This window comes from Otolemur garnettii, unplaced genomic scaffold (assembly GCF_000181295.1).
Source record: "Otolemur garnettii isolate 467f Iridium unplaced genomic scaffold, OtoGar3 scaffold00126, whole genome shotgun sequence".
Taxonomy (NCBI): domain Eukaryota; kingdom Metazoa; phylum Chordata; class Mammalia; order Primates; family Galagidae; genus Otolemur; species Otolemur garnettii.
In genome coordinates, this window is record NW_003852521.1 from 1,713,424 (window position 1) to 1,785,512 (window position 72,089).

Sequence of the window (72,089 nt, forward strand, 5' to 3'; positions counted from 1 at the left end):
GATGCCAGTGAACAAAAAACATCTTTGCAAATTCTATTAAAATGAAGTCTCTGAAGAACATTTCAGTTAAATCACAAGTTATACTTTCATAATACAACTGTTAACAATTTTTATAGGCTATAGATGAATAATAGCAAACAATGTTCTTTATATATTCAAAGTAAGAAACAAATCAAGGTTTAGAAATAAGGATGGAACATGTGAAGATCAATTTTGAAAACTAAACCTTTACATTTTATTTTTTCTGTAGTATTAGAAATATTCTAAGTGGTTTCAAAAAGTGGCCTTACATTGTTATTCAGCACCAAATATCTCTCATTTGTAACACTGTGCAAAGAGTACAGAAAACGTCAACTCTCCCTCACGCTCGTTGAATCTAAAATAGAAGAGATGGTAAAAAATTCTGGAGGTATTCTCTCTGAATTAATTTTTATAACCTAACTGAATAAGGCCTTTAGATATGTAAATCCTAAACACTTCAGAAATAACAAATCATTTCATTGTGGAAGATTATTGGCTTAAGGTAATGAATATAAAGACTTTATATCTTTATATTGCTTGTGGTGAAGCTACCAAAGATATTTTACTAACTGCACTCTAATCTCAGGTTAATGCTGCCAAAATACCTGTGCTTTTGTGTATTTCTAGAAGAAAAAAGTCCTTAAAAACAAGCCTTTTCCTAGGGACAAGTAAATTCACTAAATTTTTTACTGCCCCATCTAAGACTTCTCCAGAAGAGGCATCATCTTACCTAAGTGTGAATGTGTTTATAAATGTGTGTGTGTGCGTGGAGGTGAAAGAGGAAGGGGCTGATGCTATGAGGCAGGTACTATGATAGCCCTTTAAACATGAATATGAAACTCAAAAGAGGTAACCCACAGTCAAGGCTGGGTGGCAAGTCCAAAGCTCAGCTGTTCGTCAGAATGCTTCACCAGGTTGTCAGGAGGCAGAGAGAGCAGGGGGAGCACGTGCCTTTTATTGAGGCATTCACAGGAAGAAAGTCACAAGGCTTACCCAGGGCTGGATACTATGAATAATTTCAGCAGGCCCTGGGTATAGGGTGGTCAGTCCCTAGCTGTCCAGTACCTGGCCCCAGGGTGATTTAGGGCAGGGGAAATCTTGGCTTTTAGAGTTTGATAAGGGAGGTGGTTGGGAGTATGGACTTGGGGTTGATTGATTTACATAAGTGCTCACAGACAAGTTGTTTCTACCATTAGGAATTAGCTAACTACCCTAACTTGGGCAATTCCCCTCCGAGACTACAAGACCTAAAGACATCAAAGCATAACAAAATGGGGGGGGGGGCATGATTAATATACAGTAGGATGAATTATTCATTTTTTTTTTTTTTTGAAACAGAGTCTCACTATGTTGCCCAGACTGGGCTTGAACTCCTGGGCTCAAGGAATCCTCCCCCCTTGCTTTCTATACAGCTGGGATTACAGGTGTGAGCCACCATGCCCAGCACATTTTTCTGTAATTCATTAGTGTTATGTAGAAATAACATATTTATTTGTGATTATAAATTAAATAAATTTATAGAACTTAAATGTGTCCAACTTATTAAAATATAGTTGATACCGACATAATACCTATGTTTTAATATACAACTCTATAAATAAATATTTCCTAAAAGAAGTAATATAAAGTAATGGCTGAAAATGAAGATGCTAAAGTCAGAGAGAACTGGAGTCACGTCCCACGATTCATACTGCCAGTTACTTTACTAGAGTTTGTTTCCACCTTTCCATAACAGGGCTTGTAATATCCACTGGATGGAGTCCATGTTGGACAATATTTGAAAAAAACTTAACCTGCTGCCTGGATAAACACAGATCAATGAATACTCACAATTCTTATCCCTACCACATTTTTAAATTTTTAAAATTCTTTTAGGACCCCTAGACAGACCCACCACATGCAAGCACAGAAAGCTTAGGCAATTATTCAAATGGTTTGAATCTCTTCCTATTTTCATCTTACTTGTCTAAAAATTTTAAATGAAATATTTGGGCCAGAAAACTTCTTCATTTTGGATAATTTTGCCTAGCAGAGTGATGTGATAGTCACATTGAACTGTGACTTACACAAAATCAGAGAAGGACCAGGCTACCAAGAAACCACTCCTGGAATCACGATGGTAAGAAAGCATACTCTCTCCTGCCTCCTGGGTGTATTAAGTGGGATTAGAACGCGCACACACGAAGAAGAGGGAGATTGATTCCATCAATCCTACAGAAAAAGTGCAATTTCATAGTCACACTTTTAGATTTATAAGTTTTCTACCTGCAATATTTTTAGGGTCATTTTTTCTTCCCCATCTTCTCAAACACTATTTAATTCATATTTATTTAGCCCGCACGCTAGGTCTTCTACAGAGAGCTTTTTTGAAAGGGGTGAGAGGAAGGAAGTAAAGAAGTAAAAATAAAGTAGACAAACCTTGAGAGCGAGTGCTTGGCCGTCTGCAGCCTCCAGCAGTTAGGTTATTTCTCAAATTTACATAAAGACTTATTATCATCTTGACTGCAACCATGTAGAAAATGAATGAGGTATAAAGTACATGAGGACAATCTAATAAAACCAGCTTTCTTTTATTATAAAACCTTTGAAGAAAGGAATCATTAGACAGAGGCTTGCCTTGTATTTACCCAGGTCATGAGGCATGTCGGCTTGGTGATGTGCCTTTGGCAAGAAGTCCTTAATTAGAAATTCCTCGAGAGCTACTCCCCGTAGGTGCTCCCTAAGACAAAAAGATGAAATAATTTAGTACAGAAGCCCTTACTGAGGACTGACTACAGAGGCTGGTGAATAGAAGGAATCATTTCCTGATCGAGAAGTGTCAGGATGGGGTGCTGGATCTTACATGAGGGTCTCACCATCATATTAGTAGTAAGTATCATGTTTGTTTTTCAACTTTAAATATGTAGATTGAATCATCTTTGATTTTTAGGATCACTTGCACAGGAAGGCTAAGTAGCTTGGAGTATTCCTCTCTAGTCAAAAGACCAAAACTTGTTAGAAAACATTCCCTTGCTATTATTTAATTCATCCTTATAGAATCAGGCAAAGTTGTTTTCCGATTGAGCTCAGTTTTAATTATTTTGAAAGTCAAGAAGTTTGTTTTTGCATAATGTATGAATGCTTCCCTACATCAAATGAAGTCTTTGAATTAGACTATGAAATTGGAATCTTTCTAGAATACTCTCCAAGTTGTTTTTAAAGATTTCCTCCTTCTTGACATCATTGTCAAGCAATGTGCATTAAGAAGGTTTTGCCTTTTCACTAAATTACTTGAAACTGAGTTCTACGCATTTACAATCTTTTTAATAAAGTTAATAATTTCTTACCATTATGATCATTGTTAAAAACTCATCTGTGAAAAATAAATATAGAGAGTAATTCTGATTAATATGTAGTATTGAGAATTTTTTCTTTCACTGTAAAAGAAGAACCCCAGGGATTTTGAGCAGAAGAAAAGGCTGGAGATGGCGTTGATTGGTTCTCTTTCTGTCCTACTCCAGCTCCTCTGGCTGGGAGTGAATTTGTATCTGTTCATTGACACATTCTGTTGGTATGAAGAAGAGGAATCTTTCTACTACACAAGAGCTATTTTGGGTGTAAGTACAATTGGTGTTTGAACATTATTGTTTTAGAAAACAAAACGCATTTTATTTCCCCGGCTTCCTTGTTTTCACTGCATCTCTTTTTGTGTCTTTACCTATGGACAGTCAGCCCTGGCTTGGGCACGAGCATCGGCACTGTGTCTGAATTTTAACTGCATGCTAATTCTACTGCCTATCAGCCGAAACCTTATCTCATTCATTAGAGGAACAAGTCTTGTAAGTACAAAAATATTTGAAATAATCATAGTTGTTGTGACTTCCTAATATAAGTACCATTGACGACAAAGATACCCTTGACTATAGATATTCCCATATTCAGTTTCATGAACATCAATAATCTGTCCATTTGATCTAACTTTTGCTCTTGCCATGGACTTCTTATATAACATCGAACTCATTGCTTATTCCTTTCCTGATGCTTTGCTCCACAGAGAAGGAAACTTTCTAACAGCTTGAACTATGACCATTTTTGATGAAAAGAAGACTGATAAGCAGTTGAGGAAAATGCCACTCAGGAAATATCTGAGTTCTTACCCCTCAGAAAGCACAATCTCAGCATATAGATTTTAGTATGTAAATTTTAACACCGACATTTCTTAATACAGTAGAACCTCTATAAATCCACCCCCACCATGGATGGATGGAACAAACAGGTCAACATATGGAGGTGGTCAACAGACGGAACTAGGTCTACTGTACTGCTATGTACACGTGGTGCATGTCCAGTCTGTGAGAATTAGGTCAACTCTCGCAAAAGGTTGATCATAGTGGGGTTAGCTATGGAGTGTCTATTGTATATTAATTTCACTATTTTGGGTTTATACCTGTACTTCCAATTAAATATAATAGCACACAGAAAATGAGACCTTCAACAACCAGACAAAATAATTTAATACAAAGGCATACCTCATTTTATTTCTCTTCACTTCACTGTATTTGCAGATATTTCTTTTTTTGTAAATTTAAGGTTTGTGGTTGACTTATGTTGAGCAAGTTTATTGGCACCATGTGTGCTTGCTTTGCTCTTCATCTCCATGTCAGAATGTTTTAACAATAATTTTTTTAAATTAAAATATATACTTTTTTAGACATAATGCTATTGTGCATTTAATACACCATGGTATAAGGTAAACAACTTTATACACACTGGAAAACCAAGAAAGGTGTGTGAGTCACTTTTGCTCTATTTGTTTTATTACAGTGATCTGGAATCAAACCCATGGTATCTCTGAGGTTCACCTATAAATCACCATTGGGGGTTTATGAATATTTAGATATAGATGCATATGAGAATAATGCCTTTTTGTGTAATAAGAAATAATTTAAAGACTAAACTACACAGATGAAGATGATGGCTATCACCTTTCATATTCTAAACGAAGAAGCTGTGTGAGGTGTGGATATTAGCAGGTTTATTTAAGAGTCTTGAGGTATAGCCGGCATAGCCAGAGAATAACTAACTTAATCATTTTTGAGTTAAAATGTCAGCAAAGCAAGTAACCGTTTTGTTTTCCCAGTTTGACTAGTGGTCACTAACTTTTGTATCTTGTAGTCTCACTTTAAGCAATTTAGAGGCAAAGCCTGAGTCCTAATCTCTCAACTGTCATAATACTGTTATCATTGGGATGTTTCCCTAAATTAGGTTTTCTTGTTGTTTCTCTAGTGCTGCAGAGGACCATGGAGGAGACAATTAGACAAAAACCTCAAATTTCACAAGCTGGTTGCCTATGGGATAGCTGTTAATGCGAGTAAGTCCTTGTTAATTGCTTGGTGGATTTACTAACTCTAATGTTTAACTTTATAGTTTAGTTTTAACTCCACCTCTCCCCAAGCCTTACCTTTAGGTAAAAGAAATCTTTGCCCTTCATCTGGTCATGTGAACTTTAAAATTTCCAATGCATACTCATCCATGAGTTTTCCCCTATAAGACCTCAAAATTTGTCAAAGAGAAGTTGGTAAAATGCCATTTTCACTTGTGAGTAGTTAAGCTTGTTGATAACACAATCATAAATACCTGCTTGAAAAGTGAACACTTTGCTATTTAATATAATCCACAATGAAAATGAAATGGACCTATCCTCAAAATCTCATTCGTTGTCATAGGAAAGTTAATATCAAACAGTGTCATGGGCATTAAAAAGGAAAAGAAAGATCATGTGAACCAGGTTCTGAATAGTATTGAACTTGAGAATATAAAAAGATCTTGAAAAGATAAGAAGCCTTATGGGCATATAAAGTGTTACTGTTATATATTTCTAATTCAAGAGGAAAGCACTCAAAATTAGCATCCAAGGCCAAGGTTAAACTATAGTGGGGGAGAAAGGAAGAGGAGCAATGACCAGCTGGCTGGTGGTTTTGTAGGAAAACAAAGATGTTGAAATAAAAGGCTATCTGAACAATAAGGAGTTATGATTCAGGACTGTTTCTCTCAAACTAATTTAACTATAAAATGTTCTCCTCATTTGTTTTTATCCTCTCATGCATAAAAAATAGCAGAGTAAAAGGAACACTCAAAACAAATGTGAATTTAATTAAGCAACAAGACATGACAGACGGTGCCCAAGTGCCAATTAACACAGCTTTGGGTGTGCAGTGAGACAGGAGGGGAAGATTCTCCCAGTGATTGTCTTCAGCGCCAGATTAAGTCAACCCCAGAAGAGCGTTGAAAAAGGTCTTTGTGGTTTGTTAAGAAACAGGGGTAAAAAGACATCATGTCCTAGAGGGGAAAAAAAAACAAACAGTGAAGGGATGGAAGGCACAGAACAAGATGACTCAATCTTCGTCTTCAGGGGTCCACGAGAGGGCTGAGTGTGCGCAGGTACCAATACTCTTTGATGAATGAGGGAATGAATGAAGAAATGAATGAATGAAGAACTCGGGGAACCAGCTCTCAGCTCAGAAATGGAAATCTTCCCCAGACCATGGGGATGATATTAAATATAAACGAAGTTCCCCTAAGAGTACTGAGTCCCCCATCCTGTGCTGATGTCCAAGCAGAGAGGCCACATTGCTCCTTGGGAGGCTTATCAAGAAGAAATTCATGGAATCTTTAGGATTCCTATAAAATGTTAAGTATGCTGAATTCCTGCATCACACAGGAAAATGGCAATAAAATCCTATCACCATCCCATACCTTTAAGGCAGAATTAGACTCCAGGAGAAAGTTATAAAGACATTATAGAGAAAGGGAGAAAAGAACATCAAAATATATCAGAAAGGGATAAAGGAGAATAAAGAAAAATTGTTATGAAATAGTTTTCTCCTTAAACCTTGAGGATATTTCTTCATATGTGATCACATGTCCATGGTATAATGTGTTAGTAATGTATATTGGATGTCTCCCACACCCAGGACACCCTGAGAACAGCTATAATGTTCTGAAACTAGTGGGGTCAGTGCTGTTTTCGGAATGGAGTATAATTGAGCATGGGGCAGCAGTTGGCTAAAAGCAGATGGCCAAGTTATTTTATTCCCCAGCTACTGACTGGTGTGTGATCTCAGATAAGTTCCTCATGCCCCTTCCTCTGTCCTAGTAAAAGAACAGTAAGACAATCTCCATGAGATGTGCAGCTTAGCGTCAGGACTGGACAGAGTTGGGAATTTGCAGAATGCAAGGTTATTCTCTTGGTGCTACCGCAAATAAGATCCAATCTAAACTCCTCAGACGACGCCCTGCTCACAGGCCAGGCATCCCATCTCCCACCACACCTTCCCTGCTCTTTCCCCTGGGGCAGCTCAAGCTCCTGGGAGTTCCCGAGCATTCTGTCCCTTTGCCTGATCAACTCTCTTGCCTGAAATGCTCTCACTCTCCCTCCTTATGCTCACAGAGTGGGGCATCCCCGTCAATGTGCTCACAGAGTGGAGCATCCCCGTCAATGTGCTCACAGGGTGGGGCACCCCCGTCATCATGCTCACAGAGTGGGGCATCCCTGTCACCGTGCTCATGGGGTGGGGCATCCCCGTCACCGTGCTCACAGAGTGGGGCATCCCCGTCATCGTGCTCACGGGGTGGGGCACCCCCGTCATCGTGCTCACGGGGTGGGACACTGCTATTTCCAGGACTCACCACCTGCTCCAGCCCCCAAACTCCCACCCCCCTACCCCCAACTCAGCTGCCCCTGTGACAGGTCTAATGTCACACTTCCTACCACACAGTGAAATTCCTCAGACTCTGGTCAAGTCCAGGGCTGAGACTGTGTCTTTCCCATCTTGGTTATTTTGGTCCCTGACACATAAAGGTCCTAACAAATTGGGCCAGACCTGAGGGTGGGCAGACGTTGGCAGCAGGCAGGAGAGGGTGAAGGAAGACCTGGGAAAGGACCAGACTCAGCGCAGGAGCAGTTTGGGGTGAAGGAATCAGTGCCGGGAGTGAAGGGACTGAAATGATGTCAGTCGCCCAAGGTCATAAATCCACACACAGCCACAACAAAAGAAAACAGGGTGTATTTCCTCCCCCTTTCCCTCATATGTCCCTGAAGAGAATCAAGTATTCTTCCAGCCCCTTGACTCCTGAACCCCCACTGCTCTGCCAGGCCCCCCAGTATCTCCTGGGGCTCCCCGCAGGAGCTGCCTCTGGGAGCGCAGGCCCCTGGTCTGCACCTCCATGGCAACCCACGCCTGCTGCTGTTTCCACTCCGGGCGAAGGCAGGAGGTGGGAAGAGAGCGCTCTGCTTCTCCCAAACCCTGACAAAGCAATTATTACATTTCACATTACTGGAGAAATGGGGCTGGCAACTGCGCTTTTAGGAGAGACAAAATGCTAAGCCCCAGTTTCACAGATACACCTTCGCTTTTCACATTTTGTCCTTCTGGCGTATTCACTGGGGAGCAGCGGAAAATGTCCCTGCCTTTATTTTATTAGCATCGCCCATTATGCTGCATTTCAAATCGCCGCCTGGCTTAATAGAGGTGTGTAACCTTGGAGGAAGCGCACCCACGTCCAAGTGTGGTGCCAGCCTCTAATTTCTCATCCGTTCTCCTGTAAGTCGCACTGCAGGCTTTAATTGGTCAACTCATTAAAGGATGTAATTAGAAACCGTGGAAGTAGGCTAGGGAGGGGGAGGGAAGAGGCAAACAATGGTGTCCGTAATCAAGGACATCATGGGGATGCCCTGAAGAGAGGCTGCCTCTTCTGCCTTCCTGCCTTCCTGTCCACCCCCCTGTGATAAGAGCTGCCAGGGCGTTCTTCAGCCACTAATAAATCATTTTCAGGGACCTATAACCCCACTGGTATGAAAATCATAGTTTCACAGCCTCTCCGTTCTTATAATGTGGATCTTTCTAAATCCTTTGGTCCACAGTAGACTTTGAAGATCCTCCCAACTGAAAAGTAGTACTTTGAGCCTGAGCTTCCATCAAAGGGCGCTATAAATAGTGACCTAGGCAGTGCTCTCGGTGAATTTGGCAGCTTATGTCCAAGTTCTATGGATATACAATTACCCCCATCGCAGCTTCTGATAAGTTGCTAAAACATCAATAAACATAACAAGGTCAAGATGAGGGGAGGGAGGACAGAATAAGCATATTGAGAAAATGAAGTTTTGGAGCCCTCAGGGTTGAGAACAGCACCAAAGGCACAGACCCTGCTGGTCCCCAACCCCTAAGGAATTGCTGTGGACCAGTTCTGCCCCAGGCGCTGCGAGCTCCAGGGAACCTCTATCTCCACTCCCGGCTAACAGGATTAAATGGGATTTACAAACGCATGGTACACACAATGGTGCCAAAGTCAGCGAGTCCTCCTACAGAAATCAGACCAAATTTCAAAGTTTTTGGCCAAATTACGGCTGCAGAATCAAGCCAGGATCTGTCCCTGGGTCCACGTTTTTAAAGGCTGTTTAATTAGGAGGTGACTAACTCGAAGTGACTGTTATCACTGACAGGCAGGCAGAAAGACAGCAAGAACTGGCCACCCTTCCAAGATTCCCCTCAATTATGCTTCCTTTGATCTCCTGAGAAATAAAATGAAAGAAAGAAGGAAGGAAAAGGGACTTTCTCAGGGCAACTGGCTCTAATTGTAGCCTTTATGATTTCTTTGTTCACTCTTCAATGAAATCTCCTTATTTGAACTCAGAAGTTCACACACCAATTAAATGTATGTGTGCAGTGTTTCCAAAATTGCTGCTCTTTTAAAAGTGCTCTGAGGAGAACGTCAAATTGTAGAAAGATCCAGTTGTAGCTCCTTGCAGCCTGGCACGATCGGGCGGCTTATGGAAATGAGTACATTGGGCTCCTCCAAAGGCACAGCTGTGTCCATGGAAAGTCCACAGGAGCCCCAAGAAGTAGTCACCAGCATGGCCGATGGCCCCAGATTTACTCCAAGACTGAAAAGCCCCATTTAAGCTACTATTGACTTTGAAAACATGCGAAAATAAGTTTCATGTTGGCATTGCTTCCATTTGGTCTACCAATCCCTTTTAGATGATAAATGTTCCCAGTTAACTTCAGAGGAGGACATAAGAGCCACTTGCTGGAAGGGAGCTGAGATACCTCATAGTTGAGTCCAACCTACCCATTTCACAGATGAGAAAACAGAGACTGAAAGAAGTAACTGACGGCCTGATTTCTGCTACATGATAATGCTAATAACATGAATGACATTGATGACAGAGAGAAAAATCCAACCACATCACTATCTTATCACGTAACTGAAGCAATAGTCACTGTAACATAGACATCAGGGTCACGATTTGACCTATTTATTTAGATTAAAATTATTTATAAAAATTAAAACATGTAAAGGAAAAATTATATGATATCTTTAAAAGAACAAAAACACTATCTCCCCTGGAATCTATCAAATCCCAACGGTCCTGAATTTAGTAGTGCTGTATCTTTAGTTTCCAGCTGAGATCACGTAAAATTAGGACCAGAGGTAAGAGGAAAATAAAATGTTTCGACAAACAAAATGGGCATAAGCAGTTTTCTCTCTGAGAATTGCTGAGATAAATAAAATATTCCACTTTTTTATCTTCTACCTCGTGAAAAGAAAACAAAATGGAGGAAGCTGGAGCAAAGGAATATTTAAGAAATGAACTTTAAAGCACATGAAAAATGCTGGAGAGAATAGTTTTCAACACATTCCCCCAGGAGCTACCTCTTGAAAAGTGTCTTGGGCTTGCTTATACTACTTCATTAGTTTCCTCAGCTATGTTATGGGAGACCCGGCAACAGGACCAAATACATAGTTCAATATCTTCGTTCACTCAATCAACGCACTTAAATTTAGTTTAACAGTGTCAAATTCTCATGTGGAAATCAATCTAATAGCAAACAGATTGTGATCCACAACTCATTACACGGGAGAGGAATGTTATAAAACAGGGAATGATATAAACGAGAATTTATCCTGCCCCGTCTTTCTATCACGCGCAGGGGATACAAGGGTGAGCAAGTCGTTTAATTTGGTGGGAAGCTCAGTCTCTGTTCCTGTAGGTTGGGAATAGCTCCATTCCCTGTCACCAGAGAAGGAGGAAAGATGGAGCAGAGAGGTGAGGGTTCAGGGGTGCAGTGTAGGGGGGCACTTACGCCAGCCCATGATGAGGACTCCAAATGTCCAGATCAGTCAAAGCCTTAGGAACAGTCGGACTCCAGATCAAAGACACCAAGCGAACCCACTTAAAGAGTCTCACCAAAGCCCGCAGGAGAAACTAGTTTTAAGTAAACAGGAAGGTGCAATAATCACTGATTAGTCAAAAGAAGCAATACGCATTAAAGGGCAAAAGATGCGGCATCAGAGTCCCATTTATTTATCCCGCTAATGGACTAAATTCCTGAACCCTTTGAATACTGGTCTGTACAATGGGAATAAGACTAACACCTGCGGGTCCAATCAGATGATATCCTAGAGCATTTAGAACAGTGGCTGGTGTTTAGTAAGCATTCAATATACGTCAGCTCTGAGAAGTATTACCTGTTTGTAAAGGCTTTGAGATACTTATCAGAAAACAGAAATTAGGAATACTGCTCAGTGTTTGTGTTCAACTTAACAAGTAGTGCCCATTTTACACAGAGTGCCCTGGGAAGGAATGGCGCTAGTGTTCTGACACTAAACAAGGCAGCCCCTTCCTAGACGTGACGGCGTAGGCAGACGTGCTTGCTGAAGGGGAAATACACCGCCACCTCTTGGGCCCTAACCACACTGACCCCGTAGGAGGCAGGAAACATCACAGAGGCAGAAACACCATCACGAGCTTTGCCTTCCTTGGTGCACCTCAACCAAGAGTGGATCTGACTAGATTTTCAACTTAAAGGCTGAAGAAAAATGTGTGAGTATATAAGTACACACCTCAGCAGAGAACACTCCGACAGGGGTGCAGCTACAGATTGATTTCCTGACCTGTGTTTACCCCTGCTGCCTCTCTGTGGTCTCGTTGTCACTCAGCAATTAATTATTAAATACTAACCGGGGCTCAGCAATGTGCCAGGTGCTGAGGTTTCAAGAGGAATAAAGTCCATCCTTGAGCCAAGTCCACTGGGGACACAGGTGTAATGAATACTTGTAGCAATCATAGAAAACCACTTCTGAACTGGGTCATAAAGCACGTGTAGATCTTTGCAAGTCAGAAAAGGGAACGATGGAGGGAACTCAGGCAATAGAGAATAGAGGCTGAACCGAAGATGAACAGCAGGGACCAGAGTGAAGCCAGCATCCTTAGGAGTTTCTGCTTTTCCTGTGCTCCCTCCTTCATGCCTCAACCCACAGCGTACAGTTATGGGGATCCCATAACCTGCCTTCAGTTCATACAGACTGAACAATGTCGTAGCCCCTGGTATCCATGTGGGCACAGGGAACATAGGCTATCAACTGGGAAAGCGTTTGCATGTCGTACAATGAATCCTCTTTCTACACTTGAATCTGATCCCAGTGGTGGGTATCTCCCAGCCACCCAGCCAGGGGCCCATTTGCAGGAAAAGCATCTGTAATGTCATTGTCTGGATGTTGTGACTGCTGGCGTCCCGACAGATTTCCCGAGACAAGAAAGAGTAGCATCGCAGGCAGACTCCGCAGACCAGAAGATGCTTGTTCTCCTCATTTGGAATTTAGACATCACCAGAATTAGGAAGCTTTCTTTACCGCTTAAGAACATCTAGAACAGTGGTTCTCAACCTTCCTAATGCCACGGCCCTTTAATACAATTCCTGTGGGGTGTGACAGGTTGAGAACCGCTGATCTAGAAGATATGTTTAGTTCCATAAATCCTGGCTTATTTCAATTCACCAGCAAAAACACATGCAAATACATGTGTTTATGTGTATGTGTAGGGCATATACACACATATAAAAGTTCTCCCTTATCTGCGGGGGACACTTCCCAAGACCCCCAGTGGACGCCTGCAGCTGTGGGTAGTACTGACCTGATGGCTGCCCATTAGAACGTAATTCTGTTCCTGCCTTCCACCCACAAATGTAATCGTTCCCCTCATGACTAAGCACCGATCACACACTGTGGCTGTAACTTTCGCAGTTTGAGGTGTGACAGCAAAACTATCACAAATTTCTTTTTCTTTTCTTCACGATTTCACAGATAGAAGATTGCTTCTTACTGTAGATCTTAGCAACCTCACCGTATGATTTTTTTTCTTTCATTATTAAGTTGAGAACTTTCACCTTTTCACTAAAAGTACTTGCTGGCTTTTCTTTGGCATATCCAAATTGCCGGCATCACTACTCTCGAGCTTTGAAGCCATTATTAAGTAAAATAAGGGTTACTTGAACACAAATACTGGGATGCCATGATCACCCAGGTGGCTACTGAGTGACTCATGGGTGGGTAGCAAAGATTGCCCGACAAAGGGCTGAGTCATATCCCGGGTGGAACAGAGTGGGGCGGTACAGGATTTTATCACACTGCTCAGGACAGCATACAATTTAAAACTTATAAATTGTTTACATCTGGAGTTTTCCATTTAACATTAATATTTTCAGACTGAAATTGACTGCCCAAAAGTAAAATGACAGAAAGTAAAACCATGGACAGGGGACCACTATACACTAACATGCATACAAAAATGCAATGTCTAAGAGCAAACAGAAACAACATCTCCCCTGGTATCTATCGCAGGTATCGTATACATATAAACCAACACGTAGGATGCAGAGTATTCTGGAGTAAGACTTTCTGACTTCTTAAGTTTAATATAGATGTAAAATTTCTTTAGTTAAGAATTATCTCATATATAATTATGCTGTGATACAACAACACGGCATTATTCAAGTTCCAAAATAATTGTTATTTTAACATTAAATTGTGATGAATTGAGATTTACCTTATTTCTTAATATAATTAAAAAGAATCTGGAGAGTCAGACAGTATCTTCAGAAATACCTGCTCCATTCAAGACGCACAAATAAATCACTTTTCCTTGGAGATGACAAAAACCACCCCAGAGAAACAGGAGCACAGAGACATGGTACTTTTGAGTGATTACAAAGAAAGAAATTCACAGGTGCATGTCCGGTGTGTCCCCTCCCCGTCTAGCCATCCACATCGTGGCACATGTGTTTAACTTGGAGCGCTACCATGCGAGCCAGGCGGAGGAAGCCGAGGGACTTCTGGCTGCACTTTCCAAACTTGGCAACGCCCCAAATGAGACCTACCTCAACCCCATTCGGACCTTCCACACCGTGAGTTCTCATAGGCTAAGTAGCCTCTCGTCTGAGAAATCCTTCCTTTTCTGATACTTCTATGAGGAACACAGTGCAGTAGAACCTCCCTTGTTGACCACCTCCCTAGACTGACCTCCTCCTCAAGTTGACCTAATTTTCGTAGACCAGATATGCGCCACGTGGACATGTCAAGACGGCAGGCCTAGTTCCTTACATTGACCACCTCCATGTGTTGACCAGTTGGTTTCAGCCCCCTGGGGGATCAACTTACAGAGGTTCTACTGTATTTGCAAAACTTTTAATAAGGGAGATGAAGAGAAAACTCAATCTCTCCCTAATGTTAACAATAATTTCACATTTTTAAAAGTTTTTTTCTATCATGAATGTTGCTGAGAGGTTATGAGCAAGGAGAAAAATATGTGCCTCTTAATTAATTTATAGCAAATACATATGTGTGTGTATATATAGATATTTGAGACATGTAGTAACCTGTTAAAACTCTAATATTTTAAAAAGTTAGCAGCAGGTCATGATTAGATACTTTTCACTGATGCTAGGCTCATAAATAACATGAAGCACCATTTCAGGGAATACACATCGGATGTCTTCATTTTCAATTTGCAAATTGTTTTCTGGATCTCTTCTCCAATTCCTCAAGCTCTGGTACCTGTGTGAATAGCTGGCTTGCCAAATCAGACGCTGGGCAAAGCAGCTAATTTCATAATGAGACTTGCATGGCTAGTGACATCATTAATGCTAATTACCTGTGTGCACCGAGTGGCAGCAGCTGTGGGAAACAAAAAGGTGGCCTCACAATCCGCACCAAGAGATGAGCCTTCCCCTTCCTTACTCACCCCTACCTCTGTCTTCACTGTTGATCAAAACCCTTCCCCATGTATTACCACATTGGAATGTGTATCCAGCATGGTGACCAGGTTACAAAACCTATACTGTCTAAGAAAACCTCAAGGCACCACATCCCAATGATGGAAATCCCTTCATCATTATCTGGCCCGTGTCCTAAGTCACCATTTTGCCCCATACAGCCTTATTTGAAGAATAAAAATTCAATGTCTGTGTCAGGAGAAATTCCGCCGTGCCACGTCCCCTAATGATCCTAGCGTGATTTTCAATATCAGGCCATTGCTCAAGTCAATCTACCTTTTCTTAGCTGACAGCAATTAGAAGCACAAATTTCACAGTTATGAATCAGAACGACAGCTGTCCTCCGTGTGTGGGAATGCCTTTGGTGACACTCGGGTGAGTCACAGCATTTATCTGTGCACCTACTGGGGTTAACGCTTTCCCCTAGGAAGGCTCTGGAAAATTCATTGCTGTAACACCCCACAGTAAACCTCAACATTTTGAATACCTAAAAATTGATATTTATTAGAAATACTTTTAAGGCAATTGAACAAGATAATTAAGCCTCTCTCAATATAGTAATTTCAAAATTTTAGAAGCAATATACTATGTATGTACTAATTAAGTGCAAGCAGCCCTCTAATTTGGGGTATTTAGAGAGAGATGAGTATCAGTAACACAAAGTGTACATTATAGACCATTCTAGAGATGCAGGGGGTTGGCTTCAGAGGGTACATCTGAACTCAAGCCAGTCTATAAATGTGTCTTAAGAGCAGAAACGTAGGGATTCACTTTAATAAGCAAAGAAGAATGATTTAAAGTTAGCACATCCAGTGATGTAAATGGATTCCTAAAATGCCTGAGTGGAGTTGAAAAATAATCTTTTTTTAAATGTTTGAGACTTATCCCTTTCAATTTTATTCCACATTTTGCTCTATGGAAAAAACAACAACAACAACAACAACAATAAACAGTGAAGAAGTCCCTGTCCAGATTTCCTCCAGATCTCAAAGCAACCCAAATTAATGAGGTTTTACCGACAAAAGATACAGTCTGAGTTTATTGAGCTCATCGCTGTCTCAAGGATAGTAACACAATGTATGAATATTAATGACTTGGCAAGAATGTGGGAAACTCACAGTAAAACAAAAATGCCTTGCGATTCACATGCTGAGAGGCTGTTTAACTGTCCTTCACTCACAGGTCAGAGTTCTGGCTTTTTAGCAGTGTCCTCCAGATAAGAAGAGCTGTCTCTTTACCGATCACCCAGCTTCCCCAAGCTTATTCCCAGCTCCCCACCCCAAACCCCTCCCCCAAGATGGTGCAAAAGAAATGCAAGTCATGGTCCTTCCAATTAAAAACCAAGTGCAAAGAATAACCACCAGGGGACAGAGTGTGCAGCTGCTTTATCAGGAATGTCCCCAAAGGACTCCTCAAAAAACGTGCTTATTAATGTTCAAATGCAATTAAGAATGGTGATCCATAGATTTATTTTAAAAATTAAAAACTTAAAACTCAAATTTATTTCACAATATTTTATCTTAAAATGCTCTTGTCATACATTGTCCTCGTTTCAACTCAACATAATAACTGGGATATGAAAGTTGGCTTATACAAATACAAATGTAACCACTACAATGGCATTTTATGAAATTTGAGCAAAGCAAGTGTAAGATGGTAGGAGAGGAAGCAGGAGGCCCCCCCGCTAGGGTTGTCCCTGACCCCGTTGGGGCCAATATGCTTCTGAGTAAAACATTTTTAATGGCTGCCTACTTGGACTCTCAAGTATTGATCCCCCAAATGGAAAAATGTACTAAGATATTAATGTCGTGGTGTTCATTCTTTTTGTTTTTTTTTTAGAACACAATCACTGAGTTGCTGAGAACAACAGCAGGCATCACCGGCCTAGTGATTTCTCTGGCTTTAATCTTGATCATGACTTCTTCAACTGAGTTCATCAGACGGGTCTCCTATGAGCTGTTCTGGTATACCCACCACGTTTTCATCATCTTCTTCATCAGTCTTGCTCTCCATGGGGCAGGGTAAGCCCATCCTGTGCTAACTGTGTGAGATTTTTATCTCTATGAATCTCCAGATAATCTTAGAAAGCCCTTCTGATGAAGGAGCCTGACGTGCACGGCTAAAGGACACATGTAATATGTGAAAAGTACATTGACTGTGCCAAATGCTTTTTTTAGTAACACTGAAAATAAGCTGCATAGGTGACGAAATATTATATTTATTTTTCTTGGCTGACGCTGTTAGTGAGTCATGACATGTTTAGAAGATCCAGGAATTCTAATGAGTGCTGGATGACAGCAGATCCATGTCTCATTTGGTACCTGCTTCCACAGTTCAGTCTATGTGGGATTAGTCGGGATATATATTTTTTGACACCCCAGATGTCATTTCTGTTTAACCAACACCATCAGCTGGCAGAGCCAGTGTGCAGGAAAGGACGGTGTATGAGATGAGCTGCCTGATGTGGGCTAGATCCAACCCTGCCATCAGGTATCAGAGTGGCCGTGAGAAGCCCGTGTAGCCCCCGGGGCTTGAGTTTCCTCCTCATCAGACCTCTAAGAATGCCGTTCACTTCAATCCCATCACACGCTACTCTGGAATCCCACACCTGCAGGAGACTGTTCAGCTCCTCATTGGTAAGCTAGAGCAGCACCTGAAGTATCTGGGCGTGCATCAGGCGCACCCTCGGATAGGAAGTTTTCAGTCCTTTACAGATGAATAAAGGGCCTTGGACCAATTCATCAATTGCTCTCTACGACCCAGCTTGTCCCTTTTAATTATTTCAGAAATAGATGCCTTTTTTTCCATTTTACAATTGTCAAAGCCCATTCAAAATGCATGATCGTTTTGACCCCAACAACAGACCTGTCGATAGAGAAGGTGCTGTTGTTCTTACAGCATAAAGGGAAGCCGATGTTCAGAGCGTGAAGTGAAGCACTCAGGGCCGGATGATGAGGAAGTGGCAGAGTCAGACCTAGAACACTAGACCTCATCAAACCTTCCCTCTTTTTTAAATATATCTTTTGGTAAATTCCATTTTATGTTGAATTAGGGGTACACATGCTTTGTTTACGTATGTTGGTTTTGTACCAATTGAATCAAAATTACGAGTGTGTACCGTACCTGGCAGGTGTGAATTTTCCCATCCCCTTCTCTTCCCTCCGCTAGCTGGATTTCCATCTGTGCACCTGAGTGTTGATCAATTAGTTCCAATTTGATATTGAGCACATGTGTTTGTTTCTCCATTCTTGTGATGTTTCACCTAGAAGAATGGTTTCCAGTCCCGTTATTACCATTCTTTTTATGGCTGAGTAGTACTCCATGTATGCACATACCACATTTTATTAATCTATTCATGTATTGGTGGGCACTTGGGTTGCTTCCAGGTCTTTCAATTTTGAATTGTGCTGCTACAAATTTGAATGCAACATTTGAAGGCAGGTGGCCTTTTTATAAAATGCTCTTTTTCCCTTTGGGTACATTCCCAGCAGTGGGTCTGCTGGATCCAATGGCAGGTGCACTTTAAGTTCTTCGAGGTATCTCTGCGCCATTTTTCATAGAGGTTGCACTTGTTGGCAGTGCCACCAACAGTAGAAAAGAGTTCATTTCTCTCCACATGCAGGCCAGCATCTGTTGTTGGGGGCTTGTTCATACGAGCAGTTCTCCTTGGAGTTAGGCGGTATCTCGTCATGGTTTGACTAGATGAGATTTTCCTGATGACTAGAGATGTTGAGCATTCCCTCGTGAGTTTGTTGGCCGTTAGTACATCTTCTTTAAAGTTCCTGTTTATGTCATGTCCACTTTTTAATGGGTTGGTTTTCTTGTTGCTTGCTAATCTGCTTGAGTTCTCTGTAGATTCTGGTTACACTCCTTTATCAGATGTATACTTATGAATATCAAGCCTTTACTCTTAACAAGAGTGACGCGAAGAACAGGTCTTCACTTTTGTGAAAAGCTTCCTCCTCCACACCTGCAAGAATGTGGCAGGTGAGGTTGCAGACGCCCCGCTCAGCCCATCAGCAGCTCTTCTGCTCCCTTCCTCCACCAGCAGAACCTTCTCTTCTACTCCCCCTTCTCCCACCGACCACGGCTGCTGCCGAGTGCAGGGGTCCTGTACCCCAAAGGTGGGCTTCATTTCCACATGGCCTGGAAGAGCAGGCGCATAGCCTCTGGATAGCCAAGGTTACCACTCAGGCTCGGGGACTCTGGGTCCCCCTGGGTCCCTGGCAGAGCCCTGTGGGATTTGCCCTCCACCAGTCTACTATCTCCTCAACCTCCTTCCTGTCAGTGTCCCCCTCCCACTTCTAGAAGAGGGTCACACTTGCTACTGCCAGTGCCTGGGCCTGATTAAGAGCTCCCTCCCTGTTCATCAGCAGGTCTGAGAGAGACACATTGCCCTAGGAAGAAATACTCCGGAGGTATGTTTTACCCTAAAAGGCTGCCCATCCCTCTGCTGATCCTTAGCTCCCCAGTTAGCTTCTCTAGCCAAGTTACCATACTGCTACCTGGCTAGAGGCTTCCTGTTCTGCTTCAGCTGGAAGTCTCTCCTAAGCATGGGAATCTCACCATTCCATTTTGTGTTGGGCGGGGGTTTGTGGACAGTGCCTCACTGCCTGTGCACCAAGGGTACCAGGTCAGAGATTGTCAGTCCTTCCTCTGTACCTCTGATTCTGTTCCCAATGCCAGGGTTGTTAACCTCTGTTCATGAGGCTCTTCACAGCCCACGCACGTCTAGAAGTCCTCTTCACAGAAATTATGCCCCGAGTGGACAGCCCCTGCATGCACACTCTGGTGCATTGTAGAAGCACAAGAGGATTTCGCTGGGCAGTTTTTCATTGGAGATATTTTTAATATCCAAATAACATTTCACAAAAGAGATTTTTTAGTCATTTTAACCTAGTTGAAAGGCTTATTTTTGGGATAAGGGCCTCATTTAATCTTCTCAGCTTGAAGTATTCTACAGCTACTGTTTACAGCAAAAGTAATTTGCAAATTCTATACAAAATGCCAAGTAAAAGTAGGATTATTGGAATGTGTTAAGGCCCACTAATCTTCCTATTATGGGATGGAATAGATGAAGACATAAAAAATGTTTTAAAAATTTAAAAAGATACAGCATTTGTGGAATGATCTAAAGTTTCTTTTGGAAAAGACAGGGACTGTTGCCTCGAGAATGAAGAGGTTAAATCTTTCCTCTGGATTCTGTTTGTTATTCACCCTGCCTCTGTCCGGGCGTCGTTTGTACATTGGAGATTTACAGATAGTTTTTCTCATCTAACTCAGAGGGATGTTATCGAGTTTGGATGACGTCCATAAAGCAAACTGGGACAGAGGCCAAGGTGCCAGTGCTCGCCGGCACCAGGCTGCTTCCTCCTCCTACGTCCCCTTCAAATGGGACATGAGACTCCACAGTCTACTCAGGGCAGGAGTCTGTGAGATGCTGGAGTCTGTGAGTACCACGTTTCTCAAAATAAACCAGTATGTTTTATTCACAAACGCCAAGGAATCGAGCAGCTCCCAGATTACATGACCTCCTTGTGCGTCACTGCCCAAGGGTGACCCTAGGAGCCGGGACGAGGCACCTTGTCAAAGGTCAGTCAGTGCCTCCATGGCAAATACAGAAGGGTTACAGGACTCTTCCTCCGGGGCTCCATTCATAAGGGATGGCTTAAAAAAAAAAAAAAAAAACAAAGGCTGGCTTCTTTTTCCAATCCTAAATTTATTGCTACAGTCTTGAGGACACACTTCACTGTGACCTATTTTGACTCTGTCAAACACCGGGCCCGCTCGCATTCACTAAGGGAAAAATACTATTATTCGGGGTTTTCTTTTTTAGTTTTTTCACTTGAAAACTTCTAAGCACTCAGAAACAAACCAAAAAGGGTAGAAGTTAAATAAATTTGCAAAAGAACCAAATAGTACAAAGTTAGCCAATTAGCCCAAATCAGCAATCAGGACGAGACGAAACCTAATTAAATTCAACAGTCTACAAAAGGATGTGTTCAAACAATTTCCCTTCATTATGAATTCTCTAATATAGACACTTTCCATTTAACACAGGATACCACAGAGGGGCACTTCTTTTCTGGGATCTTCAAAGTTATTTGAAGCTTCTCAAATGCCTATTTTTAAAGATGCTGCGGAAATGAGTGACAGCCCGAGTGGCAAGAAGGTGCAGGGACAGTAGCACCCGCCGCCTGTGTGTAGCTGTGTCTAACAGGACTGCCCCAAATCATTTGACATTTTTTTCTTCTTCTTTTTTTAAATAAGTCGAATCGTTCGAGGCCAGACCCCAGAGAGTCTCTCGCTCCACAACGTCACCTTCTGTAGAGACCACCATGCCGAATGGCAGGCAGCTGCCCCGTGCCCAGTGCCTCAATTTTCTGGCAAGGAACCCTCGGTAAGAATGAACCCAGGAGCTTTTAAAAATAACTGTCCCCACAGTTAAAATAGCTAGAGCTTTTATATGCTTGAAAAAAAGAATAGCCCTTTTCAGCACTAGACAAAGCCAACTCTTTATTGAGTGTGCTAATGGAGAAATCAAGTTATGGATAATTCTAAAGGAGATTTACTGCCAAAAGCGCCCAGTGCAGCTTTGAAATGTGTTCTTCTACCTACCTTTAAATATGGACGTCTGGTACTGAGGGACTTTGTAACAGCAGAGTGCTGTCCCCAGAGGAGTCTGCACAGGCTCCCCTCCCCCTCATCCTCAGCCCCCGTCCCCTGCACAACCGTCCTCCATGCTGACAGCTCACGGCATCACCTCTCACACTGAACATTAAGTGACAACCAAATGAGAATCCTTCGACAACTTTTGGGACTGGGAAAATTGGGGTGTCAAATGTATTTACTTTTTATTCTAATTAAGCTCCCGTAACTGACATAATGACAACATTAGCCAAGAAGAGACGCACTAATTTGTGTAGGCGATAATGTCCACAGACTTTGAGAGTAGGAATTCCTCTCTGCATGGTAGCCCATTATCGTTGGGGGAACACATAAATAGGGATAATAATCCGATTGGGCCACTTCCAGTATCTTAGAACGGTGTAAACCTTTGGGACAGCTAGACGATGTGTGAAAGAAAACAAATGAGGCCAATAGATAGAAACTAAGAGCCCCCAAAATAAACAAGTGCCAAGAAAATATGTGTCATAAACCGTGGGATCATGGGGTTACAGTACATAAGTGGTGAAGATTCAGGAAATTGAGTCATCAACATATGAGGAAAATAAAGGGCTGTCTTTTTTTAAAACTCTCAAATATATTAAATTAAGCACTGGGTTTTAAGGGTGAAACTACTAGGAGGGACATTTAAAATGGAGAGAACCAAAATGGATGTGCCCATTAGACTGTGGTTGTTTTAATGGCCAGTATAGATTGTCTCTGTCTTAAGCTCAACTCTCAGTAGCCACTATCCAGCCTGCATGTTAATGAGGAACATGAATGCCTCTCTAAAATTTTCAGCTATAGCGTCTCCATAAAAAAATCAATACTCCCTACACCTCATGAATACAGACCAGGGCCTGCTCCCGGCAGCGTATGCAGACATTCATTATCATTAGGAGGGGGAATCTTACCCATCTCTCTGCTACCTCTCCCCTGCTGCACCTCCTTGCACACCCAAACTCACGGTGTCACTCTCTCCCATTATTTGTAACGGACCTTGATTCAATGTGTGTCGTGGACTGTGTCAGTATTGCCTGACTGAAGGGTATGAGATTCTCTCTGATGTCTAAGAGACACTGAATGTGAAGGTCATCCCAAGGACAAGAAAGGTTCCTGAGCTTCACTGCTCTGCACCTACCTGGTCTTTGCAAGCCTCCATTTCTATGTCTTTGCTTCTCTTGACTTGGTGCATTTTCGTAGCAGGTTAATCAATGAACATTTATCAACTCACCGTCAGTGGTGTGCCGCTCTCAGCATTAGCACAGGACAGATGCTCTGTGCATGACTTCGTAGAAACTGGACTGATCGTACCAAAGGAACTGATCATATCTTCCAGTCTCTTCTCCCCCACTTGTCTCACTTCTCCTTTCTACCTCAAACTCACTGACATCCCCAAGACTCCAGATTCCAGGACTGTTCGTGCAATCCAATCTCAAAAGATGCCTGGTCCTCAGCCAAAGAAGTGGTTTCTTTCATTTAATTACAACGTCAACAAATAATAATCATGAAGCTGACATTTTCTTATTTTTATTTCAGAATACTAGGGGTACATGTTTTGTTTACATACGTTGCCTTTTGCACAAATTGAGTCAAGGTTACATACATGCCCCCCAACCAGGCAGCGTGCACCACGTCCCAGAGGGATGAATTACTCCCACCCCCCTCTCCCCCTTCTCTCAGCTTGAATTTCATTGAGATTGAGTTCCATGCATACATGTAAGTGTTGACGCTCAGTTCCAGCCTGATACTGAGCATATGTACTTGTTTGTCCATTCCTACGATATTTCATTGAGAAGAGTGGTCTCCAGTTCCAGCCAGGTTGGCACAAAAGATCACCATTTTTCTTTTGGACTGAGTAATACCCCATTGTATGCATATACTTGGGTGGTTTCCACATCTTTGAGATTGTGAATTGTGCTGCTATAAACATTTGTGTTCAGGAAGCTGACACTTTTTTAATTACTAGGGAATGATGATAATGGGGAGGGGAAAGCTTGTTGTGAGGTAAGGTCAATTGAGCAAACTTTGCTGAGAGGCTGTTACATGCTTGGCATTGCCCTAGAACAGGATTCAGGAACGTGGGTCTTGCCCCAGGAGATCTTCTTGTCCAAAAAAAGAGGCTCTTCATAAATACACACATAAAACAAAATCAAAGCCAGCATGTTCTTATTTTCAGTAGGAATGAAAAACTCGGAGTGAAAGTGGAGGAAACGAGTTTCATTACTGCTGCTTTTAAATCAACATCGTTTTATTTCTATCATAAAATACTCGCAGGACTGTGACTTTTTTGAGTATTTTTGAAAAAGAAAAAAAATAAAGCTAGGCATCCACAGAGAATTTTAGCATTAAAGAAACTTAGAGGCTAAATAGTTCTGCCCCTTTAGTTAATAGAGAAATAAATCTATTTATTAGATTCTGAGGTCCATGGAGTTTCAGTTTCTTACCTCTGGTCACAGAGAGGTGAACAAAGCCACATCAAGAATCCAGAACTTCGAGCTCTGGCGGACAGAAGCTGGATTCTCTTTGCTGTTCGGAATACACAGCTGAACACCACCGAGGCAGAAAAGGACAAGGGGGTCAAGATGCCTTGTGTTGCCAGAGACAATCTATCCTTCGTCGGGCAGACAACAGGCCTCGCAGACAAAATGAAGAGCGGGTTGATGCAGATGGTAAGAGATACCATGTAAAGAGACCCAGAGATGAACCAAAAGAAATAGAAAAAGCAAGAAGATAACTCAAAAGAAGTAAAAATCCTGCTAAAGGGCTGGTGACCCATCAGTGAAGAGGCAGAGCTGAGTAACTGCTGAGGGAGCAGTGGCCAAAGTGTCAGCCGTGTGGTGAGCGTCGAGTTCCAGCAAGGCACCTTCCTGCTCCCAGGATAACATTTGAGCGAGGAGCACAGGCATAGTGGGGGGCATGGTGGGGATCACGGTGGCACTAAACTAACACAGAGGAAAGTTAGGACCATTGTGTAATCAGGGGTCCTCAAACCTTTTAAACAGGGGGCTAGTTCACTGTCCCTCATACCGTTGGAGGGCAGGACTGCGGGCCCCGGGACAGGTTGCTGCTAAGCAGGACAGGCAGCGGCTGCAGAAACACCCGACGGGCCGGATAAATGTCCTAGGTGGGCCGTAGTTTGAGGATGCCTGGAGTGTAAAGCCTTGAGTTCCAGCTCTGGCTCTCTGTGACCTACCGTCTTTCTGGGGGACTCAGACCCATTCCCAGAATGCCAGGGTTTTTCTTCCTTAAAGGAAGAATTTGACTCCATTTCCAGGACTCCTTAACGTCCTAAGGCACAGTGAGCTCATGAGGCTCTCACATTTCATGAAACAAGTCTCAGCACCCATCTTAGTGTTGTCAGAAAGAAGCGTGATTGCATGGTGAACGCTCAGGGAGGTAGCCAGGTTCTAGAAAGAACGAGAGCTGGGAAGTCAGGCACTTCTGAGCACACATCTTTCCCAGACACCTTGTCACACTTATGATCCAGGACAGTTTCTTTGATCTGGCAGAATCTTAGTTTCCTCTTCTCTAAAATAAAGATAATATACATCTCATGGGACTGTTCAGTATCAGACCTAAAATAAATAAGTCTTCAAAATATTTAAGTCCCCACTCCTTCGCTGTTGCTGGAGGAAGATCCCTTATGTTGTACACAAAATCTGGTAACGAATTGCCTGCTGGAAAATTGATCAGCCAGAATGCAGATTATACCCATAGAAGGTTAACATAGGATATGAATCACTGAGAATGAATGGAAATTTTCACTGTCATAATTTCTTCAGATAATTGTTGAGCCTTTTGTTCTGACTCTGTAAACTTAAATTTAAGGTGCTAAGACACTAACTTTGTTATTTTATTCCAGATAGCACTGGGTGTGTGTGTGTGTGTGTGTGTGTGTGTGTGGTGTTCTTACCCAGGCAGACTCCCAATCTGTGATGTATTATTGGCCAAAAACAATTACTATTTGAAATTCCTAAATTTAATTTCTCGTATCCTATGTTGGCTAAGTAATATAGCTTTGTACGCCTTTGACTTTGGCCGAGTTTGGAAGCATTTATGACCCTATCATACATAACACAAACATCAATCTGCTTTTTTATTTCTTTGCAAATTCAATTATTTCTAATTACATAAAGGCATCATTGATCAAGTAAGCATAAAAACCAATATAGAAGAGTTTAATCTCTTAAATAAGCTGGTAGACTTCAAGAAATAATTGAATGTTACAGTATTTAATACAAGGAGACATCTTTGTTGTTGCCTAAAGTTAAAGGAAAATGTCTAAACCCCATCATCTTGTATATTGATTTGGTTCAAATTGAAAATATTTGGATTCTATTTTCATTTCCTTTTCCTCTCTCTCTGCAGGCTTGGAAATGGGTTTTAGGCCCTGTGGTCTTGTATGCATGTGAAAGAATAATTAGGTTCTGGCGATTTCAACAAGAAGTTGTCATTACCAAGGTACGCATCTAGCTTTATGTCTGAATAAAAGCCTGAGCGCAGATGAAAATTTTTTATTAGCCCAAGTTTTTAATTTGCCATTTTTATTGCAGAACTGTCTGTAATTTAGAGGCTCATCTTCTGTTCTAATAATTGCTTGTATCCCAAGCATCTTTTAGTGTGACTAATTTTGCTGAAGACAGGGATCAGGGCTTCAGAGCAGCACGCAGAATTCTGATAAAGGTCTGTGGTACAGCCCCGGAATTATCTGTATTTCTCTTTATTCTAGTTTCTCTCGGGGGGTGGGGGATAGCAGGGGGCACAAGTACGCTTTACACAGGACATAGTAACTTAGAGGATCATCACTCCCTTCGCCATGTAAAGGCATGGATTTGCAAACATAGCAATAATATACAAATATTTCCAAGCACACACACTTTCACCTGGGACTATTGTGCAGAGGACAGGGGAGCTATCACCATAAGGTTCAGAGAAATGGAAAGGAAAACTCTACCCGAGGGAGCACAGTGCTCCTGGGGACATTTTCCAACCTTGATTTCCAGCCCCACATCCAATCGTTCCCTCAAGCTAGAGGATGATGGGAATGCTTAGACCAAGACCAAAAATGCACGTCAAGGAGACTGAAAATGTACCAAAACCTCTCCCCTGGTTTTTTAAATGTCCAGGGAGAAATTCTCTGTTAACCAAACCTGTACTACTTGGCTAATATAATTTTAACAGAACTCTATATCTCCTTAACTGTCTTCATGAAAGCTGAAGTATAGAAATTGCTTCATATTTCTGCTGTAAGATGTTTCTATGTTGCTGTTTTTAAGCTAAGCACCAAAGGATGTCAGGCTCTATCAAAAGCCAGACTGTAAAACTCCTGGAAACCTACTGGAGCTGTTACTAGGGAGACCGTTTAACAGCAGTGTCAGAACAAATAGCAGGAGGGAGAGGGGAAACTTAGAACTAATGGCGAAAATGCTGTGAAATTTCTCTTTTGAATGGAAAAATACTGCCACTGGATCCACACAGTCGATTTTGTTCCCCTATACCTCTTGTCAAAAAAGAAGACACAGGCGCCTGGAGAGATTTTTCAGAAAACAAGGTAGAAATCTAAGATGGGAAATTAGTTCTTTCCTTCTGATAAACAGCAAGCTATAAAGCTCTTATAAAAGCAACCGGAGCTTTTGCACAATGCTCCCCTGTACGTGTGTGTGTGTCTAAAACTCAGAACCCAGGCAGGATGCCTGGTAAGATTCAACAAGAACAGAAAAACTAACAAAAACCACTTGAGAGTGAGTTTGGTGACTGTTTTTCACTTAACGTGAAGAAATATTGGGTTAATGCACAAGAGACTGAAAAAAAGATTCAGCTGATTGAAAAAGGTAACAAATTGTTCCTAAATTTTAAAAATAGGGAGATAGGGCCATGACGACTATTTGAATAACTTGGAGCATAACTGAGTGATATGCACAATATGTTAGCCTTTATTCTCTTGGATCAAGTTAGCTGTGCCATGCAGAGCTTGCCCGCTGGAGAGAGACTCACATGTCAAGCACCACATGGCCCCTGGGCGCAGCCACCCAAATTTCCAGCGTAGCACTCTGCAGGAGATAAACTTCATTCTTGCTGGAGCTGCAAATCTCATTGGGAACTAACAGCAGATGGATTACGTACATTAGACCTCCAAAAACGCTGATTTAAAATGTCGAATACCTTGGATGACATGAAAAGTGTTTTTTATTATTTAATCTGAGAAAAAAGACAAGCTCTCTTGCTCTAATGCAGGTGGTGAGCCATCCCTCCGGAGTCCTAGAACTTCACATGAAAAAGCGTGGCTTTCAAATGGCGCCGGGGCAGTACATCTTGGTGCAGTGCCCCTCCATATCCCCGCTGGAGTGGCACCCCTTCACCCTCACCTCCGCCCCCCAGGAAGATTTCTTCAGCGTGCACATCCGGGCAGCAGGAGACTGGACCAGAGCTCTCCTGGAGGCCTTTGGAGCAGAGGGACAGACCCCCAAGGAGCTCTGGAGCCTGCCAAGGTTTGATCCCACTTCTCTCGTAATGTACAGGCAGAAGTCACAATATTGCAAAGAGCAAGGGATCTTAATGCGTCCACATGCTACCAAATTCAGCAATACCTTTATTAGATTGTGGGTGTGAGTTTTTAAAATTTGAGGATCTATATAAAAAGCATAATTTATGTAGTAAACTTCCTGGAGAGGCAAGTACATTTCTGTAAAAAGCTAATTTGCAACAACGCTAGGCAGTGATCCAGGAGGAAGGAATGTTCCCTGCCCAGCTCCAAAAGCATCGCTTGGCTGATGCTGTGCAGCCAAGACAACTCTGCAAATGTGGTTTTCTGTCACAGCCTGAGGTTTTTAGATTCTGCTTGTAAGGTTTGCAAAGTCTAGCCTTCATAAGAAGGATGCTGTGTCTTGTGCCCCCTGCTTATATGACCCTAGGTATGTCGGCCTTGAGGGCCCATGCTACACCTGTACAACCTGGTCTTAACTTGATTCATATATCGGAATCCCTGTTTCCAAAGAAGGGCCTGGGGCTTAGGACTTCAGCATATCCACTGGGGGATGTGATGCAACCTGCACCACCACCCCCTCCAAAAGCCCGGGCACGGCACAGAGTTGCAGTGTAAATTGCCACTCCTGGGCTCTTTTCAGCAAATAACAGCTGGAGGTGGATGCCCACTCTTACTCTAGGATTACCCCAAAGCACATGGTTAGGGTTCCAGAAAAACAGGGACACAAAACATAATAAGAAAATGAATTTGAAAGAATTTGATGTTTTAAAAGAAGCATCAAGAGTTGCCTGCTCTTCTACACTTAGAGGGGAACAGGAGCTACCAAGCTAATGAGAACTCGGGTAGGGAGCACTGTAAGGATGCATTTATTAATAGAGGGGGGGCTCCTGAGGGCAGGTGGTTGTCTTTCCTCCTCTGTGTCTCTGGTGCCTCCCACGGGGTCTGACATGCACCAGGTTCAGAGGAAAGCTTTGGTGAAGCAATGAATTACCATCTGGACCCAAGATGGGTTCTTTATTTTACTCAGTTTGACAAATATTTCTTGGCAACAGACTAGGTACCATACTAAATTGGCAGTGCAACGTATAATCGCCTTATTATACTCTGTCCCCCGTCCCGTGGGCTCCAGGGCTGTGACCATGTAGCTGTGGGCAGGTTGTGTTTAGTGGACAGGAAGAGCCACAGGCCTCCATTCAAACACAGGTCCTAAAGAATGGTGTGAGATCAGGCCAGGTACAAACAGCATCTGCTCAGACCAGAGCCCCAGTCAGATGACAACACGAAGAGCTTTTCCTTTTTATGATGGAAAGGAAGCAATTCAACAGAATTCTAAGGTACAGAGTGTGCAGATGTTTAAAGTGTACAAAAGCAGGTACACTGTGCACAGGCACACACACACACCACGACTGCTGCTTCCCTGGTCCTGCCTTCCCCGGATGTTGCCAAGGTGGAAAACGTCAGCCTCTCTGCTACCCAGTTTCTGCCCTGTGTGTACACAATAAAATGGTCCAGTCCAATGGTCCACTGTTTCTCTTGACACACTCACTGCCATTTCAGCCAATCCCCCATCAAGAATTCAGCCCCCATTTCTCAGTAGTTGATAGGCTTTCCACCTGTGGAGGTGTCGTCAGCCATGAGGCCCGACAGGATCAGGTCCCGGGGCCTCCTAAGCTTCTGTGTTCCTCCTGCTGCTCCCAAGTGCTCCTACCTCTTGCAGCATTCTCGTTTGTCATACACTCTTGCGTCTGCAGTCCTCAGTGCCTTTGTCATTGCTGTTCCATCCACCTGGAATTCTGTTCCCTACACCTCTGCTTGGGGACTCCCTCCCTGCCATCAGGTCTCTCCCTAAATGTCACCTTCTCCTAAGGCCTTTCCCTTCCTGCCCCACATGAACCAACAACTCCCGGCCATCACTCAACGGCCTCCTGCCCATGCTGACCTTCCCTTCTTCCATGGCACTTACCACCACCTGACCCCCTCCATGTTTGCTTGTTTGATTACTGTCTGTCTCCACACACTAGAATACAAACTCTATAAGAAAAAGGACTTCATCTGTTCAGTTCACTTTAGCATCTCCAGGGCCTACAACAGGTTCTGGCTCTTAGTAGGCACTCAGTAAATACTTAGTGAAGGAATAAAAATGAGTTGTCATAAACAACGCAGCTTCCTGCCTTCTGTTAACTGTGGTTTGCCCCCTGCCTCTATATGCGTGGAGGCATTTGTATTAGGGGTGAGACCTCCAAAAAAGCTAGAATTTGTTTAAATCTTCAACATACAGAATTTTACTGGAGTGTCCTAAATGATTTTACAATTCAGCATTGTTTCAATTTTAAATTGAATTAACCATATAGGAAAGAGAACCATATCTTTTTACTGCTTTGGACCCAGAATGAATTTAATCCAGTCCCAAGAATCCATGAGGCAAGGAGTGAGTGAGAAGCTCAGGAGAAGTAAGCCTGGGTGAGGAGGACCTCTTCCTCTGAGCTCAGCAAAAAGGGAGAAAATGTAAACTCTTCTAAAAGACAGAAGCTTTCCAGAGCTAGGGTTCCAGTGTTAGATGCCTGGGCTTCCAAGCACAAGTGAGTGGGCAATCATGGAGAGTGCACCTAACACCTTGTTTAAGCTTCCTCATCTGTACAAGGACGATGATAATCATAGTTCCTAAAGCTTTTGTTTAGGATGAAATACAACAGTCTGTACAAAGTCCTTAGCACATGCTAAGTGCTCAGAAAAAGTTAGTTACTATTATAATTAGATAAATAAGAAATGTCACCCTCCCAAGAGATGACAGCAGGAGTGATGGCCGGAGGAGTAAAGGGTCACCAGTGCAGAGATGACAGCAGAGAGTGACACAGTGGGAAGAGTCGCTGACCACACCCAATCAGGAGCCAGCCGGCCTGATGTTGGGAAGAAGAGATGTGTTCTACGCTGCGTTGCAAGGAGCTCTGGGTCTAAATCAAGTCAGAGATAGCTCAGTAAACGTAGATACAAGAGTTTGTGCAAAGGAAGCTGATTTGGATCATGAGAAGTCTTGAGAAATGTGGAGACTTGGGCCCCCCGAAAAAACAATAGTTGATATCTGTGATCAACTATTTAAAGGCCTAAGAGGCAGAAAAGGAAGACCTGGAATGTGCTTCTTGGAAGGCAGAAGGCAAGAGTTGTGAGAAGACAGATTTCAGTAAGACATGAGAAGAAACTGTCAAACGCTTAGAACAGTCAGAGAGTGGGGTAAGGTGCCCTGCAGTTTAACATCAGAACGTGATCAGCTCTCGGGGAGGGGGAGGAACAGTTATCGTATTAGTATTACAGAAAAATTCGACTAAATATCTTCTTCTGTGGCTTTCTGCTTAGATTCTCAATTCTAAATATGTAGAAATGCATTCATTATATTTATTTCTACGGATTATATGACAATTCTTTTTTGAATGTAATTGATATCTTTTAAAATCATTGTCAAATAAATTTTAAATATGACTAATTATAAAAATGATGAACAATAAGACATTTTCATCCAGGGATAGGTCTCTGCCTCTCTGTATCTCTCTGTTCTCTTCGTCTAATTATTTATAAAATAATCTACAGTGGGCTGAAGACACTAACCCTTTCTGGTTAATGACCTATTATTTTTATTCTTCCATTTCCATATATCAATATGTAATAAAGCCTTATTAATTAAGAGTAACTTGAGGAGAGTTAATTTGAATTATTAGGAAGTCTGGCATATAGAATATTTTAAAATAAACCCAATTGAACTTTCACGAACACATAGTAAAGCCCAAATGGGCCGACCTTGGATGCCTTCAACAAACAACCCTTAGGGAATGGTTATGAATAACTTAGAAACTTTTAAATTAGCATATCTTTGTTCATATGTAAATGTGTGCTTTTGGACTAGTTGAAGTTATTTAATACATTCTGCTGACTGAAATATTTTAGAGATTCCCTTTGCAATTTATTCAACCCATTGTTACTGAACAACTCCATGCTGGAGAGTGCTGGGATAAAGCAGTGAGCATAGACCTCATAGCTTAAGACAGACATAAATCAAAGAGTGAACACACACAAAAATTGTAAAATCTTACCTATGCTGAGGACTATGAATGAGGAGAACATGGTTTTATAAATTACAGAACAAGGAATTTCACCTAGTCTAAGGGGTTCAGGAAAGCTATTAACCAGGTAAGGACAGAGGAGAGGCTAAAGTCAAGTGTTCCCACTGAAAAGACCATCATGTGCAAAGGCCCCGTGGCAGAAGCCAGCACTGTGTATCTTAAAAAATGGCAGAAAAGCCAGTGTGGGGAATTGGTAAGGAGAATGGAGAAGAATCCAGAGGCCAGTCCCTGGAAGATCCTCTTATTTATTCAATGAATAAGCTCTCTTCTTATAAAAACAAATGGGCTAAGCAAAGACAAAACATCAGTGCTGCCCTAGGCCTAATTGCCACAGATTCTGAGTTAGTGTAATCTAGAATAATGGGTTTTAGAAGTTCCACATAACTGACAAATTATTTCCAAATTATATTTATTCCAAATGAATGGCTTCTATTAGACTAAAATTACATAAACATACTAAGATGTGTGACCAGCCAAATGAAAACGGGGGAACTGCGTTAGGCAGAGGAAAGATGAGCCTTCTACACCACCTCGATGCTTCTGATTTCTTCCCTCTGATGGCAGCTGGGGGCTGGAAGGTGGTAAGACCTCTTCTGTAGGCCGTGTATAATGCTTAGAGCCCACACAGACTTCTAAGAACTGTAAGAAGAGCGTCCCACATGGAAGAGGCCTGAGCTACAGCTGGCGATATCCAGCTTTGTCTCTCTGTGAACGGTGTCTAAGCCAGGCCTACCTGGCTGCCTCCCCAAATCCTCATGCTAAACCCAGGCTTTCAAATCAGAGCATCCTCAAGCACAGAGTCAACCTCTCTGCACACACTTACAAACACATCCTGTAAAAATCACCAGCGGACAGAGGCAGAGCAAGGTGTTCTGAAGGTCAAGTGGGCTGTGCTCTGTGATTCCAGGCTGGCGGTGGACGGACCATTCGGAGCCGCTCTGACAGATGTGTTTCACTACCCCGTGAGCGTGTGTGTTGCTGCAGGCATCGGAGTCACCCCCTTCGCCGCTCTTCTGAAATCTATATGGTACAAGTGTTGTGATTCACAGACCCGAATGAAGCTGAGCAAGGTATGGAAAAATCATTAGTTCACCCTTCCGTGGATTAAAAGGTTCAATGTCCTTATATCTATCATCTGCCGATTCTTGGGGAGGATTTTAATTAACTATGAGGGATAAACTCAAGGATCCTTAACTATACTTATGTTCTTAAAACTCTCCACTCGGTATTACATTTATGAGTAGGGTTATGCCTAATCTTGTTAAAGATGACAAGACATAAATTTTATTGCTTCATTGCCATTACAGGACATGTAATTGCTCATCTCAATAAAATATGGACAGGCTGCAAATGGCTATGTGACTGGGCTGCAGTTAGTGATATTAACAGGCAGCCTTCCCCCTGCTCTCTCGAGCTTAATACCATAGCTGCAAGTGTCCAAATTCGATCCCTTCCTTTCATGGACTTCAGCTCTTAACAAGAAGCCATGATTAGGATTCAGCCTGCTTGCCGTCCAGTTGTCAATCTCCTTTTGGTCATCTCCTGCTAAATGTATACCCTCCAGCTAAATGCCCCTGGGATTTCCTCCTCCCTTTTTTCTATGTAGAGACTCCATCCCCTTCTTTGGGCCTCTTAGGATCAGAAGCTGGCACCAGAGCAATAGTGGACCAGAAACTGATGACCCCAAAGCAGCATGAACACTGTGGGGGGTGGGGAGCAAGACACCAGTGAAGCATGGTGCCAGCCCTGGCCCTGCCACTTCTCTGATTGGCCCTTTGGCCACAGTTTCCTCATCTATCAAAAGGAGATACTCAACTCCCAATGTTCTATGGGACACTTGTCACCTTACCCACTAAAGAGGATTCCGTGGTCAAAGGGGCTTCAGGAACACCCGGCAACAGCCCTCTCTAGAAGACTCACATCATCTACTGGGCTGCTAAATAAGTTCTGCAGAGCAGAGTCTCGGCCAGTTTTGTTTCAAGCGTCCTTCCCAAGCTTGTTCAGCCACAGAACCTCCCCCCACCTAGCTCCTCGTAAGGAATAGGTGTGAATTCTGTGAAGCACCAGACAGTCCCAGACTGGGAGATCTCTAACCCAGGGCTTTCCCGCAAAGAAATGAAGGTGAAATTGGCTATTTCATGAGATGCCTGACATACGCTTTGTCCCTTGATTTTTATAATCTCTCCCAACAAACTTGTGAAGTAAATAATGTAAGGCCTGTTTTCCAGATAAGGAACCTAAAGCTTAGAGACATTAAAATGACTTTCCTGAAAATACATGAGGTAATCAGGCAGAATCAGGGTCTCAGGGTCTAGACTCAGGTCCACTTGGCTCTTCCCATGACTTACACAACTCATGGGAGATGGACTGCCACCCCCTTCCCACAGCCCCAGTGCCATGCTGCAGCAAGGCCGTGGGGCTCCTGGTTATCAATTCACCTCTCTGAGCTGGGTTTCCTGATGCACACATTGGAGAAATCAGACTCTATATCCAACAGGGAGTTTTGATACCAAATAAAACAAATAAATGGTATAGAAATATCACTGTGTAAATGTGTATAATAGGGATATATCTGTTAATTATATCTACCAACGATACAACTAGATTACTAGCATTACTACTACTGATGGCCTCGATTTAGCAAGCATTGACTACCTAACAGGTAAGGAGCTGGGCATTTTACATTCACTATCTCTTGCCATCCTTTTAAGGTACTTGTTAGTTGTATTCCCATTCTACAGATGAGAAAACTGAAGCTAGCTTAGAAAGCTGATAGGAATGATAGCATCATCTTACTGAACTGTCATAAGATCTTAGTCAGATAAGTATATCCTCAACTTATCAATGAGGACTCCGAAGCCTGGAGAAATAAAATAAATATTAGGACTAGAATTGGAGCCAAAACCCACCTTCTTTCCACTGCACCGTACTGTGTGTAACAAAGCAAGCAAAAGATATTTGGATATTTGGCCCTCACGGCCATGCTTTGTTACGGTTTGCAATGATTTCTCAGCCATGCAGAACTCTTGCTCTCCTCTTGCTGTCTACCAGATAAAACGCACTTAGGGAGGGGACTCACTGCCTCCTGGTTTTCATTATGCTAAAGGTCACGGCATGGGGGCGAGGGAAGCTGTGTGTCTGACTCAGTCATCCTCTCGACCGGTATTTATTCAGTAGCCTTGCGTGCTGTGCGAGGCCTTCTCACTTTCACATCCGGAGTCTACCACTCTCTCCCACTCTGCTGAGAATACCCTCACTCTCACACTCTCCTGAGAATACCCTCTCCCTTCTCTCAAGCTCCATTATTCCTTTTCTGTCCTTCTGTTCTATGTGGGTCATTATGAAAGTTGTTAGATACATAAAAATCAGGAAACACAAAATCCACATGGACAGAAACCAGTGGAGCCTCCCAGCAGCACTGATGAGCTGAGCAAGCTGAAACTTGATGGATGAATCAGAAATGACGCCGCTGCCAACTGGGTTTCTTGGAAGTGAAATAATGGACCATAAGACAGTCTGTCACAAAACTTTCACAGTGACCCACGTATCTTTCTTTCCTGTGTTAAGGTTCATAAAATATTTCCCTAGCAGACTGGGAGCTCCTTGAACATGGCTGCTCTGGATATTTCCATAATTATGTACATATATTCTATAAATATTGAATAAATCAATGAGTGAATAAATGTCCACATTCCCCAAAGAATAAACATTTGCTTCTGTAGACTTTTCTGTAAAATTTAAGGTTACTAAGATTAATTCATTTTTTTATTGAACCGAAAAGACCGTTTAGTAATTTTATCATTCAAAATTATAGGTTCCAATTATTTTACTACAAGTATAGAGGAGAAATTCTTGTAAGGACTCACAAATTCTTAAAATTCAGACAGGGACCCACAACTTCTTAACACTGCCTCCTTTCTCAACATCCTGTTGTTATTCCTACGCCCTCCTTGTGGGTTTCCTCAAGGCTGTTTCAGTGGGATGGCTAAGTAGTGTCACCCCAAATCATCAAACAGGGACGTTGATCTGCATTCCAAAACTCAGAAACCATAGAATAGGAAATTAAAAAAAAACAAAACAATGCTTTCATAACTTACAAAAATTCGAAGGACTATTTGGATAAGACTCAGCTGAAAATAAAGTCTGGAATTATAGCACCTGAGAGGGGACGCTAAAGCCACGGACTGACGTGATAACTCAGAGCCCCCACTGCCCCAGCTTCGCCTGTCACCATGAAAGGCAGTATCTGTGCCCAGGTGGAAGTGATTTGTCCCAAGTCACCCAGCTGGTTAGCCACTGAGTCAGGACCAGAGCTGATGTTTCAGACTTCCACTTCAAAGCTCTTTCATGACAGGAGTGAGGTCTTCATGCTATTGAAAGTTTAGGCTGAAAATTACTCTCAAGACTCAGCTCCTTGGAGTCTACAAGCATGAGAACACATTTAGGAAGCGTCTCTCTTTTAAAGCAACTTTGCATCTGAGTACAGCTACCCTTAGGCTTATGTAACTTGTATTTGTCAGCGCTGCCCACGCGCAGCTGAGACATAAACGCTACTTTCACTAAACTGTCAGGGTCTGTGTAATTTTTCAGGTACAGCAGAGCAAAGCAGTCCGTAGTTATCTAACGGCAGGTTCACAATTGTAGGCCTGGCCTGTAGTCTTTGGATTGTCCTCTTTTGTGAAAAGGAAGGGGAGCAGGACCGCCTGGGCGTTGAGAGGTAGAATTTTCAGTTTGAATGGTTAACTGCAATTAGGTGGGATTTCCTCCTCCATATGTAAAATACCAGTTGGCAGAAGGCATACATTCTTACAAATAAGCCTCAAGTTACAGTAAGAAATTTGCACCAAAGTTTTCTTAGTTATTCTCCTTGCAGACCGTATCTTCCTGACCCTTCTCTTGTGCCCTATTACTCTAGAAAACTTCTAAGTAAAAGGAAGGAACACCAGGAAGATGCCTTCCTTAGGGTCAAAAGCAGCACTTTCCATGTGAAGCTGACATTCTTAAATGTCTTTTTTCCTAACTACCTTTTATTTTTAAAGATAAGGGAGGTGGTGGGGAGCAGAAGGGAGTGAAGTGGCCAGGAGACGATGTCCCCGAAAGACAGAATAACAATCAGTATCGGGACAGCTTGCTGAGATGAAAATAGGCGAAAGTCATAATGCGTTAAAGAAATATTTTCGAGAGAAATGAGAGCCAGACTTCCCCGCGCTGAAGGTGGATGAGAACCCCGGGCCCCTGTGGGAGGAGGGAGGGCTGAGTGTGGCGGAGAATTCTCAGAGCCGCAACACGGAACAAGCCGCGCGCCCCATAGCGATAAACGTCCTCCGCCTCCTGCCTAACAGGTATGATTAATTCTGCATCACACTCAATTTGTGAAAAGAGCTCTTGAAAAAAAATTAGGACGGTTTGCTTGTGCAAACTGTCAAAATGATGAATGAAATAGGTGTGTGTGAATGGGGAGGGAGGGGGGTGACTGCTGACATAAATAGATTGGCTTCCACATTTTAGTTCTCCCTAATATCCCAGCCGTGTAGACAGGACCGAGAGAGCTGCCAGCTGGAAGATTTGGTTCATTTTCTTAACTGCATATGTAATCTTCAGACTACAATAAAATAGATTCTAGAAAAACGGAGATAATCTAATTTCTTCATAAATTGTCTTCCTTCATCAGTTCAATAATACATAACCACAATAATGGGTATTTATAGTGTGGCCCATGCAAAATGGCCTTCAGGTTCTTAACCTAATATAATAAACAGATAATTCAAATAAAAAGACAGCAGGGGCCAGTGGGAACAAGGAAAAGAGGCCACGAAAGACAAAAATCTATACTGTACTTAAATATATTAATAAAACAAAGGAGGGCCTGTTCTTTTTTCTAATGAATGAAAAATGCATTTAATTTAATCCTTTTAGTTTGAGAAATTATTTACTTTCCCTTTCCCTCACACTGGAGCTCTGGCTACTTCTGGAACTGATCATCTCTACTCACCTCCCAGACTGTTATAATCAATTGGACTCCTCCAGAGGGGCCAGACGGGTGTCTCTAAAACAGCAGGTGCACGTCCTCTTGCATTGGGCGACCTCAAAAGGCTTCGGCCCCTCATCAGGCCTTACCATTGCCCAGTGGGAGGTGACTAGTATTCATATTTCTAATATCTTAGTTTATTAGTCACATGACTCTTTATGTAAAACAGTCCAAATATACCAACATTCTAAAATCTGCTTCCATCCACCTCCCTCCCCAAACTAACCACCTCCCAGAATTCGGTCCCCAAGAAGCTCACCATTAACAGTTGAGAGCATTTCGTGCCTTGTCCATACATTCACATGCACATACCTACATGCAGATGCACAAGACGTGAATTCTACATAAGCAGAGGTGTGTTCGTGCGGACAGAGAGAGGAGGAGAGGGGTATACAATTTGCTTTCCTTTCTAACATGACTCAGAGCAATGGTAATACCTAAAGAAACTATTTCATTTTATCTGTTGCCTTCAGAGTATTCCACAGTAGGGATAGCCCACAATTTACTGAATCATTCTACTAATGAATGGGTAAGATGTCCAACAAAGATTAGTAATTGTAATTAGAACAAACTGAGGCACAAAATAATCAGTCCTCATTATAAAAATAATGCTTATAAATGTATATCACTTTAAAATGAGAGGTTTTACACATTAGGGGGCTTATTGATAAGAAAAAATATTTCTTCTTGTATCTCCTCTTGTATACCATTGTGTTCATCCAGGGTTACCTTGACAACAAGAACAAAATAAAACTAGAAAAATAACAGTGACAATTTATTAAGGATGTAGTATATTTTCTAAGTATCAGTCAGAGTCTTTATCTTTGCAGAGCAAAAATTCCCCTTTCTGGGAAATAGTCATGATCCCCTCCTTGCGGAACCTTGTCACCTTTCTGGTTTGGAGCACCTGTCTGTTCTGTTCTTTCTTTCGTACAGTGTTGGGGAGCAGGTGACCCTTCAGCACTCTGGCCTTCAAAGCATCGGTCAAGGGGTCCCCTGTAAAATGCCTCCAAGTGGGGTTTGCACACACAGAGCCAGGCACACTCTTCCTAGTGAAGGGGTTCCTTTCACGGGCTGCTTTTTATGATCATTGCTGAGATTCTTATTCTGAGACTGAGGCTGAAGATAAAGTTTGCCTTCACCTGCGCTCAGTGACTCCCGACTCTGTAATTCAGGAGAGAGGAGTGGGAACACACACCAGGCCAGGCAAATGTCCGCCTTTGCTCTATAACAGGAGTCCTCAAACTTTTTAAATGGGGGGCCAGTTCACTGTCCCTCAGACTGTTGGAGGGCTGGACTGAGGGGCCCAGGATGAGTCAGCTGCTAAGCAGGACAGGCAGCAGCAGCAAAAACACCCAGTGGGCTGGATAAATGTCCCCAGCGAGCTACATGTGGCCCACGGGCCATAGTTTGAGGATGCCTGCTCTATGATGTAAACAGCTTGTATTCTAAGCTCCTCCAAATGGCAAAGAGGACAGTGACAACAGCAGCTAACCCCTGAGCACTGACTGTGTCTGCTGGCGAGTGCTAAATGTTTCAATAAACCGAATCCTTTCATCCTCACAATAAGCTCATCATGGCATGTCCTGTGTTTACTGCCACTTAACGGTATATGGCAATCTGGGCTTAAGTTAAACAAGCCTTGTCCAGTTACACAGCTCCTGTATGAGGAAGTGGGCGGGACGTGGGACTCGCAGGCTCCCAGGGTTTAATTACCTTAAATTAAATGTACTGCACTGTCCCGACCCTGCATCCTCCAGGAAGCTCTTCTTTGGAAGGGTTCTGCACTACAAGTGAATGCGTACATACATATTTTCTCTCCCGTTTTATCTCTGGAGACTGATTTGGTTCTAAAGAAATAGAGGTCGTGTTCACGGAAGCGTCCTCTGCCCGTGTTCCATGTGGCTTCCGCTTCTGAGATGCTACATCCAGAAAGCGTCAAATGCTAAGTGGAGTTCATGAGCTGTGCTGGTGAAACAGATTGATACGTCTTCTCAATTCGTTATCTGAACTTTTTTTTTTCTTTTTCAGTTTTTGGCCAGGGCCAGGTTTGAACCCGCCACTTCCAGTATATGGGGCCAGTGCCCCACTCCTTTGAGCCACAGGTGCTGCTCAAGTTTTCTGAACTTATTTATCAAAATTGGCTGGGGGGGCATCATCTGTGGTTCAGTGGGTAGGGTGCCGGCCCCATATACTGAGTGTGGTGGGTTCAAACCCAGCACTAGGCAAAGTGTCACAAAAAAAACAGCCAGGCATTGTGTCAGGCACCTATAATCCCAGCTACTCGGGAGGCTGAGGCAAAAGAATCGCATAAGCCCAAGAGCTGGAGGTTGCTGTGAGTTGTGATGCCACAGCACTCTACTGAGGGTGACAAAGTAAGACTTTGTCTCTGAAAAAGAAAAATTGGCTGGGAATGGTGGCTCACAGCTCACGCTTGTAATCCTAGCACTGTGGGAGCCTGAGGAGGGAGGAATTACTTGAGCGCAGGAGTTTGAGACCAGTCTGAGCAAGAGTGAAACCCCATCTTTACAAAAAACAGGAAAACTAGCTAGGCATGGTGGCAGGTGCCTCTGGTCCCAGCTACTCAGGAAACTGAGGCAGGAGGATCACTTGAGCCTCAGAGTTTGAGGTTACAATGAACTGTGATGATGCCACTGAACTCTAGCTGGGGTGACAGAGTAAGGCTCTGACTTGAAAAATAAAGCACAGGTCTATTTCCTATTGGCCACAGCCCACTTTGACCTGGTCTGCACATGTAACTGAAGAATCCTTAAAAAGAAGCCCAGGTTTTGGGGAACATGGCTGTGTGCTCAGAGAGCCCAGCATTGAGTTATATTCAGATGACACTCAGATGGCACTCAGATGGCTTTGGAAAACAAGGCTGTGTGCTCAGAGAGCCGAGCATTGAGTTATACTCGGATGACACTCAGATGGCTTTGGAAAACAAGGCTGTGTGCTCAGAGAGCCCAGCGTTGAGTGTCACTCAGATGGCTTTGGAAAACAAGGCTGTGTGCTCAGAGAGCCCAGCATTGAGTTATACTCAGATGGCACTCAGATGGCTTTGGAAAACAAGGCTGTGTGCTCAGAGAGCCCAGCATTGAGTGTCACTCAGATGAGGCTCCCAGTGAATGGACATATCTGAGTGGGGTCTGATTTGATCTTTAGTGCTGGTCACACTGTGGCAAGCAAGGCCCATGCCAGGCCACAGCACACAGAAACCCCCACCCCTGTGACACAGTCCCAGTGTGGTCTCCTAAGTCATCTGTGCACCTGCTATAGCCACAGGAACATGTGGGATGAGGCCTGAAAAGAAAGTACAAATAATCCCTTAATTACTAGCAAAGTTCAGAACTTGTGCTATTTTACTGAGGGTGACTGTCTTTTTCATAAAATCTTCTAAAGCACCTTTAAGTATTTTTGGCCTCTGATATCAGCCACAGTATTCTGAAAGCCATGCTTTATACAGGTAACTGATTTTTGGGTTGCTTTATTTTTGGAGACTAAGGTGAGGTGGGTGTTAGAAACCCCAGATCACAGAGTTACAGCCTATTGTTTGGGACACTTGTTCTACCATCGACCGGGTGCTTTCTACGGGACGAAATGCAGAGGTGGAACTCTCATGTCCTTTCCCAGTCAGGGTCCCCCACCATTAGAAAGATGAAAGGGAGTCAAAGTAAATACCTTTTTCTTCTGTTCAAAGCCTCTTTGCTTCCTTTTCTTCCTGAAGCACTTCTATTGAGCCTCTCCATTTTCCTCCATCGCCTCTTGCACCAAAGCGCCCGGGTCAGCTCTAAGTCAATTACGGAGGGAAAGCACACAAAGCCCTTACACGGAAGCTACGGGCACAAAAGCCTTGTCAGACCCTGAGAACGCTGACACACAGCTAGGCCACAGGAAAGTGAGGACAGGGAGGATTCTCTCTGAAAGTCTAGCGGTTCACATGGGGGGAAGCTAAGAGGCAGACAGGTTTCCAGAAAGGATGATTGGGACTAGATTTGAAATGGAACATTTTTTCTGAAAAAGCAAATGTTTGGGTTTCTCATCCACGTATGAACGTCTCTGAAGCATGTTCCTTAAAGACTGGGGAAGAGAAAATAAGTGAGTGATGTTGGTTCTCTCCCCCCTCGGTGGTCTGAGATAGCGCAAGACACGGAGAGGGGGCTGCAGGGCGGGGCGTGGCGAGCGCGGCGATAAATTCAGCCAGTACATCTTTTGTTTCCACCAGGAGTAAAGCAAGTCAAAGGAGGACTAAGATCTACAAAGAATGATTGAGATTAGGCATCACCCAAAGTGGAAAGCAAGAAGATGGTGGTATTCATCTCCAACGCAGAACACGAAACCCACCTCCCCACCGCCCTCCTTATTCCTCCCTGGCCCCACAATCCCTCCGGCCTATTCTCCACACAGCAGCCAGAGAGACCCTTCCCCATGCCTCACTCAGATCATGAGCTCACCGGCTCCGACACTCTCCAGCCTGGCAAACCCACTGCCCCAGCCTGGCCCCCACCTGGTCTCCTGCTGCCGTCCCACCCCACCCCCATCCCAGGCTTCAGCCCTGTGTGTGGCCTCCTGGCTCTTCTTAGAGGCCCCGCTCAGACCTCTGCACTTCCTCCCACCGTCTGTAGAGCTCTCTCCTGACCACTCGACTCCCTGGCCTCCTTCAGGCCTTGGCTCCAATGTCCCCTTCTCAGTGAGGCTGTCCTTGACTCTGACTTAATGCTGCAACCCTGCCCAGCCGGCCTTAGGTTTCTGCGAAGCACTTACGGCCCTCTGACATTCTATGTCCCACTTATTTACATCTTTCCTCCCCCTCTAAGATGCAACCCCTATGAACACAGAGAGTTCTTTGCCTCTCTTGTTCATTTTTATAGTTCCAGAGCCTGGAACAGTCTAGACCTAAAGTAAGCTTTCGGCACATGTTTGTTGAATCAGTGAAAGCATGGATCACCTACTTATGGGGACCCACGGGGCCTTCACTGGGGGGGACCACGGGCTCAGGTCCGCATCCCAGACCCCCTGCCTGGAGAGGTAATCTCCAGGCAGGGATGAGAGTCAGGAAGAGAGAAAAATGCCTCCCTCTCTCTTCCTGAGAAGAGAAGGTCTTTGAACTTAGGGATTGAAGGATTATTTGTCCGGAATGAATATCTTAAGTGCTCTTCTGAGCAGGAGCTGTCCAACAACTACATAAGCTTTAATGCTTTAGGAAAAAGTTCATTTTCCCCAGCTTTTTCTCTTCCAGACTGTGAATATTATAAATCATTGCATAAACCTAAACAGAATAGACAAGATATTTAGCCTTGAAATACATTCTGCGATTTTTTTCTTCATAAATTTGATTTATTGATTAAATCTCATTTATATGTCACTGATTACAATGATGGTGAGCTTGCGAGCTGGCTGGCAGGGGAGGGAGGAAGCGAGCACTGGCCAGTGGAGGAGATATTTCCAGATGGGAACATTCCAGGTGCAAAAACAGCCCCTCACAGCTATTAAGCCATAGAGATGTCTCTTTGGGGAGAAGGTACCAGAGAAAGATGTGGGCATCCAGGGGTAGGATGTGAGAAAATGCAGGAGAATGAATAGATATAGCTCCTTTGATTCCTTCTAGATGCAATCATTTGAAGCTCAAAGCACAAAAAGGAAGCTTGATTTCAGCAAACCCCAACGATTTCTTGCCACATGCCATTTGCTCAACACAGAGATTAAAAAGAAAAGTTCTTCCTGAACATAATTTCATTACCACAGTTGACGCACGGACATAGGCACCACCCACCAGCTTTCTTGGACATTGATACATCTCGCTGAGAGGAAATTTCTGTCTTGTGTGGCTTGATTCTGAAATTACCATAATCTCTACTCTCCAGAGGCCACGGCTGGGGAAGTGGATTAGTGCCCAAGCCTTTGGTGTCTCTGGAGAGAAGAGTTCAAATCCAGAGCTTAGGTCATAAGTAAAGATGAAGGAGGTTGGTCTAGCAGTTTATCCCCCTTGGGGCGCAGTGAAAGGCACAGCTAGTTATGATTATTAATCTTGTTCAGAAGAAGCACAGCCAGAAATGTGGTGAGTTGATCCACGTCCAGAGAAACTGGCACGGCCCACAGGCTCCTGACTCTCTGAATTCATTTTGGGCTTTTTCAAACACAATGTGAATTTTTTTTTTTTTTTTCAAAAGAATCACAGTGTGACTGTTCACTGGCAGAAAAAAATAAAAAGCATGTTATTTTGCAGAAGTACCCGTTTGGGCTCCAATGATTTAATGGAGATTACGTGGTCTGTGATTATCAACACATTAGGAAAAGAGACTGATCAGGCCTCTTCCTTCTCTCCGGACAGGTGTATTTCTACTGGATTTGCCGGGAAGCAAGGGCTTTTGAGTGGTTTGCCAATCTCTTACTCTCCCTGGAAACACGGATGAGCGAGCAAGGGAAAACTCACTTTCTGAGTTACCGTATATTTCTTACTGGCTGGGATGAAAATCAGGTATTGATAAGGGCCTGAGAATGACCATTACCTACCTCTTCTAATATAGAGCAAACAGAAAAGGAGCAACTTCAACAAAGACCTAGATACTTATCTGATAGCATGAATAATTACTTTTGTGTTCTTGGAAAAGAGAAATAAAACCAGGTCAGGAAGAACTGTTGACGTTGTAACAGTAAAAGCACCCACAGTTGACTTGCTGAGGAATAGGAAAGCTTGGGCGACAGAAGATGGTCCAGAGGTTGAAAACCCCAAATAAATTTGCAGTTGTCCTTTTAAGTGTGACAGGAAGTGAACATTACTGTATTGCCTTGTTAAGTTCCTAATTGGCTCCAATTCTATGCTTTGAGCTGATCAGAGGTAAGCAAAAAAGATTCCAAGGTGTTTACATTTGATAGTTTGTATTTTACAGTCTGTGAGCATTTACAGGAAATAATTATTATGCATACACAATTTGTCTAGAGATTTCTTTTGCTTAAGGTGTTCTTAGAAATTATGGACACCTGTGTTTATTTGCCTAAGATCAGGATGATCTTGTGTTTTGGTCAGCATTCTGCAATGTATTGTACTAATGAAATACTAAGCTGGAGTTGATCTAAAATAATGGTTGTAAAAATATTGACAATGGTAGTGTTTCAATGTTGATAATATTGAATAACTATTACATTTTAATCCATTTAACCCCTCCAATATGAGAATTAATCATAAAGTGATTACTAAATTATGCAACGTATATTCTAATCAGCACCTCTGTAACATCTATCATTGATAAATACTTTTTGCAGTTTTTTTTTTTTCTCTTTTTTTTTGACCAGGGCTGGGTTTGAACCCTCCACCTCCGGCATATGGGGCCGGCGCCCTCCTCCTTTGAGCCACAGGCGCCACCCATTGATAAATAATTTTAAGAAAAGTATGTTTAAGCTTAGGAGATTTTCATTAATCACTACATTTATAAATGTATGCTCTGTACGTGTGTGTTTGTGTGCAAGACACACACATAGACACACTCTCCCTGCCCCTATAATATCACTGTAATTTGACTCTGCTTCTGCAAGTGAATAAGACTTTGCTAGAAATTCGGCAGCTTAATCAATGTTTACGGTCTTAGTTGCAGTCCTCCTTAAATATTTAATCCTTTGGGATAATTTGAAATGTAGATTCCTTAGAAACTAGGCTTGAAACACCTTAATGAATTATATAGTGTTAATTATGTTTTCCAAACAAACATTTTCCTTATTCAAGTGGGATTTTTAACTGATGCTCCATCTGGTGAAGGGCAGGTGCAGCCGGGGTCTTTTGTCTTTTGCCTGTTTGCTCTACTACCTGTAAAGCCAACTGATCACAAGTGCCCAACGCCCCTGTCATCTGGGGGTTGAGACTGAGGTTTCTCATAACTGAGAACCAAACTCGACTTTGTGACAACACAACCCTACCCCCTCTGGTCTCTGCCACTTCTAAGAATGTGCTCTATGTATTTTTTGCCCTTAAATACAAGTTAAATTACAGTAGATATTTTCTTACATTTTTGCCATGCCATGTTAGAAATTCTTTAGACCCCCCCAATTTCAGGCAGGAAATCATTAATCTCAACATTCAAGGAAAAAATAATTGATGCTTTCTGCCAGTAAAGAATCAAGAGGCTGTTTTAGAAATAGCCAGTTGTTAAACTGAATTGAACAACCTCAAAGTGGCAAAATGACAAGAACAGACGGGACAGATGGAAGAGGTATTATGAAGGGCAAATCAACAGAGTTTGGAGATTAATTGAACATTGGGCTGAAAAAAATATGGAACAAATATAATTCCAACTGTTTGAACATCAGTGATTGGCGGTACCACAAACGTTAAGCAGGGAAGGTTCTTTTTTGTGTGAAATCATGCCCAAACTTCTTAGGAAGCACGTTAAGCCTCTTCCCAGCCTCACTCCCACCCACCAGTCATTTTCCTCCTCCAGCCCGGAGCTGCCCACAGTACACAAAGCCCATCTCATCCTGCAATCTCTTCCACCCAAGTCTTTGTCTCTGCTCATCCTATTCCCCCCCTACATGTCACCCGACACCCCCGGCCATTTTTCCCCACCCTCTCTTTGCTTAGAGTCCTATTCCCAGAGTCTTTTCTGTTAGTGGCCCTGCCACTAAGGTCAGACTTGCCTGATGGCAACCTCCTTTGGCCCAGGTTTCTGAGATGCAGTCTGCCTTTATCTCTGGCCTGTTAGGGAACATCCATTATTTCAGGCTGAACCTCCCTAGCCTCGGCCACTTTCTTATACAGGTGAGAAGGTCAGCTGGGAAGCCAGGTTTGCAGTGGGGAAGCTGGCACGTGAGCTGGGTGTGTCCAGGAGGTTGTTACCCGAGCTGGTTAGGGTCAATTAGATTCAGAGGGTGAGAGCAAATTGAGCGCCAATAGGTAAAACAGGTGCGCTCCAGAGCGGTTGCTGGGTCTAAGGGGCTAGCTCAGGGAACACAGCTCCCCGGAGGTAAGAAGCAGGTAGCCACCAGAACGCAGTAGGGGCTAAAACAGATGACAGCAACTTAAAAATCACGGGGATTGACGTGCCCTGGTCTATTTATAGACCACTAATGCCGTGATGCCTGGGTGGATTTGCTTAATTTGAAGGCAGGTGGGTGGGCACAGCGCTCCAGCCACACCCCTCCTTACCTTCTGGCCACCATGTCCAGACTCAGTACCCTCACCGCACAGGCAACAGACAGCATTGCTCAGACCCTTTCAACCCACAGGCAGATCTGATTGTAAGTAAGATGCAATTTCTCCCCGGATATTTACTCTCCCAATGCCCTTCCCCAGTGCCCAGGATATAATATTGAGTGAAGGCAGATGGCAACACAGATTAATTTTTGAGAAGTTTGGCAGGGCAAAAAAAAGGAAGCCATTTAGTACTTGCATTTTCTTAGCCACATTTACCTTAATACTCTTGTTCTTAAAATATTCTTTAGGTTTATGTTATTACATATTTACTGAGTAAACCGAGGAGGCACTTCGTTCTAGCAAGACCCCATGCAAAGGAGAGGTGACTCCTGCCCCAAAGTGCAAAATCAGTGATATCTAATAATAAGGATAAGCATTTCCAGCTTTTTTTTTTAAAAAAAGTTTTAAATCTACAAATGAGCATAATTATTTCATCCTTTAATTATAGAAACTTTTATTTCTTTTTCTAAATGTCACCTGATACCACAATTTGTCCTTTAGGCTATTCACATAGCTTTGCACTGGGATGAAAATACCGATGTGATCACAGGCTTAAAGCAGAAAACTTTCTACGGGAGACCTCACTGGGACGATGAGTTCAAGCGGATGGCCTACTCTCACCCCGGGTAAGACAAGCTCTCTTTCCTCCACCTGCTGGGAGCTTCCCTGGAGACAGACAGGTGAGCTCCTGCCGAAATGAAAAGTGTATCTGCAGTACAGCACACCTTGCTTAGAGACAAAAGTCTGCCTTAGAAAAGGTGGTAACAGTGTATTGCAAGAATTACAAACCTCTGCTTAACTGGTTTACAACCTCTGACAATGATGACACTGAAAGTTTTCACATTTAACCTCAATTTTAAGATGGTATTTCTTCAACTCTGTCTGCCTTGAAGAAATCTCTGTTGAGTACAGTTGATCTGTCATCACCCACCTGGAGAGTTCACTGATGTCTGACTATACAGGTGTATCTAGCCTGTCTAGCAAAAGCAGAGAGAAATTGTTATAAGACTAAGCAGGAATTTAGGGGGTGGTTAAGGACCCAGGATCTGGTTGTAAATTCTAGCTCCCCTTTACCATGGGTTAACCTTGAACTGGTGATCTATTCTGGCACCAACTCAGTCTCAACCTGCAAATAACACATCTAATAGTGCTTATCTCCCAAGATTCTGCAAAAATTAAATAAATGCATGCAAGGGACCTCACGCCGTGCTTTGTATGGAGCACTTTGTATGGAATTGTTAGCTGCTATAATCCCTGTGATATCATCATCATCATTTCAGTTATTACAATACTGGCACTATTGTCATTATATAATAAAATTCAGTATAGAGAAAGGTGGGCGCTTGCTCTGGGGCCACAGTATTGGGGTGAAGCCTGTGCTTTCTGATTCTGAGAGTTATCGACTGCATGGCCTTGGAGAAAGCAGCTTATTTAAGCTTTCGAGCTCCATTGTAAAATGTGGATGATTATCTGTTCCCAGTGCTGTTTTCATAATTTAAATACATACGGATGGAATATGGTGAAGAGCTTGGTAAAGGATATCGTATGTGTCCTAAGCCAGTCTTTGTTTTAAAGCTTCATGATCAGTGGCTTTTGAAAGTCAATATATCCTAATATGGTCTTCATTAAAGAACAGTTTCCATATTTGAGGAAAGATCTAACAGAGTAGTGGCAGTGTGCCATGGGGCAACTGGGAAAGGGCACGTGCCAAGGCCCTGAGGCAGGAGACACTATTCCTGGTCTAACAGAGGAGGCCAGCAGGTGGAACAGAGGAGGTGGCAGGGACAGCAGTAGGAGACAGCAGTTAGAGGTAATGGGAACAGGGGCGGGTCAGTGTAAAGCTTTGGATTTTTATTCCCAGAGGAGAAGCCACTCCCTGGTTTGAGCAGAAGAGTGACATGGGATTACTCTGGCCTCTGTGGGAGAATAGATTGTTAGGGGCTGGGACAGTGGAGGGCCCAGAGGAGGAAGCAGTGCTGTGGCGGGGGCCAGGGGGCAGCAGGGGAGGTAGGGAGAAGTGGCTGGACTCTGGGTATTTGTGAAGGTCGAGCTGACAGGACTTGCTAATGGACTGGACATGAGGGATGACCCAATCTGGAATGGAACTTCCACTCACTAACACCGCCATGACCATGAGAGGAGGTGCCGGGCAGGTGTGAGGCATCAGGAGTTCTGTTTTTGCTGGTTTTAGTTCCATCTATGTGGATGTGGAGAGAGGGCAGATGAGCAGAAGAGGCAAGAGCTCAAGAGAAGGATTCAGCCAGAGGTGTCAGCACAGGAACTGTGCTCGGAGACCTGAGCATGGATGGGATGTCCCAGGGAGCAGACACTGATCACCCAGAGTTCCATGAACAGCTGTGCTTGGAGGGTGGGGAATGGACTCTCTATGAGTCCATCACAGGTCGAGGACACTTATGACCCATACCTACCTTACTAATCATGCCACCCAGGCCTTCTGTACTCTGCTCTTTTTTCGTCGAGTTTACTGGATTTGACCCAGTTGGAGTAAATGCAGGTCACTTGGGTATCTCCAACCCCTTCCCCACCCGTCATCTCTTCCCTCTGCCCTTGTGTTTCCCTGCCCCGTGGACTTCCCTCCAGGAAGGAGTGCTTCCCTAGGCTCCTAAACCTCCTCAGTGGCTTTGCTGCTCCATAGGATACTTCCCTGGTGAAGATGATTCACGTTCTGTTCATTGGCTGCTCCCTCTTACATTTTCTCCTGATGTTCTCCTTGTGCTGGGACCATGCCACTTTCTTCTCAACTGTCATTGGCTTTGTTAGGCCTCCCTGGGCAGCCACTTGAAGGAGCTTTAGTGAAGAGAGAGGTGCAGAAGGAATGGCCCAAGGTTCACAGCCATCCAGTCCATCCCACCCTTGCAGGGGAAATCGTTCTCACCCAGACTCCCCTGAGCCCTGCGAGACCCCCGCAGCTCTGTTTGCACCATGCCCAGCAGCCGAGAAGCATCGGCCTGGGGAGAGACAGTGTGAGGGGTGCTTCTGAGAGTCTCTGCTGGCCTTGAATCAGCCTGAGAGCAAAAGATTTCCAGTAAGAAATCCCAAGGAAATCTTCCCTGTGGACATCAGAGTGAGGGGAGGGAGGGTGGAGACCAGCTTCACACCTTACCCTCTGGCTTTATCCCTGTCGAGCTCAACTGCAGAGTCCCCATAAGAGCTGCCCACCTATGTGAGGTGGTCTTAGAGTCACTCCAGGAACTGTTCTCAGATGGCCACTTGTTCCATTTTGCCTCTTGCCTTGAGTCTTGCTGACGCTTGGCCTGGAACCCAGCCCTGGCACTTTCCCTTCTCCCCACACGTGTGCTTCTGACCCGTCCTGGCTTCCAGAGCCTTAGGATCCAGTTCCTCTGTGCTCCTACTGAACCCTCAGCACTGGCTCCCAGGCCCCCCACGTTTCTCAGCCTTGAGAGTCACCATCATCCATCCCCAGCCACCCCACTCTTGTCCAGAGCAGAGAAGGGATAATTTCATCTATGGTTTTCTTTAAAAAAAAAAAAAGATCATAGGCAGAAAGTAACAAAATATTACCAGCTCACATGTGACAGTCAGGTTGTTTTGTTGCTATTTTCTCCTTTGGGGAGACATGATAAATGTTTTATGCTTAGTTTTCAATCATCATGAGATAAATTTTCTCACTTTACGGGCTTTTGACATGGACACATATATCTTGGTTTTAAGTTCTTCTAGGTAGTCCCCACTGTTTATTATGATTGTCCCTTATTGACACCTCGTATTATATTTGTTTATTTTTGTTACATGTGAATTCCGCGGCCCAGTGGGGAAGGCCTTTCAAAACAAACCATTTAATTATCTCCCTTCGTGTGGAAAGGTGTGAGCCAGAAACATAGAGCCTCAAGAGACCAAGGGTAAAACTGGGCTTGCCCAAACTCTGCCCAGAAAATTATGTTGCACGCTGCTGAGAAGTGAGCCTGTCCAATTTTTTTGCAGAGAGTGAGGAGTGGAAAACAGTTTTAAGGCAGAAAAGCTATGTCCCGGTCACTTTTCCTGTTGCCCTTGCAATGAGTGTGTTCAGTCCTTCTCAGGAGACATAATCAAAGTTAAGTACATAAATGCACTTCATGCCCGATAGTATTTTTTATCACAGTCTCTATGCAAACTCTCTCCCCCGATGGATGACTTCCCAAAGACAAGAAGCCCCCAAAGTTAGGGCGTCATTGAATCAAACCTCCACAAGTATACTTCCCACTCAGAATTTTTAAACTATAATACTCATACTAGCCTTAGAGTCTAGGAGTTGGTTACTTTTTATATAGTGTCAACCATCAACGACACAGGTAGACAAAGTTCAATTATCGTTTTATCCCTGGAATGCCAGATCCTTAGGAGGAGACAAGCCACTAGTAAAAAGCTTAGTCCCACCCTTTCGAAAGACTTTTAAAATGACCTCCTTGAAATAATTCTGTTTCTGCTGTGTAAAAGAAGATTTATGTTTAATGAAGCTTTTAATGAAGAAATCTCGGAAAGAGAATGCCAATAAAATCTAATTTTTAAACAAGAAAATCTAATATTGAGAAGTATTTCAATATCCTGGCCTTTGTCCAGATATAAATGAAACACACAATCCAATTACTGTTCTGCACAAAGGACAAAGTAACATTAATTTTCCTCAAGATGGTTATTAAAGAGATAAACAGTATGTTTTCCCCTGATTATGTCAAGGATATGTTTGTTCCCAAGCCTGCTTGGCTACTCTTCCAAGATTGTTCTGTTCTGTCATTACCTCGCATCTTTTGGCAAAGATGAGTCCGGAGGAATTGGTGGATTGTTAGTGGCCTCAGAAAAGCTTCTTTGTTCTGGAGGGTCTTTGAAGTCGGCTCTCGACCGTTTCTATTCAGCCGCACAAAGCCAAGATTCTTAGGACTTGCTCTTTTAAAAACATTTACCTGTTCGCTCAAAGCTGGAGTTTGTTCTTGTTCTAAGAAGGAGTTAAATCAAAAGAAGAAAGTGGAGAAGGGCAAAAATATTTTTTATAGAACATGAAAAACAGCACCGAAAATAAAGCTTGAAGGGAAGCAGATCAAAGAGAGGAGCTCGAGCTCTAAAGGAGCCAGAAAATCGCAGAAATAACAGTAATAGAGAAGCAAATTGATGGGCATCAAAATGAATGCAAATAAGGAAAGAGAGAGAAAAATTAAATATACATCAAAGACAGAGAGTAGAGAAATAGGAAAGTGTACTCTGTTGTTTTATTGGTAATTAACGTTGGTAATTGTATTAGCCATGTTACACAAACAAGTACAGTTTTCAAAGACCATCAACAAATAATAGGTGGGTGTATTAAAAAACAAGTCTCTTATCGATGTGCTCAAACATGCATGCACGTGGCAATTGTATATTTCTCCCGTTAGACAAACACAGAAAAGTCCCCTAAACACAAAAACAATGGAAAGCGTTCTCCCAATTACAATACAGTAGGCTAATTAAACACAGGCATTGATAGCTATGTCTTACTAATCTCTACAAGTGTGTCTTTTACAAAAATGGAAACTATATTTCATTTGTAAACGTTCTCAATATGTTCCCAAGCTTTGGACAAATGTTCACAAAATCAGGGAATCATTTCCAAGAAGGTAGACAGAATGAAAATAAATATATCTTTGTCACATTTAGCTGCTTTTCAGATAAACACATATACTCAACCTTCTGAATTTGAGTATCAGTTGTTTTTAATTAACTGAATAAAATGATTTTCTGTAGGCCTTCAATCTTTAATCTCACAATTCAGAGGATAGTTGTCCTTTCGACTTAGCTGCTAACTTCACCATCCTTTGGAGGGAATTATGTAATTAATTACCACAAAATCTTTAAAAGATTTGGCCTTTTTTTTTCCCCGTAACTTCAGTAGAAGTGTTTCTTTTATCTTGAAGGAAAAGATAAAGAATAGAAGAGTACTACCATTTGTTAGAGCAGTTCAGCCCAACCCAACCAAGAAGAAAGGTGTCGGCTTACCATACGAGAGGGGGCTTCTAATCCATATTGCACGAGTGTATTTTAGACCACCCATTGTTTTCAGAAATGTGAAAATACCTTTATACTAAATCAAGTAAATGTGTCCATCTGGAACCACATTTGCTTGTGTGCACACCCTTCAATTCTCATTTGTACGTGCATATGTGCAAAATGCTTTAAAATGATATTTTTAAGAAATTAGCATTCTGATTATAGCACACAGGGTCCTTTAGCTAACAGGATATCCTAAACATTCATTATATGACTGAAATGTTCAGAATATTCAAAGAAATAGACTTAAATGGAAATACAACACATGATAAATTATAGCCTCATGAGAAAAACTAAGCCACCATAAACTTAGGATGGGGGTACGGTCAGCATATTTAAGTAACCCCTTCCCACCAAAGGGCAACCAGCTCTCTGGTTATAATGAAATGAAGATTCAGGGGAAATTACTGGAATTATTCCATTTGTGGTGATGGACGAAAAAGGGTGGCTTTATCATTACTCTGCAAAGTTTCCTTGATGGTATTATCTAAAATTGTATGAGTTATAGACAAATATTAGGTTATTTATATATGAAGGTGTATATATTTTAGTGTTTTGTTAGGATGGAAGTGGAGACAGGGCTGGCAAAAAATGGCTCTCCTGGGATCCGATGCGACAAGCCAACTGCTTTCATTCTTTCTCCCTATTTGACTATAAACCTCTCAAGGGCAGCACCGTTATCCCCACGCCTCAGAGCCTAGCACGATGCCAGTAGGAACAGGTGGGAGGACCAGGGGAAGGATAAGGAAACGGGGGCAAGAGTCCTAACAGCATGGCTCTGGCCATCGAAGAAAATGGAACTGGTGGCAAGTGGACAGGAAGAAGTCACAACAGTGAGCTCTGATAGGGACATCTGCAGCTCGTGACGCGCAAATGAGTAATCAGGACGCAGAGAAAAGCAATGTCGGAGGCTGCTACAAATTAACTGGGAGATGGGTTAAAAAAAAACAAAACAGCTGGCCAGCACAATTATCATCTGCACTTATGAAGAAAGAAGGTATTGTACAAAATATAATTATGTGATGAATCATTTGGAGGCATTTCTAATGAAAAACACTCACTAGAAAGGATTAACCAGGAGTTGTGTCCATTGCCTGACAGTCTGTAGCGCTCCTTCGCTTCCTCCTAAGCCTCCATAAATCCACAGGAAGCTTCTGTTTATCGATTTTATTTGCAGAATGCACTCAGGGTATAAAGTAATTTGATTTTTTTTTTAAATGGGGTTTAGGGTCTGCCCCTACAGGGTTATAACTTACCAAGCATAAAAGCCAACACATAAAAACAAACATACAATTTAAAGAGAGAAGGGCTCAGGGCAGCAGAACCTGGGAATTGAGCGCCGTGCTGGGATCACTCCCGGGCGCACCCCCACGCCCATATATCTGCTGGGCTGAAATCTCCTGGTGGGTGATATTTGGGATGGCTTTCATGCATGGCATCACTGAACTCTTTTTGAAAAATGCACCAGCCCCACAGAGAGGAGCACAATAGTTATTTAGCAAACGTGGAGAGGGAAAGGAGGATTTTCTTTACTGTTTATCAGAGCTAAAAATAACGCTGTGAAGGTTAGCCATCTTTGCAGCTTGTGTAAAATTTGTCCTTTTCTCATCAAAGTCAGCAGCCCAGGCTGATCAATGCCATTAACGTTGTCCCTGGTCCAGCTCCCCACGCATGCGGGAGCGCCGTAGCTTGCAGGCTGTAAACTGGGAAACAGCACTTTGCGTTTTTATACTTCTTTTGCAGAGAATCTTTTTTTTTTAATTCTAAACAATCGTGGGTAATTAAATTTTATAGAAGAATGTTTTTTCTTTACCAACCCCATTAGGGTTCTGTTGCACTTGTCTGTTGTCTCATAAAAGAAGACAAAAAAAAAAAAAAAAAAAAAGAAAGAAAGAAAACAACAAGCTGCCGCGTCTGTGCCTCCCCACTCGGTGTGCGTCCCCTCCGCTCTGTGACTCACAGAATGCATTGGTGACAAGGAACCTCTGCACTTGGGATCATAAACCTGGGGAGGGCAAGCAGGCAAGCAAAGGAATGCCGTGCGTGGGGTCCCTGATGCTCAGAGAGCCAGTGAAGGGCTGACCCTGCCCCTTTGCCCCTTCGCTGAAGGTAGATGATGAATAGCCTCTGTGAGACTTTTTGGTGATCGCATAACCACGACAGTTGTGCACCCGAGTACAGAAAAGTGTGGACTTGGCTGATGCAAGCGCAATAGCCACAACTTCAAAAGAGGCAGGGGAGCTGTGAGCTGCTGGGACACCAGTGGTACACCTGGCAACCAGCAATCAGAATCCTTTGAAATGGAGTCTTAAAGGCAGCGCTTCAAAGAGCACCATCAGGGTCTGCAAACAGTTACTGTGGCTGCAGACGAAAGGGCAGTCTTAGCCTGTTGGGAATGGGCCAGTGGGCAATCTCTTTGGTGACATCTACTCTAATGGAAAAATATTACCACCCATAACAGCATCTTTGAAATAGATGCAAGGCTACCTCTGGGCCTCAGACACTAAAGCAAAGCGGTGACTCCTCACCGGCAAGGGTCTTACCTGGCCCCATCTATCATTCAAAATGTTTTCAGTCCGGAGCTCAAAAATCACAGTGCTGATCCCAGAAAGTCTCCAACCACCTCAGGGTTAGCACCTCACACCTCAGCTTCTATTCAGCTTTGTGGGGCAGGCAGACAGCAGCATGCATGATGCGGGGCAGTAGTGTAAGCTAAGGGGGCCTGAGGGCTCACGGGTGCCAGGCACAGTGCCAAAAGCTGCATTCGCAATGTCTGATCTAATCCTCCCAGAGACGCTAGGTGGCAGGTACTGCGATTCTCCCCGCTGTACAGATGAGGATACAGGGGCTGTGAGAAGGTGATTAACGTGCCTAAAACCAGCCAACGCCGATTTGCCCCAACCAAGAGCATGGTAACCAGTGCCTTTGTCTCCATAAGCACCCTGAAATCGCGTCATCAAGTCATCAACTCAGAACCTTCAGTGGAAAATATTTTTCTGAAAAAGTGCTTCCTTGAATTTATCTGTGGCAATATCTTTGAGAGTAATACTTATATATTTTGAACATATTACCATTTATAAATTAAGGAGTGAAGTTCCCTTGAAGTCAGAGTTTGGAATGGGATCAAACCATTGATTTCTACTATGGATGCCACGGATCTGGGACCCACAATTAAAACGTAGCCATGACACTGGGCAGAGGATAGGTTAACTTGTGTTAACAGACACAGGTATGTTGGGAAGAACTAGGCTATATACACGTACAAAAAAACTAGGCTATATACACGTCCCAGCAAAAGCCAGGTCTGAAGAAACAGAGGTGGAGCAGTGGGCTGGTCCAGTGGTCTGAAAATTTTCTCTAAACTAGGGCAGTGCCTGTAGCTCAGAGGAGTAGGGCACTGGTTCCGTATGACAGAGGTGGTGGGTTCAAACCCAGTCCAGGCCAAAAACTGCAAAAAAAAATTTTTTTTCTCTAACCCAGTGTTTCTCAACGCGTGGCTCATGGAACCACATGTGGGGTCCTTGCTAACCATTCATTCACTGGATTTGACCCTAGGACTCTAACAATCTGCTTAGTTGATTTCAGGCCAGGAAAGTTTGAGAACTTTCAATCCAGACTAGAGTAACTAATTCAGCTTATTCCAGAGATTAGGAAAAATGCTGTAAGGACTAGTAATATTCAAGACAAGAGAAAAAGGATAGGTTTTCTGTAAGTCTCTATAGAGACTAAGACGTCACATCTTCCAGATACAATTGGAACCCCGGCACGGCACCAACACTGTGTTCATATGTAAACAAAGTCACAAGGGATTTGAGCATCCCTGGGACATCACTCTATGCAAAAAAAAAAAAAAAAAAAAAATGTCTTCAGCACAGTTTCTGAAATGTCATGATTAGCAATGTCAGCGTTTGGGGGACTATATTTTCAGCCATGTCTTTTTCCTTTCCAGCCCTTCCTTCTGATCTTCTTTGAAAATTCAAGAAGGAGAAATTAATTCCAACAGGAGAAATTAATTGAGTTGCTATTACCTTAGGATACATTTTATTAGCTGTAAACAAGGCAGGGTTGAACAGGATCTTAGTAATAACTAACCCTTTTAAACCTTTCTGAACACATCACCTCCTCTTGCTTTCCAAGGAGCACACAAGGTGGCTGTGGTCACCTCTGTTTGACACCTGCAGAGGTTGAGGTCAGGCACCTTTCCCGAGACCTCACAGACGATAATCAGCACAGCCATTCATTCATGCATTCAACAGATGTGTGTTATTGAGTGCCTACTCTATGCAGGCACTGTGCCAAGTGCTGGGATAAAGCAGATCTGGTTCCTGCTCTCAGGGAGCGGCCAGTCTCGTCACAGATCCAAGGGGCACCTGACTAACAATCTAGACGCCACCAACAGAACCCCCTCAACAGTACTGGTGGCCCCTTCCAGCCTCAATCTTCCTGGCTCCACTATGTGATTCAGGGCATAACAGGACTCTGGAAGCCCAGGAGAGAGCATGTCACTAAAAGTACAGAATGGGAATGAATGTAAAAAAAAGGATGTGGATGGAGAAAAACAAATTAATCCCACAACCGTAACCACTTCACTAATTTGGCAATTGCCTTGGCCTCTGGCTGGCCTGGCCCAGGTGACACTGTCCCCCTCTACCCCCACAGCAGCAGTATTGGCGTGTTCTTCTGCGGACCTAAACCTCTCTCAAGGACACTCCAAAGGATGTGCCGCTTATATTCTTCAGCTGACCCCAGGGGTGTTCACTTCTACTACAATGAGGAAAGCTTCTAGAGTTTGCAGGTAAAAGCCAGGCATCATCCAGGTTGGGTTGGGAAATGTTTCCCATTAAGGACCCAATGGTAATCATTTCAGACTTCGTAGACCATACCGTCTCCATCACACTACCAACTCTGCCACTGTGGTGCCCCAAAGGTGCCTCACACAAGAATGTAACTGAATGGGCGTGGTTGTGCTCAAAATTTTATTTATGAAGAACCTGAAGTCAAATTTCATAGAATTTTCTTATATCATAAAATACTTTTTAGTTTTTTTTAAACATTTAAAAATTCAAAAGTCGTCTCAGCGCCCATAGCTCAGTGAGCAGGGCGCTGGCCACATACACCAAGGCTGGCGGGTCCGATCCCAGCCCTGGCCTACTAAACAACAATGACAACTGCAACAAAAATATAGCTGGGTGTTGTGGGGGGAATCTCTAGTCCCAGCTACTTGGGAGGCTGAGGCAATAGAATCGCTTGAGCCTGAGAGTTTGAGGTTGCTGTGAGCTGTGATGCCACAGCACTCTACCAGGGCAACAAAATGAGACTCTGTCTCAAAAAAAAAAAAAAAAAAAGGAAAGTCATTCTTAGCTCACAGGCCATTTGAAAAGAAGGGGTAGGCTGGATTTGCTCTGCAGGACGCAGCTTACTGACCCCAGACACGGATCATCTTTCCTGAACTTGTTCTCAGGCCTCACATTCCACCCAACCTGGACACTCACACTGGCGCTTGGCCCCAAGTCTCCTTCAGAACCCACTTCACATTTTCATTGCCCTGACAGCAGAGACACCTGCCTTCCATCCAAACCTGATCTTTCTGCCTTAAACTTAAGTTACTTTCGGCTCTTGTTGATCCACTATAGATATAAACTAGAAAATTAGCAATAGAGGTCATCTTTCACAAACATCCTCTATCTACCTGAAAATGATAAGGAAATCGTCGCTTATCTCTGCCTTTCCTAGTCTAACCAGTACTAAATTGTTGACCTTTTGACCTAGAATATATATTCAAGCCCTTCAATCATTCTTGTTGCTCTTTTCCAAATTCACCTTCATTTCTTCACGTTCTTTTAAAATGCATTGACTAAAATCAGACATACTGTCCTCCTTGAAGTATGACTAATACTGAGCAGAAGGGACTTTTTAAAATCTTACACGCCATGTAGTTACAACTAGATTCTGTTTGCCTTTCTCTCTCTCTCTTTCTTTCTTTCCTTCCACCTTCTTATTCATTCCCTCCTTCCCTCCTTTCTTCCATATTTCTTTCTTACTATCTTTTAACAATTACTTTTTATTATTACCACACATTGGTCTATGGTCATCTTTGACCCTTATGCCCCAACTCAACTTCTACCCCACAGAGTAACAGGGAATGTTTTTGTTTCTTTCAAATTCCCATTGAGTCCATTCTTTCCATATCATGCACAGTATTCCTCATATCTTGGAATTTTCTCTACTATGGTGGTTAATTTTTTTTGGAATTTTTATTTCTAGTATTTCAAGATTGTTTTGAAGTTTAGCCCCAGATACCAACACTAGTATGTAACTTAGTATTAGCTACAGATTTAATTAGTGATATCTCTAATTTTTTGTCTAGGTTTTTGATCAAGTTATTGACCCTGAAGAACTCCAGGAATTCCAGTGACTGCCTATTAACAAGAGCACCCAGTTGGGAACGGGGCAATGATAACTAACCACTGAGAACACTGCACCACACCATGCTTTTCTTAGCTTATAAATAACATGACATATGCAATAGAACAAAAACATTTACTGAAATTAAAATGCAACATGTTTTTCGAATGCTTCTTATCTTTGTGGACTGTCATTATGCCATAAAAGAGAATTAAATAGGTCTGACATGATGTGTTTTTACAAAGTGAGGTAGCCTCTTTCAAGTATTTCTATGATCATTTCTTTTACTTTATCCTCAAATATTGATGCTAATTCTACGATTCTTATGATATTAATGTTGATCCTATAAGTTAGCTGTATGTCATGATGTCTCAACAATGACTTGTACTCTGCCCTGGATATTTCTTAGTGTCTTTAAGTATTATGGCTTGATACAGGTAATTCAAACTCTACTAATTTTAATAGAGCCAGTGTTTCTATGTAATTATTTCTCCCATTTAAGTTTGATTCAGTCTTTGCAACTAGAAATTTATGCAGTCAAATTTAATCTTTACTTTAGCAGGAAAATTAAATGCATTAATTTTTTTTTTCTTGGTCATGTTTAATTACACTGTATTACTTTTTTCCCTCTGCCTATTTGAAAATAAAATGTACTTTTTGGTCATCTAATTTTGTCTAATAAATTACAATATGCCTGTCCTGAAACATAAATTTTGACATTTGACTTTTTTTTTTAACCTCTGGGGATGCTGTTTGCACCTTCTTTCTTGCTTTGACCTTTCTGCTACTTCCTAACATACCATATAAAATCTAACCCATCCAGATCGGAAAAAATGTTTAAAAATCAGTAAATTTCTCTACCGCAACAGTAACCAAATGGAAAATGTGGATTTTTTTAAAAACAGGAAATAGTCTATTGAAAATGTGGATTTTTGTAAAATAGGAAATAGTCTATTAAAAATAGAAACAAAAATATAGCAAATCTATAAATTCACTTATAGATTGCAAGAACTATGCAATATAATTTGACAAATGAACAAACATTTCCAAGGAGACCTTTTAAATGAATAGAAGTAGCATGTTCCTATATAGGAATATTGAATATTACTAAAGATATCAAGGTGCTGCAAATTAATTAATCAGTTAAATAAAATTCCAATCAAATTTTAAATTCCCTTTCAAAAAATTGAAAGATATTTCAAAGTAGATGTTCCAAATTTTCAAAAAAATCAAAAGATATTCCAAGTAGATATTCCAAATTTTCTCTAAGAGAATATATGAGAAAGAAAGATGCAAAAAAAGTAACAAAGAAAAGAAATAAAGGGAAGAAAAAAGGAGAGGAAGAGAAAAAGAGAAAAGAACAGAAAGAAAAGGAAAGGACCTTGTAATCCTGGCACTCTGGGAGACTGCGGGGAGGGTCCACTTCACCCCAGAGTTTGAGGTTGCAGAGAGCTATGATGACGTGCTGCACTCCAGCCTGCATGACAGAGCAAGACTCTGTCACAAACAAAGGGAAAGAAGGAAATTCCACATCCAGAATCATCCTCTGTCATGAAGTAGAAGACCCTCAAGCAGCCACAAAGGGAAAGGCAAATTGCCCACAAATGAACGATGGTCAGTCTGACACTGCCTTCTCCAGAGCATCCACAGACAAGAGATGATAATAACATAGTATCTTCAGAGTGCAACCATCACTTGAGAATTTTGTCCTCAGTGAAATTATTATTCAACAGTGAAGGCAAAATATAGATACCTCCCAACGAAAGAAAACTGAAATTTATCTTCCTCACTGAAATAACTATAAAAGGATATATTTAAAGAAGGAGGAAAGTCAATTAATGGCTTGGAATAAGCAGTGATGAGCAAAGACTGAAAAACATTTTGTCACAATCTCTGAGCATTCACTATCAAAGAAAATGAATGATTATTTCAGGGGATTTTTTTTGTCAGTAAAACTAAAATATGAAACAACAATAATATGAAAAGATGGGAGAATTACCTAGAATTAAAGGATTCCAACGTCCATAGTATTGTTCAAGAGGATGAAAGAAATGTTGAATAAATGTAGCCTTTGTTGAGTTCTATAAGTAAATGAAGAGGGATAACCTTGAGTAAATTCATTGCTCACCACCATTCCTTTTAATGTAATTCCTCTATTCTTGAGTTTTTAAGCTACTAAATTGTTGATTGTCAAGCAATATAAGAAGGGCTCCTCATGCTCTTTTCCCTGATTTTATTCATATTTAAGAATGTCTGCCTGTTGCTTTCTTACTCAACTGGCATTTGGCTGAATATAGTGTTCTGGGAGCGGATTTTCTTCCCCTCAGAACTTTGAAGACTAGTGTTTTCTAAACATTGCCATGGCAAAGTCTGAGGCCAACGTTATTCTCTCCCCTTTGTAAGTAAAGTACTTCTTTTTGCCTGGATGGACAATTCCTTGTTGTGTACCCATTACTACAGTTAATTTTAGAACATTTTTATCATTTTAAAAAGAAAATTCACATCCATTTCTTCTCAACCACCCACAGCCTAGGCAATCACTAAGCTACTTTTTGTCTCCAGGAATTTGCCCATTCTGGATATTTCCTATAAATGAAATCCTATAGTATATGGTCTTATGTTTCTGGCTTCTTTCATTCAGTATAATGTTTTCAAGATTCAATGTATTGCAGTATTTCATTGCTTTGTTGTTGTCAAACAGTATTCCACTGTGTGGGTATGCTACATTTTATTCATTTGTTCATAGTTCGATTGACATTGAGCTGTTTGCATTTGGGGATCATTATGAATAATGCTAAACATTCACATACACGTTTTTGTGTAGACCATGTTTTCTCTCCTACAGTATGATTTTAGCCTGAGTATTTCGTGTCTTATCACCTTTTCTATAGTCTGAGACATCAGCAGTTGGGATAGAAAGCCGTAAGAGAGGAGGGAAGCTGGGCTTGGGTGGCATATAGACTGCACTAGATTCCTGAGGCTCTGTCTTCTGAGTTTTCATGGATTGTCCTGTGTCTTAGTTCACTTCAACTAATTGGGTCAAGAAGGGAGTTTATACTGCAAATAGCTCCAGGCTGTGAGCCTTTTTCCTAATTAAGTGAGAAACTTGGACTCTCCTCTTCCAATAGAGAAAGTCAAGTCCTTTGACTTCCTTCCTTATTCATCCATATCTTCCCAACAGAAGAAGGACATGTCTTCATGTCTTACCGGCCATGTTTCCCCACATGCCTGGCATGAACACAGCCCTCCTCACCTGGCTAACCAGCCCCTCCCTCCTCTGAAAGCAGATGTTTTCCTGGCTGAGCATGTTTTCATCTCTGTAGGCAACCTCACTACCATATAATCTAACATGTCTTCTTGTAGACCTAACAGCTATTTTCTTCATGCTAGATTTTTTTCTCTTTCTCTTTTTCTTTTCTTCAATTCTTAAATTGTCCACTCTATTAATTTTCATAAGAATATCTGCAACCCTTTAAATTGCTCTCTGCCAGTTCCTTCCCTCAGATCAAACAGAAGAAGAGCTGCTTTAAGAATTCTTTATCAATTCCTTCAAATTATTATAAAAATTCTTAATTGGTCTTAAAAACAATAGGTCAATAATGATCTAGTTCTGGTCTAGGGATTCAATGAAGCAATCCCCTAATTAAGGAAAGGAACACCATTACATATTTATACATTTCCCAAATCACCACTAACCTACCTTAAAAGTCAAATTTACTGTGTTTCAAATGTTTCAAAGTGCAAGAACACCACCAAAGAATATAAGGTGTCAACAAGTAGTTCTAACAAGGTACATGAAACTTTTACCAAAAAGAAAATAATGAAACTCTATGAATCAACCTTATCTGCCCCATACTAGCACGAATAGAGGTGCTGCCCATTCATTTCCCACCCCTACCCCACTCCAGTGACTGTGGGATGGAGACCTGTCAATCATTTCTGCCTGTACTTAGTAAATATCTAAATATCTGGCAGAGGCTAGAGAACATGTATGTTTGTGATAGGAGGATTACAGAGAGAAGGGAGTTAAAGAAAACGATTCTCAAATCTATTCATAAAGTCCTGGGTGGTTTCCCAAGAGGCCAGTGTGTGAAACCAACCAGAATCAACATAGCCCATGATCTGAGAATTGAACTCTGGTAAGGAATGCTGCCCAGGCTTCAGACTGGCGTCTGGGTTCCATGCAAGTGGGGCACACCAAAATAGCATTGCAATGCTTAAAAACTAAGTTGATATTTGAACCACAAACCACAAAAGTGGGCCAGGGTGTGTGTTCTGAACTTAAACCTGCTAACTGCCAACTAAAATAGAAGATCTAAATAAGAACCAGAGTGTCATAACATTATCCTCAAAATGTACAGGACCCAATCCAAAATTTTTGTCATATGAAGAACTAGGAAAACTCAACTCAAATGAGAAAATCAACAGATGCCAACACCAAGTTGACACAAATGTTGGAATTATCTAACAAGAATTTTAAAGCAGCTATCATAAACACATTCCAACAGGCAATTAAAATCACTTGTGAAACAAACGAAAAAATAGTCTCAGCAAAGAAGTAGAAGATAGGAAAAGAACCAAATGCAAGTTTTGGAACTTAAAAATATACTAACTGAAAGAAAAAACTCACTAGATGGATAGAATAATTCCCTCCCCCCCAAAAAAAAGTGTTCACATCCTAATATGAATATTAGGATATGGAAGGTTATGTGGCAAACTGGAATAAGGTTCCAGATGAAATGTGGTTGCTTTGACGTGGGGCCTTTGACATGAAAAGATTCTCTTAGAATACCTGATTGTCCCAGTGTTGTCACAAGGATCTTTAAAAGTGAGACAAGGAGACAGAACAGTCAGTCAGAGTCAGAGAAGGAAATATGATGATAGAAGCAGACATGGGAATGACAGGATCAATGGCTTTGAAGATGGAAGGGGCCTCGAGCCTGGGAATGTGAGCAGCTTCTAGAAGCTGAAAAAGGCAAAGAACTATAACCTCCCCGAGAGGCTTCTTAACACCACAACTAAGAAAATGATATGAAGGCTATGTTAACCAGTTGGATGAAAGTATTCCAAACTGTATATAGAAACAACCCACTGTACCCCATGATAGTATTAATGTACACAGCTATGTCTTAATAAAAAAAAAAAGTCCCATTTCTCTGCAAACAATTGGATCTTACTCCAGCAAGATTCATATTAGAATTTGACCTAAAACAAATAAAAGACAACAAATTTTGTATTGTTTAAAGCTGATAAGTTTTTGGTAATTTGTTATAACAGTAATAGATACCTAATATAGATCAAAAGATCCAATGTCATAAATATGTCTATTCTCTTCAATATAATCTATCAATTAAAGGTAATGTCAAACAAATTCCTAAAAATGTTTTTCATGAAACTTAACAGGCAAATTTTTTCAATTTATATAGAAGAATAAAGCAATAAGAATAAGCCATTTATTTACTTTTGTTGTTGTTTCTAATTGTAATTAAGGTCTTCTTCGTAAATTTTTTGCCTAACCTAATACCTAAAATAGTTTTTCTAACATTTTCTTATGGGTTCATGCCTTACTTTTAAATCTTTTCTCCATCTTGAACTAATTTTTGTGAATGATGAGAGATGTGGATCCTGTTCTATTCATATGCATGTGGCCATCATGGCCCATTCACATGCATGTGGCCATCAAGGCCAATTCTCCCAGCACCATGTATTGAATAGGGATTTGTTTCCTCAATGTACAAAGTTATCTGCTTTGTCAAAAATCAGCTGGCTGTATGTGAATGGTTTTATAACTGGGTTCTCTGTTCTGTCCATTGTTCTGTGTCTCTATTTTGTGCCAATATTATGCTGTTTTGGTTACTATAATCTTAGTAACCAAAATTCCAAAAACAGTTTAAAGTCTGGTAATGTGATGTCTCCAGATTTGTGCTTTTTTCTTAAGATTGCTTTGACTATTCAAGCTCTTTTCTAGTTCCAAAATGAGCACCTGGTTAAATTAAAAGTCTTCTGCACAGCTCTGGAAATAAACAATATAGTAACTACACAACCTACAGAATAGGAGAAAATATTCACAAGCTATACATTTAAGAAAAGACTAATCACCAGAACCTACAAAGAACAGAAGTAAATCAGCAAGAAAAAAATTAACAACCCATTAAAAAGTGGGTTAAAGATATGAACAGAAGCTTTTCAAAAAAAGATAAACAAATGGCCTACAAACATGTGAACAAATACCAACATCCCTACTCATCAGGAAAATGCAAACTAAACCACAATGAGACACCACCTTGCTCCAGTTGGAAATTCTCTTATTAATAGGAGAAAACTCTCTTATTAAAAGAGTCCAAAAGCAGTAGATGCTGGCCTGGATGCTGAAAGAATGGAATGCTTATACCCTGTTAGTGGAATTGCAAATTAGTAAAGCCTCTGTGGAGAACAGTATGGAGATTCCTCAAAGAACTAATAGTAGACTTACCATTCAATCCAACAATCCCACTACTGGGTATTTACCCAAAGGAAAAGAAGTCATTTTATCAAAGAAACACCTGCACTTGAATGTTTATGGCAGTACAATTCACAATTGCAAAAACGTGGAATCAACCCAAGTGTCCATCATTTCATGAGTGGATTTAAAAAATGTGGTATTTGTGTGCTGTGAAATACTACACAGCCATGAAGAAGGATGAATTAGGGTCTCTCACAACAGTTTGCATGGAACTGGAGAAGTATCCATTATCCTAAGCAAAGTGTCTAAAGAATGGAAAAACAAACAACACATGTACTCACTATTAAATTGGAACTAACGTGTGCACAGAGGGAAGTAAAACTCAACAGAAATCAAGTACAGGGAAAAGGAGACGAGGGGGTAGGAGAAAACCTACCAAAGGGGTACAGTGAACACTATGTGGGTGATGGGCACACTTACAACCTCACTAAGCATAACAAAGTGGACACATGTAATCAAGAACATTTGTGCCTTTGTAATATTTTATAATTAAAAAAAAAAAAAAGAAAGGATTTGGAGCAGCAGGAACTGTCCTACACTATGCTAAAGCCACACATTTGCATGGCATTCTGGAAAACTGATTGCAAGCATCTGTATCTACTAAAGGTGAACTTACATACGCTGCTCTATCACCCACTAATTCTACCAATTCTCTCCTATATTTACACACTCAATATATGTAATATAATCTCAGAAAAAGACACACACAGACCATGCATAGCAGTCTTATTGGTAGTAGTACCAAACTTTAAAGAAGTTGTGTGCCCACCAACAATGTAATAAAAAAGCAAACTGGAATATATAGGTATTAATAAAATAGAATACTATATAACAATAAGTAAAAACTAAAATTGTTCACAAGAAACATAAATGTATGTTGAAAAAAAGTCAGATCAAAAATTAAAACATACTGTACTACTCCATCTATTTAAACTTTAAAGTAGGCAAACCTAATCTATTGTGTTAGAAGTCAGAGTACTGGTTACTCTTTGGTCAAGGGTATCACTCCGATAAGAAAAGAAAAAGAGAGGAGCATGGTGGGGTGTTATTTCGTATATTCATCTATAAAATGTAATGTGGCTGTGTTCATTCTGCCATGTGATTCTGTCTCCAAAAGATTGCTGGAATCTATGAATTTTACTTTGTATTTGAAAAGGGGGTCTTTGTAGACATGATTAAAATTTTTTAAATGTGGAAATTATCCACATAATGGATAATTATGGATTATGGATGACCCAACTGGGCCCCAAATTTAGTCACATGTATCTCGTGAGAGGGAGGCTGAGTGCACACACCTAGGGAAGGTGATAGGATGGCAGGGCACAGAGCGATCTGATGAGGTGGGCCTTGAAGACTGGAGCAATGTGGCCACTAGCCAAGGAATCCTTACAGACCCCAGAAGCTGGCAGACACAAGGAAAAGATTGCCCTCTGGAGCCTCTGAACAGAGTCTGTTCCTGATAATACCTTGATTTTGGCCCAGCGCTACTGATTGTGGATTTCTGCCAACTAGAGCTCTAAGATAATAAACTTCTGTTGTTTGAATGAAGAAAAAAGAATAGCCAGACAAAACTAAAAAAAGAGTCATCAAACATTTTTTTTTTCTCGTAAAAGGCCAGATAAATATTTTAGGTATTGTTGGTTAAACATGGCCTCTTGTCCTATCCACTTCTTGGATTTTATTTAATATTCAATTCTTTAAAAGTATAAACCCCATTCTTAGCTGGGGGGTTATATAAAAAAAAACTATTAGCTGGATTTGACCCACCCACACACCATAGTTTGTTTTGTTTTGTTCAAGACAGAATCTTACTTTGTTGCCCTCAGCAGAGCGCTGTGGCGTCACAGCTCACAGCAACTTCAAACTCTCAGGCTTAAGTGATTCTCTTGCCTCAGTCTCTCGAGTGGCTGGGATTACAGGTGTCCACCACAACACCTGGCTATTTTGTTGTTGTTGTTGCAGTTGTCATTGTCGTTTTAGCTGGCCAGGGCCAGGTTCGAACCCACTACCTGTTATGTATGTGGCTGGCACCCCACCCACTGAACCACAGGTGCCGCCAACACACCATAGTTTGTTGATACTAGAGTTAGACCTCCCAGAATCGTGAAAGAGATGGAGACTCCCTAAGCCTCTCCCACAGCATCCATGCTTCTCTCATTTTGGGGATTCAGGTATTTTTAGGGCTACGCACCAAGATACTCCAGTCACTAAGATGTCCTCTTCTAGTGCTAAGTATCTGGCCACACTGGCACTGTATTGGGTTCCTGGGCCCTGCATTCCATTTCTGCTCATCTATTTTCTTCCAACTTGGGAATGAAGGTCTGAGTGTGATTAAGGAAAAAAAAAAAAAACAGTAGGAAAGAAAATGTGAGAATTGTAGCACAAACCTCCCAAACTACCAAAGACTGAGGCTGGAGGACAGGCCCAGCCTTGTGAGCAAAGGCAGCTGGGCCTGTGGATGATGTATAGGGCCTGAGGAAGAGCTGGGCCAGGCCTCGGTGGACAGGAGGGCAGGTGCCGGGCGGTGGAGCTGCCTGTGGGCAGCACATTGATTAAAGACGGCCAACGTCACCATCGGGAAGGCACAGGGATCAAGGGACCAACCTGGGTGTCAGGAACAGAGGTTTCCAGGCTCACGTGAGGATGGCAGAGTAGCCAGAACCAAGGCAGAGTACGGGAGCCCAGGGGCATCCCAGGGCTCTGGGGTCTGGGAGAAGTGACCCAGGATCAGGGGAAGGTCGCAGGAGGAGAGAGGAAAGGGCAGCGGGGGCTCCCCTGTCTCCTCCGGCCTCAGCCTCCCCTGCCTGCACCCCACCGGGCATTAATTATTTGTACTAACATCTGCAGCACGTTTTTCAGATTCACTGCTGGTACAAAGAAAGAATCACAAAATCAAGTTATGTTATTGTATTTTTAAATGGTGCATCTTTGTTTTAAAATTGCTTAAGTTTTTGAAATGTCTACCCATCCGGCATGATTAATGTGGTACATAGCGCGGAGCAGCAGAGTGAGTGGAGAATTAGAGTCGATGCCAGTTCACCTAGAGGCATTTATCTTTTCTTTTTTCCCTGGTGCCCGCGCTGAGCCTGAGGGTATGCTGACACTTTTTTTTTTTTTAAATAAATTAAGCTTCATTTTCTGTTTTGCGTGTGTGTTAAGAACCTTGAAGGGAATGAGCAATGTCTACAGCCTCCAATACCAGCTGCCCTGGCAGGAGAGAAAGAGGTGACAATTTCCCGCAGATTCAGAATGATTGTTTTAATGGGGCCGTGGCGGAGGCAACCAGCACAAAGATATTGCGGTGCCAGGAAAAGGCAGGCTCCCTCTTCCCCCAGCCCCGCGCTACATGATGTAACGTTTAGCTTCTGGTTTAACGTGGCATCTCTTCCCTGCTTTGATTTATTCCCATTTTTGCAAATCACAGAGGTACGTTACAGGAGATGCATTTAGAGCCGTGGTTATAGTTCACTGAGGAGCAAGGCTGTTATCCCCACCAGAGGACAATCCCAGACACATTAGGGTGAGTGACCCAGAATAAAAGGAAAGAAATTTAAAAAAATAAATAAATAAGGAGAAAGCAGGTATATAGATGTTATGCTGGGATGAAATTGTATTTACCTTGATTGAGGACTCTTTTATTATGAACATAATTTAGATCAGAAGGGAAAAGAGAGCGACTGGGCTCCCTGCCTGGCCGGGAGTGCTGCTGAGTACACAGGCGCTGGGTAATGTGAGTGCATGTGTAATGACGGTGTTATTGTGTTTATATAGGAAAGCATTATGCTCCATCAGAGGAAATGAAAAATACCTTCGTGGGTTTGCTCAGTCAGCTTCTTTAGCAGAAAATGCTTGGCGGTGTGGAATAGTAACCAGTGGCCAAATACAGAGTAATGCAGGAGCTCGGCAGGCTCATCTGGTGCGGAAGTCTGACGCCCATCTGCAAAGCAGGGCGCTGACCGGACACTGCACCCTCAGAACAGTTCATTTGGGGGCCTTTAGTGTGGCTCCAGGATAGATACTCCTTTAACACAAGTGTGCCCACACTACTGTGTGGAGTAAAACGTGGTATGAAACAGCGGTGCTGTCTGCAGGGAGCTTACAGTCCAAACCTGGCAGGCAAAGCAAATACACGTTGATCTTCAGAAATACAAGGCAAAGCCGGGCGCGGTGGCTCAAGCCTGTAATCCCAGCACTCTGGGAGACGGAGATGGTGGGATTGTCTGAGCTCACAAGTTTGAAACCACCCTGAGCCAGAGGGAGCTCCCGTCTCTAAAGTTAGCCAAGTGTTGTGGCAGGTGCCTGTAATCCTACTACTTGGGAGGCTGAGGCAAGGGGATCACTTGAACCCAGGAGTTTGAGTTGCTGTAAGCTGTGATGCCACAGCACTCTACCCAGGGTGACAAAGTGAGATTCTGTCTTAAAAAAAAAAAAGAAGAAGAAGAAGTAACACAAAGCAGAAATTTCAAATGAGTTGCTGAGATGCTTAAAATCCTAATGAAACTATTCTGGGAGTTTGGCCATTTCCTCTCTCTCTAGAATGTGTGTGTGTGTGTGTGTGTGTGTGCACGCATGTATTTTTATGCATATATTTATATATAAATAAACGGTTTTGTTTCTATACATGCTATATATTATTACATTTTTCCCTAACATTTTTCAAGTTGTTATCAACTCCCGTCCACACAGTGCAGCCTGGTGCTGGATGCAGAGTATGGTACAAAGGAGATCAAAGGAAATGACTCTGACTTTTCAGTCTGAGCTAGAACTGTGCTAAATGTTTTACCAGTCATCTCCTTTGATTCATGAAAGTTTCCCAAGAGCAAGGATCTTGTCCTAAAATTGGCATTGTATCCTCCCTACCTAGAGAGGGCTTGGAAAATGGAATGCGCTAAGGAAATGTTTGTTGAATGAATAAATGAAAGGATTCATATGGCAAATCTGCAAAGCCTGTATTATTATCTCGGGTTAGTGACAAACTTAAGCTCAGGGCTTAACTCATTTGCACATGGTCACACAAAGAATATTCACAATCATTCCTATTCAAGTCTAATTAGTTCTGACTCCAAAGACCAGCTGCTTTCCATATACACATTGTTTCTAAAGGCAAAAGACCAAACTTGTCCTCAGAGGGCTTACAATCGTATAGGGAAACCACTTGGCACGCCAAAAAGAGGAATGGATGGTTCAAGGTGGTATATGATTAAGAGAAAAAAGAAATAGCATACTGGTGCTTTGGCAAATATATTTTCTTTCGAGGCCTTTCACTAGAAGCAGCTACTCACATCCACGGCTATGTCAGTGGGGGAAGGAACATGCTTGGTTTTGTGTGACCAGTTTTTTTTTGTAGGCCAACATGACCTAAGAGTAAAAATATAAACAAAGAAATTTTAAACTTTACGATACCACTTTACAAACTCTACTCTCCTAAATTCCTATCAAGTAACTTGTGGAATACTTAGTAGTTCTCTGTCATTCTCTCCTTTTCTTGCACCAGCTCCTTGTGGACATCTGAGTCGCTTATCTGGGGCCAGCCGTGCTCCCGACATGGGTTAAGGA

At 42.3% G+C, this 72,089-nt stretch overlaps 1 protein-coding gene across 1 annotated transcript; it reads left to right on the top strand.

The window, feature by feature from the left end:
• The first annotated feature begins 2,844 nt into the window (after positions 1-2,844).
• NOX3 (NADPH oxidase 3) lies at positions 2,845-60,196 on the top strand. Its single transcript, XM_003797858.1, has 14 exons — positions 2,845-2,889; positions 3,522-3,617; positions 3,729-3,839; positions 5,287-5,371; positions 14,101-14,246; positions 16,953-17,134; positions 21,384-21,513; positions 26,151-26,243; positions 28,017-28,270; positions 33,286-33,448; positions 44,738-44,884; positions 48,092-48,216; positions 58,286-58,448; positions 59,994-60,196. The coding sequence occupies exons 1-13, from the start codon at positions 2,845-2,847 to the stop codon at positions 58,410-58,412; spliced, it is 1,704 nt and encodes a 567-aa protein (XP_003797906.1). The 3' UTR covers positions 58,413-58,448; positions 59,994-60,196.
• The last annotated feature ends 11,893 nt before the right edge of the window (positions 60,197-72,089 follow it).

Bases quoted from the DNA above. Each gene is read 5' to 3' on its own strand.
- NOX3 (XM_003797858.1), top strand. From the start codon at position 2,845: ATGGGGTGCTGGATCTTACATGAGGGTCTCACCATCATATTAGTA. The intron at 2,890-3,521 runs GTAAGTATCATG...GTCCTACTCCAG, and splicing joins GTCTCACCATCATATTAGTA to CTCCTCTGGCTGGGAGTGAA. The intron at 44,885-48,091 runs GTATTGATAAGG...TTTGTCCTTTAG, and splicing joins CTGGCTGGGATGAAAATCAG to GCTATTCACATAGCTTTGCA.